The 72,089-nt window shown below is 39.6% G+C and overlaps 2 protein-coding genes across 6 annotated transcripts; one reads left to right on the top strand and one right to left on the bottom strand.

Annotated features, from left to right (window-relative positions):
- The first annotated feature begins 27,628 nt into the window (after positions 1-27,628).
- Positions 27,629-39,299, top strand: GNPDA2 (glucosamine-6-phosphate deaminase 2). Of its 4 annotated transcripts, XR_012587100.1 has the most exons (9): positions 27,638-27,768; positions 27,995-28,144; positions 29,404-29,567; positions 29,878-29,979; positions 30,496-30,678; positions 31,011-31,195; positions 31,291-31,465; positions 34,756-34,924; positions 37,082-39,299. XR_012587100.1 is itself a non-coding variant. In XM_074587958.1 (8 exons), the coding sequence occupies exons 3-8, from the start codon at positions 29,444-29,446 to the stop codon at positions 34,812-34,814; spliced, it is 828 nt and encodes a 275-aa protein (XP_074444059.1). In that variant the 5' UTR covers positions 27,671-27,768; positions 27,997-28,144; positions 29,404-29,443; the 3' UTR covers positions 34,815-35,791. The 4 variants fall into 4 exon arrangements, 2 of the variants coding, with proteins under 2 accessions (XP_074444057.1, XP_074444059.1); XR_012587101.1 differs by lacking the exon at positions 27,995-28,144 and having other exon boundaries at positions 27,629-27,768; XM_074587958.1 differs by lacking the exon at positions 37,082-39,299 and having other exon boundaries at positions 27,671-27,768; positions 27,997-28,144; positions 34,756-35,791.
- Positions 39,300-39,337: 38 nt separating this feature from the next.
- On the bottom strand, positions 39,338-61,034 carry GUF1 (GTP binding elongation factor GUF1). 2 transcript variants are annotated; one of them, XM_074587954.1, is made up of 17 exons: positions 60,761-61,034; positions 58,944-59,055; positions 56,494-56,642; positions 56,205-56,285; positions 54,129-54,206; positions 53,809-53,892; positions 53,254-53,318; positions 52,026-52,229; positions 50,297-50,436; positions 48,905-49,028; positions 48,398-48,530; positions 46,970-47,113; positions 45,818-45,951; positions 43,916-44,017; positions 41,835-41,954; positions 40,878-40,914; positions 39,338-39,841 (listed from the first exon to the last, which is right to left on the bottom strand). In XM_074587954.1, exons 1-17 carry the CDS (start codon positions 60,887-60,889, stop codon positions 39,704-39,706), a joined length of 1,974 nt encoding a protein of 657 aa, XP_074444055.1. In that variant the 5' UTR covers positions 60,890-61,034; the 3' UTR covers positions 39,338-39,703. The 2 variants fall into 2 exon arrangements, with proteins under 2 accessions (XP_074444055.1, XP_074444056.1); XM_074587955.1 differs by lacking the exons at positions 52,026-52,229; positions 53,254-53,318; positions 53,809-53,892; ... (3 more) ...; positions 58,944-59,055; positions 60,761-61,034 and adding an exon at positions 51,532-51,640.
- Between the last annotated feature and the right edge of the window lie 11,055 nt (positions 61,035-72,089).

The following is a 72,089-nucleotide window of genomic DNA, read 5'->3' as shown; positions in this document are numbered from 1 at the left end:
AATCATCTTCTGAGAGCAGACTGCAGTCCGTCTTTTCAAGGGCAGAGCTACATCATCCACATTACCTCCATTCAGGCACATATTCAGGAGAGGTCATACCAGTTTTCCCTGTTGGATGTGGCTGTGAGAGAGACTTGTGAATGCTCTGCCCTTGACAGCACGATTAAGGGCATACCCATGTGGGATAAAATCAGGTTAGGATGTCCCTGAGCTGACATGTTTCCAGTTCTCCAGCAGCCATCCTGCAAGGCTGAGGCATCAGGCTCACAAACTCAGCTACAATACTAGATTAAAAATATTTATGCACCACAAAACCAGCCTTCATGACAAAGGATGTTTTCTGTTGGTTTTTCAGTGTATAAAATATTCTAACGAGACTGGGAAGGGGAATATTCCCACTTTGCCTCGAGGGTGCTGGTCAGGACTGGAATCCCAGGAGGGGCTACAGTCTGCTTTCCCAAGATCCCAGTATTACACCCTGCTCATCCCCCACCTTTTTCCAGAGTGTTGGTTCTCCTACAATGGCAGGACAGCTAAGGAGCCCAGGACTGCCAGGCTCACCCTCAAACCCAGCAACAGCTGAAATAAAGACAGACACTAGGACATCTGCGTGTCATCCCATGGTAATTCCTATATGGGTCTTCTAACGCTAATGGTCTTGGGCAAATCCCCCTTTACAGTCCCAGAGAAAGGTCACAGAAATCTGTAACTTGTGATTTAAGCCAAACCATGCAATTATTCATGTCAAAATGTGAGCTTTGGGGTCTGGGGTTTTGGTTGGTTGGTTTTTTAAAATAAAATTAACAAGGTCATTCAAATGAATCTCAATTTATGTACCCAAATGGAATTTAGCAAAGAACATTGGGCACCAAGCTGTGCATTATTTTCATCTGTGATTTTGGAAAAAGCAGTAGAGCCAACCTCATTTCAAATGTAATGCTTCTAAACACAGGAAGAGCGCGAGACCTTTTGCAACAGTTTGTCCTTTACAGAGATCTTGAGAATTTAGCAATCTGAGTACATCTTAATAGGATCAGATTTAGTGCAAATAAACCTCCTTCCACTCCTTCACCCATCTCTCTTTTGTTGTGTGGAAAGGCTAAACGATTTGCTGGAGCAAGCTTTTTTAAACTCTGTAGTAATTTGATAGCAGGGATAACCTCCAAGCCCTCTTGCTCTACAGAGACCAAGTCCTTACAATCCATTATCTGTCAAATAATTTCTAAATGCTGCCAACCGACTACTGTCTCCTTTTGTCCAGACAACAGTCAGAAACAGGCACCATGTGCATCTATTCCAAGCAACGCATATGAGACAGCATCAGCTTTGCTTAGCTGTTGCCATTGCTAGGTGAATCATGCCATGCCCCATCATTTATTCAGGCCATCAACATAAAAAACAATATTTCATAGTTCTGTCCCAATAAATGAAATCTGTTAAGTTGAAAATCCAGTAAGTGAATCAGTGGCATTGAAACCTAATGGCCCCCAAATGAAATGCTCCATTTTTCAAAGCCTTTAACGGGCTCAGTCATTTTTTCTTTCACAGGCTGTAGCAGATTTATCAGCTAAATTAAAAGTACGCATTGCTGGACTTTGAATGACAATGAAAATATTGGCACTGAAAGACTGAGGAAAGACATACTGCCTCCTTCTAGACAGTCTGAACATCACTTCTAAGCAATTGAATTGATATTCTAGCTTGTTCATATGCAGCTGATCTCTGCAGGGGTGTAGATCATGTACGAACTTAAGAAAAAAATAAACCACCTTAGCACTAAAAACAAGAAGCCATTTAAGGGTATCCACTTGCTAAAGTATTTCTTTGTGGTGATCAATAATAAGTGGAGCATACACATGCTCACCAAGGCTAGAGAAAGTCCATACAAGTCATCAGAGCCAGCAGTTAGCAAGTGGCTAGGGCCATCCGCTACCATTAAGGAAAATCTACAGACACACCTACACATTTCTTAGTCAAATACATCCCAAAATTAATCTGAAAGAGCATTACTTGATGCTTAAAATCAACAATGTAAAACAATGCTCAACTCCCAAGGATTCTGAAAGTGACACTGTGCAGGACGGTAGGGTCCCGCTCCCTCCTGCAGCCTTCTTGCCTCACTGGCACAGGTTGGATTCCTATTGTTCAAGTTGGCTCTAAATTCTCAAAAGTTCCTGTTCGTGTTCATTTGCTAGCTGCTAACTCACATTTTATGAATACTTCAATGCTTCTGCCTTCATAGATTTGGATTCATTTTTGTAAGTGATCTTATTTGTAAGGGATCAGATCTCTTTCCCTGCCAACCTGTGGCACGTCCAGACCCTCCTTAACAACATGCCTGCTCAGTTTTAAAAGATCTATTATACCATAAAAAAAAAAAAAGCTATTAGGATTAAAACAATCTACAGTATCAGTACTTGTATCAAAATACTCAAAATATAAAGGTGATACAGTGCTCACAATTAAAAACAAGTCATTGTTTTGCACACACACACACACATATATATCTATAAACATCCTAAAACTATTCCTTCCTAACTTTATCAACATATAGTCAGGCCTTGAATGTTTATGTTGATAATGTCTCAATACAAATAATTACACTGCTTAATAAAATAGATGTTGCGCTCTCCCTTTGTACTTGCACGTAGCATTTTTTCAGTCTTGAATTGCAAAGAACTAGAGGGATGTGACCCATCTAATTTTCCCGACTGCAGTTCAGATACGAGTGTCTGGCTCTGTCTTGGAGGTGTCTACTTTAATGGACGGCACAGTGCTGTTACAGGACTCACTCAAGCCCATAATGGGCACAGCACAAATTGGAATCTCCTGCTTCAGCTGACATAAAACTATATGTTTCCCTACCGTGCATTGGTCAGCAGTCAGCAGCTTTCTATTTTCTAACAGAGCATTTAAAATGATCACAGGTTTTTGTTGCCATAACACATATTTTTTAATGCTGATGCCATCAGAAGAAAATTATGTAAACAAATGTAAGCTTGAGTGGGGAGAAATCAGCCCCCTCTCGATTCATCTAGTGATGGAATTTGTGAGCAGCATCACCATTTCTAGAAGTCTACAGAACTAGAAGAAAACCAAACCCCAACGTCAATACTGGGAATAAAAAAAGCCTCAGGTGTCCCATAATACTTGTGACAGAGAAACCAGGGCCATACATGTGTGATTGTCAAAATACTAGTATGGGATAGTACCGTTTTTAGGATTTGACTCGAGTAGCGTACGGGAGATTTTAACTTCCCATTCGTACTGAATATATTCAGCAGCCATATAGGGGGAGGGAAACCCTGAGAAGTAACCTTGGGAGGGTGATTTGGGCCCCATTTATTACAGAGGCAGTGAATTGAAGTCTTCTGTTTCCAAAATGAGTGAGTGGGTACTGAAGAAAGCACTACAGCGGGCAGGAATAACACCACCCCTACAACCACTGGCCTTCTGGCTGTTGTTAAAACTAAAGCAGCGTGCGCCAGTTTTATTAGTCATTTTCTGATCATAATCCCAAAATTAGATGTTTCTGGGCATTCGTACCGCATAGCCCTGTGTGTGAATCCCATGAGGGTTTCAGCAGGAGCTTAGCTATTCAGGGCGGCCACAGCCTAATGCATTTTTAGGCTTAAAATGAAGAGGCCTAGCAAATTTAGGATCAGCCAGTTCCGGTGGATCATTTCATTGATAGCAATTTTGAACCTAGGAAAAAAGAAAATCTCTTCTAGGTGCCAAAATGCTTTTGCAGTTTTGAGTTTATAAAATAAGGTCGCATTACTGCATAAAGGACCAGGCGACTATGAGCTTGCTGGTCTTTCCTAAGGCAGAGAATTTTTCTTTACACATTTATTAAGCTGTGTGACACACCTGCGTGAAAAATTTGCTAAACTGTGTGACACACCTTCCTCCTTGAATAATTCCTATTAAAAAATAAATGCTTAAAATTTAATGGTTTTGCCACTTCGTTTTACATAGTCAATATACCCTCATCTGTCACCTCTAATAAGACTTCTAAGCAGATACTCTGAAAACAACTGAACTGATTTGTCCCTGACCATGAATTTAAGAGCACTCTTCTGCTCCATACATTTGTCGTTTTCTGTGGTTTATCCCTCTCATTTATCTCCCTACTGCCTTCTCCACAGACTCTTCTGGTTTTATAAGCTCTGTAATAGCAGCTTCTCTTCAGGTGACTGGGGGTTGTGTGTGTGTTTACACATTTTAAGATAACCTGAGCCTGGCAGCTGAGGAGACCTGAGCTCTGAATCACCCTTTGGGCTGTGTATCCACCTTCTGTGCAAGCAGCTCCTGCTCCTGTCCCGGGTGGAAGCAAGATGGACAAACAGCTGCTGCCAAAACCAAGCCCGGCCCCAAGAGACTGGACAGGGAGGCTCCACGTCAGCCCTCCTTTTCTGAGTAGATACGACAGCATCAGGATCTCCCCACTGCAACTCCTTCTAGCTCCCCATCAGGCCTGCACACACGTCTATGTCCACATATCAGCCCCCACATGTCACCGCACCTCCTGTACCAGCCACACACAACAGAAGAAGAGGACCTATAGACGTTTCTCCGCTACTTCCCCAGCTGTGACAGCAGCTTTTACAGAAGGCTGTTCCTTGCTCAGCAAAACAGCGTGCACTCTTCTTTGCTCAGAAGCACGTGAGAAATCTTATTCACAGTATCCATGATTTTCTTTCAAATCTGTCATTCTTTGCTAAGGCCTCCCCACAAAGTGTAAGAAACTGACAACATCAAATTATTTCCTAAAATTGCTACTGCAAGGACTTAGGGTATCATGCTCATGCGAGCAGCGGGAGAAGCAAAATTGAGTAACTTGTCATTCTGAAAGTGGTGAGGGGGAAACTGATGATTAGACTGAGCAAAGCAGGAAAGCATGCTAAGAGATGGGAGACCAAAATAGCAAAGAGGGGGATTATTTATTTTTTTTTTAGGGAAAAGGGATACTTTATTTCTTCCAGTTTGTTCAGCGAGGCAAGTTACATTGCACCAAGACATGTGCAGGATGAGAAATCCATATTCACTATGTTATACAGTACCTATCAGTATATAGGTCCATCAGGTTTGCACCAGCAGTATGTATACAGCTGCTTTTCAATCTCCTTTATGCCCCGGGTAAAAGCAAAACCCGTCATTCCACTGTGGGAAAACAGTTCTGCCTCCTGTAAGAAAAGTCTCTGCAGGGGGGATTGTAAAGCAAGCTGTACAACACCTGGCAGGTCAGAGTACTGTTTCTGGCTTTGGGTGTCTGTGTATCTCTTTGGCACATTTTTTTGGGATACGCTATTTCTCCAGACTCGTTTCAAACTGTTCTAGTCCCTCCTGTTTTAACCTAGCCTCAGACAACGTTATTCAGGGCTCTAGTTTCAAAACAGGAGAGAATGCTACAAGTAAATCCAGCTGCTTCACGCCTACCTTTCCTTGGGGCTCCTTCCCATCAACCCTAGTTAATTTGCAAAGATTTAAAACTTTCCATTAGTGTTTCCTCAAGGCAGATTCTGTCTTCGTCCCCAGTAGCTGTGGTGGTAGAATAATCTATTATTACAGTGCCTTTAGCCTCTTTTATCTCTCTCTTCTGTAGAATCAAAATACATCATGTTTGGGTTCTGTTATTTGTTTGTGGTTTTTTTTATCCTGCAGTACTGGCTTTTAGTCCCTTCCTATCAGTTTGCAAACACCATTATTTGGGATGAAAATCTGCATGCTTCTATACTCAGTCAACAAACCCTTAAAAAGCCCCTCTCCCATGACATGGTTACTTTCTGTTCAGTTACATCTTTAACTGTGATAAGCAAAGTCTTTTTAAATCACCTTTGCTGATCACTTTTTAATCGTGCAGGTTTTGATATTCCGCTATAGCATATACATTAAGCTACTGCACTTTTAAAACTGTAGCCTTGTGTCTTCAATGTTATTAACTTTAGGAACTACTTAAAAATCTCGCCCAGGCAGAGAAAAGGAAAATTCAATATTCAATACTAAAAATTAATACAAAATTGTGAAATTTACTTCAGGCAGTGTAATTGCAAGCATTTGCTGTCTCATACCCTTTGACTGTACTCAGAACTGAACGCCCACAAGAACATTATTATTTCAAAAGATATAGCTGTTTTTCTTACTTCCAGCACATGATATGTATCTTCCTCCTTCAGTCATCTGAGGAACTGAATGTCCATGCACACAGCCAGGTACCACACGTACAGGTGCTTTGAATTAATTTGGCTTGCAATGAAAGACAGCTGTACTAACTCAAAGCACTTGTTTAAGTGTAAGAGCAATGGCAAGTTTACCATAGATTACTCTGCTTTTAAGTACCTTGTTACCGTGCATGAAGACTTGAAACACCAGCTTTTCTTTAAACCATAGATACTGAGAGTCAGCATAACTGCTTATCTTAGAATCACAGAATCTTCATGGTTGGAAACAACCTTTGAGATCATCAAGGCCAACCATACACACACAAAAAAAAAAAAACCAAACCAAACAAACAAAAAACCCTACAATCTCTGTCACTAGAGCATGCCCTGAAGTGCCACATCTAGAAGCTTCTTAAACACCTCCAGGGATGGTGACTCAACCACCTCCCTGGGCAGGCTGTTCCAGTGCCTGACCACTCTTGCAGTAAAGTAATTCTTCTTAATATTTAATCTAAACCTCCCCTGCCGCAGCTTCAGACCATTTCCTCTGGTCCTGTCATTATTCACTTGGGAGAAGAGGCCAACACCCACCTCTCTACACCCTCCTTTCAGGTAGTTGTAGAGGGCAATGAGGTCTCCCCTCAGCCTCCTCTTCTCCAAGCTAAACATGCCCAGCTCCCTCAGCCTCTCCTCATATGACCTGGTCTCCAGACCTCTCACCAGCTTGATAGCTCTCAAAGCTCATCTTGTAAACTGTAGGTCAAACCAGAGCTTAGTAATTCAGGATCCTTGAAAAAAGGGGATATACAAGCAAGTATTGCTGACCACAAGCAAGTATTTCTATAGAGCACTGTGTCTACACTAACACCTGCTTTGTGTTTTTTTTTCTTTTACTAATTCAAACTCTAAGAAAGAACAGATTTTCCCTCCTTATATGCCGAAGTCCTCATCTATTGTTTTTCAAAGATACTTCTCTAAATATCATTTCAGTTAGCTTATTTCAGTTGGTTGATCTTTCTACAAGATGGCTTAAAAATAGCTATCGACACCTGCATTTGTTTTACAGTCTTTGTGTCCTGTCTTGGTGACCAAGTGATTCCACGATCAACTGTCATTGGAGCTTGTTTCCAGAGTGAGCTGGGATACGGATGGCTGACACCTCCCTACAGCCAGCTTATAACAAGGGAGGGAAGGGCAATAGATGTAGGGACCCTGATGTGCACCACTTTACAGACCTTATTCCATTAGTGGAACTTCTAGGTGTACCAACAGGAGGAAAATGCTGGGAAGCAGGGAAGGTGAGTGTGGATCTTCTCCTGAATACGCTTGGGAAGTGGAAGATGCAATTAAACCAGAAAACATGGAGCAGAGAAGCAGGGACAGCAGGTGACAGAAAAGCAGTGTGATGAAATCCTGTCTGTCTTCAAAGTGTGGAGGACTGCAATAACCTCAAAGCTCCCGACAGCATGAAAATCCAAGGTGGGTGATCCAAAGTGTATTTGCTGGATGTACAGTTTCTTTAGGAAGCAGATTTCACACTATTTCTATGGCTGGATTACTGTAAAAGTGCTGATAAGAAAAGGTACCTTTTCCAGAGATAATAGGAAAAGGGGCAGGAGCTTTCTGCACCAACCATTTCTCTCTAGACCTGATTTATCTCAATGCTTAAGATATTTAAGAAGTTATATCTGTAGAGCAATCACACTGTGTTTTAGTGCAACGGTATCTACTTACTAAGTTTATCCAAATTATAACTGATGTTTTTTCCTAAAAAAGATCTCCCACTGCCTGCACACAAATCCATATTCCTCTCACTCCTAGAGACTTCAGTACAGCGTGATCAACCTGCCTTTCATTGACAAGAAGTTACATTTCCAGTGACCCTCTTGTGATTACCTATTCTCAATTTTTGAAAGTCTGCTGTCTTACTGATGAAAGACCCATCTCTGCAATGCACCAGAATTGTTTTCTGAAGCAAAGACCTAACAAACATATGTCTAAAGCCTTGCCTTCTAATGACAATTTCCACCTCAAAACTCAAGCTTAATGTTAAAATTTTCTCAGCAGTAGACGCAGGGTAAAATCTTTCATCCCCATCACTCATTCCTGGCTTTGGTAGCAAATCTAGCACTTCTCATGGGAATGATTCTGTGGCAGTAAAATGAAATCAGCTAAAAGAGACAAATAAAACAGGTTGGGGGAGCCAGGAAGGAGTTCTTTTTTATTTTGGTTTTTTTGTTTGTTTCCTGGATACACACAAACTGTTGAATCAGCCCAACTGAGTGGGCTTGATAATGTCTCAGGAGTGGACTAATGTCTCAGAAGTGATGACAGGGAAGGATTTCTAACTTCTTAAACTAGGTTGGTCACCAAGAGAGTCGTAACACGGACCTACAGTTTCTTTCACACTTTTATAATGTAGAAAGAAACGGCCTCAGACAAAAATCATGGATAAAACTGTAATTTATATTCATAGGATTTTATTATGTCTCTGTAGATGTGTCAGTCATTCACTGAACCCTGTAAATTACATTTCAAAAAGCAGTTGGGCATGCAAATAAGATCTCTAAGGGGAGCTAGTAGCACAGCCTACAGATGGCACTAGGTGAAGCAAGCAAGAAAGATATTACTAAAGAAATCATTACTTTTTAACTGCAATATAACCCACCCTTACGTATGAAGATAACGTGGTAGATTGCCGTGGCTGAGAGCTGTACAAAATGAAGAAAAAAAAAAAAGCCCAAATAAATTCAACAAGCAAAAACTAAAACCATGAAATTAATCAAACGTTGAATACTTGCTATTTTGAGATTTAAATGCATTTATTCATGTAGCAGAATGATGGCTTTTTCCAAAACTCTGTGAATATCTTCTATTTATTGCACTGTGTGTACCATGGGATTAGCCTGAACAATCCCATAAAAAACACTAAAATGCACTTTCTTCTTGCTAAAGGTCAGTGTTAGCAATATATATTGGTGCAGAATTGCCCCTTTGCACACCCCAAACGGCGAGGATACAGCTGCCTGTTAGCACCTGTACCTAGCAGTGTAGGTTCTTTCTGATCATGTATCACAATTCTCTCCTTCACCCATAGAACATGCACATTGTGTCTAACCTGTGATAAACAGTTCCCAGCCATCTTCATCCCTGACATTACTGTTTACAGGCTATTATTTTCAGGTAAGCCCAATTTGGAAAGCCAAGTTCTGGATATGGCACAGCACTGCTCACCCTGTATTCATCACCCTGTATTACACAGCAAGCTGCTCTCAAAAGATCTTTCATAATGCAAAATATTTGTATGCAGTACTCTTTATCAGAATGTGATGAAACAACGTAGAAATACCTAACTGGGAGTTGAACTCAGGTGTCTGGCTTAGAAAGATACTCCTTACAAGTGCCAGAAAGTCCATGAAGTCGACCAAGGAAGAATTCCAGCAATTCTATGAATTGCATTTGTACTGAAGCCTCAAACTAAGTAATATGCAATGGCATCTACAATGTGCTCTCTCCAGCAGATGAGAGTTAGTTATTAAGGGCTGAAGTCAAGAGTTAAATTGAATGACTGTGGGGAGAAGGCTGTGAGCGTGTACAGTGCTTCTCAATGCTAACTGAACTATATTTTAGCAATAGGTATAGCTGAAGAGCAGGATGGGAAGGCATAACTGCAGCTACGCAACACCTTTCTTAGCATCTCACTTGTATGCAGTCCCCATAAGTGAAAAAAAAAATAACATAAACCATCAGATTATCTCTTGACTTGATCACTTCATTCTCTTTCTCTGAAATTTTCTAGGGTCTTACCTTGCTACCCTTTCAATCCTTCTAAAACGCTGATGTCACGTAGGTGCTGCACTGGGGCCAGACTTTCAAAGCTGTTTCCTACATCCCTAGTCCCACTCGTTTCTTTGTTCTCTTCCCTGCTTTTTTCAAACCACCTTCCACATTATGTATTATTCCATTCTTCAGTCTTGCTCTCTCCCTGATGGGATGTCTTCATCCTGCATGTTTCTAAATAATTAATACTTCAGTACATGTAGCACTTTGTAATGTATTTTTCATTCTTGCACCATTCCAGGAACTTCATTAGCATACTGGTAGGACAGATGCATATTGAACTACAAGTTGATTTAGTGGAGAGCTCTCAGGTCCTATTGTAAGGTCGCAATTGGATTTCATTAGAGACTAAAAATAAAGCTGATGGCATACACTGTCATTGTTTGGTTCTTATTTAAGCTTTTGAAAACAAAAATTAGCATTTAAAATGCTGAGAAGAGTAAATTACTAAGCCCTTACACACCAGCGATATTCACCTAGCAGGACTCAAGGTAGGTCAAGTCCCTCAGCTATACTGGTTTACCCTGGATTACCTTGGTATCAGTATTGGGGATATACCATGCAGCGAGATTCTTCTCAGGCACAATTTTGTTGACACCAGCAGCCAACTGGTGTGGTTTTGAGTCCCACTGGTGCGCTCAGATTGGATTCCCTCCAGCCAGAACCAGGGCTGGCACCAAATCATTACCACGGAGTGGCAGATAAATCCTAAAGCCACTCCTGAAGAAATCTCTGTTCAACACATCAGTGCGACCCTGTATCTAGAGGTGATGACAGACCAGTGATGAATCTTCTGACCTCAGGAGCTTTGGATTTACTTTGGTTTTTTTGTTTCTTTCAGGGCACAGCTTTTTGCCTGGTAGAAAGGTAATAAAAATAGCATCCAAGTAAAGATTTCTGGTTGGTAATTCAGATCACGGAATTAGGCTTTAATGTTGTTCAGTTACTTATTCAGTGGCTTTGACTTACAGCAAAGTGACTGATAAAATGTCTCAACAGAGTATAAGATGACGGTGACGCTAGATCATGATCAGGTAGTAGTTCATCAACCTTTTAAACCAAAACAGGTACATGATTAATTTAAAGAAGTCTTTGACATGTTAGTGAACCTGGTTTTAGCTTTGGAACAATCCTGTAGGAGCAGAAAGGTGGCACAAAAGTGAAGTCTGTCTTTCCCTTTCTGAGAAACCTGTGTATCATGTCACATACTGCTAGACCCCAATGGGAGCCGTGACCAAGCTGTAGCAGCTGGCTGCATATACAGCCCCTTCAGAAGACGTCAGTGCCCTAGCCTAGCTAAAATCCTTTCACCAGTTTCTTTATACAGGACACAAGAGGCTCCAAAATGCACAGGACACTTCCAGTGATGGCATCTCAATGATCTTCAGGTATATCCATCCACCTTTCTGATAGCTTGACAAATGAATGCTCCATCTTGCAGCATCAGAAAGAAGAGACACTGTCAACCTGTTGTCAGCTGTCAGGTATAGCTTCATTATCCACCATGGAAGTGGGTATGCAGGTTCTCATTCCGAATTCTGTTGCCCACCCCCTGCCCTGAGCATGGTACAGACTGACAGGTCTGGCCCAGATTTTACTGTTCACACGAGACAAAGCAAGCTGTAGGGCCGGCCATGCATCCAAACCGCGTGGAACCCTTGCTTCAAGACATAAGTTTGCATAAAGCCACAAGACTTAACTCACAACATTTGATTGAAAACTCTTCACAGTTTTCCCAACACAGAATACTGAGTCCTGAGGATTAGGATCAATCAGACCATTGGTCTCTGCAACCACAGCACTGTCCTGAGCACATGGTGGCAATTAAAGGTCTGCCTACTAAGATCAAAGAGGGGAAGACAGCAAAGGTGAGTTTTCCTGATTCTCAAGAGACTGAACAGACTGTGTAAGGAGGACATAAAGTCCGCAGATCAAAACAGTTCTCATGAAATTGAGCACAGGTCACTCCCTTCACTGCTTGATGTACAGGCACCCTGTGATGCACTGTCAACTGTTCAATCTGTACACTACTCTAAATATTGGATTTTTGGATTATTTTTAAACAGAAAGGACTCCACTAGATGTACCAGCTGAATTACATACAGCAGAAGTTTCATCCAGTGCAGCTTGCATGCATCCATCATCTCTAGAGCACAAAAGAGTTTATTCTTCAACTTATTTATTTAGCTAGGCAAGCCAAGTGCAAAGGACTGGCAGACTTGTAGGATAAACTGGAATATATTACATACTTTGGGGCATTTATCAGTGGTCTACCAATTTTGCAGTTTAGAACCAATCCCTGAGCAGTTCTCCAGTACCTGTGAGTAATCCACATTTTCAGGTTTTGATGATGATTTATTTCTACTGATACACTAGAAAGAAACATAATTTGCTTATTTCTATAAATAGATCTCTAACTCATTTCAATGCAGTTTCTGCTAGTAAAGGACTTAACTAAATAGCAAACTAAATTCCATAAGAAACCTCAGCTGTCTCCCCTTCAGAGCAGCACAGTTGATGAAAAGGCACTCTTTCATATATCCCTGTAGAAATAAAATGTTCGTCCCATCTTTTCAGTACTGAATCATTATCATCTTCATCTTCACTGCTGGTGAAGTGGAAAGACCTGGAAATGGGTTCTGCTTCTTTTCTGACGGTGCAGATGAGCGATTTCATCTTATCTCAGCATCACCCATTACTTTCCCTAGCTTTGTAGCTATCCTGAATCATTTCCTTCTATTCTGTGCTTTCACCAAAATTAGAGAAATTGAAAGGCTTTGCAGGATCAAACTTAAAGACACTTGCACTGATGCTTACAGTTACAAAGCTTAGAAAAACAACTGTGCTATTTGGCACTTGTGAAAAATTCTTTGTGGTTCGAAGCAACACTGAGGTTTCTTTCCCTTCCTTCCCTCCTGCTCTGGCTTTGTTGTCTTTCTTACACTTCTTTATTAACTCTTCAGCAGTTTGAGAGGAAGAAAAAACATTGTGGTTTTTCACCAGAAGGTCAAGAGCAGTATTTTTCTCTTATTCTTTATAACAGATTTGCAGATACCTTTTTGTGGCTGTAACTTTCTGTACTTCAACCATAACTCTCTTGCAGAAAAGTTGCAAGAACCAGAACGGTTCTTAAAAAAACCCACATAAGATAGGAGAGGGCTGCAAGAGAGAACCATTTTAGCGCTCAGGCAGAAGCTACCTCCCTCTGAGATAATCCCATGCACTTCTTTTCACTTCACACACAACTCCTTCTTAGGCATTAAACTAAATCCTACATTCGAAGCTTGTATGTCCTACTTTCTTTTACTATGATTTTGGAACAGCGTCTGCCTCTATCCTGTCTTTGTTAGATGGGTCTCAAGTCCACTCAGAAAGTTACACCAAACAGTTATTGAACAGAAAAGGTGAAACATGCTTAATATTCTCAACATGCAGCTAGCCAGAGAAATGGGAAAAGCAAGCTGGTTTTCTTCTCTTACACAGGAGCAAGGTGAAAAAAAATCTTACCGTCAAGACTGAAAGAGTGAGGGCTGTTTTGTCTAGGGATGGGAGAACTGAGAAGGTTTGAAGACCACATCACAGTGGTCTTCAAACAGAAAAAAAGGCTTCTGCAATGACAAAAAGAATCCTTGATGCCGCGACCTTTATGTAAGGAGCAAATGTAATTGTATCAAATTATAGCAAGTGGAAATTTAGGTTAGACATCAGAACAGACACTACAGTAGCAAGGATAATTGAGCACTGGAGGGGACTATGAAATATCCATCAGAGAAGGTTTTAAAAAACAGACTAGACAAGAAACAGTCTGGAAAGATATGGCTACACCTGAAACTGAGTAATGGACTAAATCGTCTCTTAAGGTTCCTCTCAGTCCAATACTTTTTAATGACTTCATGATTCCACATAGACTTATGGCCTATTCATGCCCTGGATTATTTCCTGTAAATAAAACTAAACACCCAGAACTATTTAATCTGCATTCGATAACAAAACAACACATACTGCAATTTTTCCTCCTGATCAAAAACACAATCGGGAAACCTTGATCCGTGTTTTGTACCTGGAGGTACCGGCAAGTACCTTTCCTCCTGTTGCTCATCTGCAGTGTGCTTCACAGTCCACTGCATTTTTTGGCACAAAGACATACAACCACATTTTCCAGAATGCCTCATTTAGCTCCAAGTGGTCTAAATTTGTTCCTGGTATGGAACATAAGGTAAGTGACAGAGACAGTAGCAGAATGGTCAACAATTTAGCTCTTTTATTCATAACTATATGAGTGTTTTATCTCATATATTATGCAACTGTACTTATGACTGCATAGCTTTAGTGACACCAGAGGAGAAAGGACAGCACAATACAATGGCAAAAGAAGAAAAACAAGCGCTTCCTTGAAACATGATCAAAAGATCTTGATTTCATGGTTGGGTTGCTGTTGTCTGAAGGGATCCTTATCATACTGCAAGTTACGTAAGCCAGCACTGGCAGCAGAAAACAGTGGACTAAAAAAGCACTTTTCAGAGAGAGGTGCATCGCTTTCATACACTGAGTTTGCACAAAAAGTTCACATAAAAATTTGTAGATAGAAAAGGCATTTAGGGAGAATGCAGACACCTACGCTCACAAGAACAACCCAGAAAATCTCTGCCGTACTTGCCTCGGTTCTTGAGAACAGCAGAGCACAGCTTTCTAATGTCCTGGTGCTCATTTTCTGACTGAAGTTGTTTGCGAGTCAGAAAGTCGGCATCCAGAAGCTAAACCTCCTAAGCGCCCAGTTTGCTGGGCACACATCTGTCTGCGCACCTTGCACTGCTGACGGACTCTTGATTGACATTAACACAGAAATTAATTAATTTCTGAATTAATATAGAAAAAGCCCAACTGACCACTTTTGAGACTCACCACAAAATTATTATCTGTGATGGAAGTGGTATAATTTTACCCAGCTGTAGAAAGAAGCATAAGATATTTCTGAGAGATCATCCCAGAACACGTGTGTTACTGGGAGTTGGAGGGATTCAGCCACCACAGGTCAAATCTTGGTGAAAACTCTGAGCTGCCTTCCACAGACCACTTATGTCCACATGAGTTTGAGAGGAATTGCCCACAGTAGCCTCTGTAATTTCCTTTCCAGTGATTTTACCATTTCCCAGGGATAACACTTCATCAATTAAAGGTCAGGGCTTCTCTTGGAATTTCTGTTGCATTTCCTATATATGGCCAAGAAACTCCAGTATAAATTGACCTGTAGCTTCAAGGAGTCTGAATAAGTTCCTGTAAGAAATAACCCTCCAGCGACAGAGTATCTGGAATGCTTTTGTCCTCCTACCTGCAAGGCAGCAGGAACAGTGGTGTGCGATTATGCGACTGTTTTCACTGGACTGTGGCCTTCGCAGCAAGAGGCACATGTGAACACAGAATGACATATATTCAATTTATTCCAGGGGAGTGAGAGTGAGCCCTTGATTCATCCATTTGCATATAATCCGACAGAGAAACATTCTATGAAGGGCCAAAGCCTGTGTCAATGTGCTGATAGTCTTGCATAACTCTCATGAATCACATGTATGAAACACAACTGGGTCAAGAAAAGAGCTAGCTGCTCATTTCCAGTATGTGGCTTCCACAGAAATTCTCTGCCACAACTGTGGAAAAAAAACAAAACCAAAAAACTCACTTCTTTATTTTATTTAAATGCCACACTCTTTTTTTAATCTTTTTTCCTTTTATTTTCCTTCTGTTTTTTTTTACTTCAGAAATATCCTCCTAGGACTATGTGTGCATCCCACTTTTAGCCAATGTCGGTGCCATAACAACATCTCCGTGACATAGCATTTATTGAAAATGACAGCCTGACAGATGGCAGGGCAAACCCTTTAATCCTAGTTCTTGACAGTGTAGTAGGTTGCACATCTGATGCCAAAGAATGTTGTCCTCATGTACGCAAAGCCATGTGCTCCCTGAAGCCTTCAAACTCCTAAAGATATGATGGAGGTGTCTCAGTTGTTGAAAAAAATACCATGCACCCTCACATGGTTATTAAAATGTCTTTGGTATGATACATATTGCATGATATAGAACCTTAATAGCTGAAGAGCTAGACAGAAAGGAAGAGGGAAAGGATGTAAGCGGAAGAGAAAGAAAATGACAGATTTTGAGGAGAAATTGTCAAAAAGTTCATTCCACGCAACTGAGAGGGAACAGCAGCTGACCACTGCAACAGGCCACAGGCGACAAAATGTTCCATGGAACATCTTTCAGGTCACCAACTGCCAGAATTAGGAAATCAGAAAAATGAGATGCACAAGCAATTTCTATAAATTAGTCACTACAAAGAATCTCTGAATCAGAATTTTACTTTACAATTACTGTCCAAATTAAAATTTCAGACTTAAATAGCACAGCATAACATTTCTTTGTTACCCTCTGCACTGGAGGATCACCAGAGGAATTTCCAAGCCAGAAGTCTGGGGTCTCCACATGCAGGAAAGATGGAGACTTCAAGCACGTGTCCTGCCTTTCAGAACAACTTCAGGGACTATGTGGTGAAATACGTAACTGTTTAGTTGCTGCTTGCCCTGAATACACTGCTTTACCCGGGTGCTAGCAGCTGGGACTCAAGTGAGGAGTACAAGATTCAGAGGTAATGGTCTGGGCTAGAGTCCCTGCCACTGAAGTGAGCGACATTCATAGCTTCTTGTGTACAACCACTGCCCCACAAACCAGTATGGTCATGCAGACCCACTCCCCTTTGAATCGGGGGAGAGGTGAAGCTCGGAGGCACCTGAAGTGGGAATTGGGGAAGGAGAGAAAACCACTACCATTTGGGCTTTGATGAGGAAACAGAAGGGTGAACTGGAAAAAGAGGAGGTCAGGCAACCTCTCTGGGGGAAGTTCACTAGATGAGGTGGGGTAGCACAAGAAGCACAATGAAACTTGTAGAGGTAAAAGGCTTTGCAAAGTAAATGCATGTGAAAACCTGTAAGAGTCCATCACATAACTTAAACACTGACACAAACTTCTTTTTGGACCATTGTGCACAGAGATGGCACCCAACCGTATATGACGGGTTGCCGGTTCTGGAGGCAGCACAACCATTCTTCTTCTCCATATCGCTTCCTCTCTCCAGTGGTTATCTCCCACAAGCCCATCTTCACTTTTCTCTTAGGGTCTCTCACCTTTTCTTTATATTTCCAGCTTATACTTTTTTCCACAGCATTGACCAACAGCATGTTCTTCTTGGCTGGCTTCTGCTGCATCAGGAATGCTCCCCCTCAATAGATAAATTTGCAAGCCAGCAAATTTTCTTTTTTGTAAGAATACAAGAACAGCTGTACTGGGTCAAAGCAAAGGTCGATCTGGCCCAGCAGAAGGTTTTATGATGGGAAAAGGAATTTTGTAGGTGCCATTTGTTTTTGAACTGGAAGCAGCTGAAAGGACAGAGGTAACCATGCCTTATTCTTAGTCAAAGAGCATTTGACATATCCCCAGAATGAAGAGAGAAGATTTTTGTTAAGGAGGAGTGGTCATCTGTATGCAAAAAAAGTCAGTGTGATTTGTTCGCAGTACACTCTTGCTATACATCAGTGAACTGACTCCTTCCAACCATTTGTGGCTTCTTGTTTGTGGATTCATGCCTTGCCTAAATTGAAATCAGCAGGAACATCTACTCCTAGACATAATCTGGCTGTGTCAGTTGCCAACAGCAATTACGGAAACTCACGGGGAACATTGGCTGCAGGTTACTGAAACAGATGTCAGTTGTAGCAACACAGGCATGAGGCTGAATTTCACAGTGCAAGCAGCCCGACGTGCCATGTCTAAGTTCCAACAGCTCCGGACACAAATCAGACCAACAGCTAAAATTCACAATTTGCAACCATCACTCACAGCAACCCCCACCTTCATTTGTAGAATCACATACACATTGCAGTATTAAAATGCTTTTTTGTTTCCTAGTAAGGTTTTATAACCTTACCAGAGATATGAAAAGCAGAGAGGAGACGCGACAACAAGCAATTATAAACACAGGCTCATTCCTATTAGAGGACTAGTCATTGTAGGAATAAAGCTAATAAAATTTGGAGATTAATCATACTGGCAGGTTTGTTTTTTTTAATATTTAATTTTAAAGCATATGGCAAGATATGTTTCTGCACATTTTGTGTTATCATCACTCACAAATGTGCACCCTTTTTAATTCACATATCTGCTTCTGTACAGTTGAAAAGAGGAAAATATTTTGAAAATGCTGAATATGCTAATTCAAATAATCAGTACAGGCAGGTCTACCTCATGTTAAGATCTGGCCTGGGTCTGCCCCTCCTTGTTTCACAATCTTATGGCCACAAGTACAGGTAAAAACCCTAAGACGAGAACAGGCAGAGTGAGTTTTACCACAGCTTTGTATGCAGAACCAGTCAGGGCCTCGGATCTACAAATTCTTCAAACACTTTACAAACCTGCAGGTCACCCCAGCTCCCAGCGTATGACCTCTTCTCTCTCAAACTACCCCAGAGAGAGCTACAGGAGGTAAAATGCAGCCTGTTTTCTGCATTATCTGAACATCCTGGGGGAGTGCTAGAGCAGCCTGAAAAAAACAGCTCCTCATGAACTACCTGTTGTCCTACTAAACACAGTCAGCAACCAACCTGAAACTTCTGAAAGGAGTTCAGCATAAAGCACAAGTTTTCCACTAACAAGTAGAACAGTCATATCATTGGTAATATGCAAATTAACTGAACTGGAGCACTATCATCAACATTGCTTAACAGAATGAAAATAACCTGATGCCAACAAGCAGTGTGACAGCTACAGAAGCCTGGGACTAGTTTTACATGGAGCTAGACAAATTACTCATTGAAAACTGTCTTTAGCAGTTGTCTACATTGTTCAAATGAGGACTGCCTATCCTTCCTACCAGAGAAGGACGTCAAACATGGTAAAGCCTCAGCAGAGGAAAATGGAATGAGTGTGATCTTTAAGGATGGCACACTGACCATGGGGAGGCACGCTCACATCAAGTCTTGAGTGCAAATTCTTAACCAAAATGAGTATTTGAACTAAAAGGGGAAAAGGAAAAAAATCGAGTTATCTTTAGCTACTCAAGTAGCAGCGACATACCATAACTCCCTGCTCAGGTGAGTCGTGTGGCCATGCCTACGCCACCCTTACATCCATCCCCACAGGGAGAGAGGTTACTTTTTGTCAAATTGTCTGTGGGTGCAACTCCAGGTGCCGAGAGCTCAGCAAACAGTAGCCATCCTAAGTGTTTGCCCATGCTTTCCTGCCTTTCCTACTTTGTCACTACGTGATTTGCCTCCCTGCGCTCCTAGAAGATGCGGGAAATGCTGGAGTGACAGATCCTTTCTGCCTGCTCTGCCTACCTAAGCCAGATCCTGGAATAGTTTCAAGCTTCCCCAAGTGTCTGCTAAAAACAACATTTAGAGCCAAAGGTAATGTCAACCACAAATTTATTTCCCTTCCCATACTGCACTAACCTTGAGGTGAATTAAGATGCACACATTTTTTCATATTCTGTCTTTTGTGCCAGTATTATCCTACCTGTAGAACAGAAATAGATTTTATAGGTTTTGAAGTAAATGGGTTGCATTCCATATATATTTTAGATCCTCAAAAAAGAATATGTATTTGGAAAGCCTGGCTCCACAAGGACTTTGTTAAAGAACTAAAGGATGCAGAATCACGGAGTCAGGGACAATTCTGGCCTCAGGTCTTTCAACTGCTGATCACCACCTCCTTAGCTTGAGAGGTGGCAACAGAAATCAGACAAGCCAAATAAAATAATGGGCTATTTCTGGTTAGTACAATAAAAGATACTTTCTGGAGGCTTTGTCATTTTCAAATATCCTTGTTCATCCAATGTTTTATCACATGACCACTCAAAAGAAACAGACTAAGGTAACTTTATGACATTTCTAGAGGGAATATTTAACTTCGTAACAATTTACATCTCTCAAAGTTCAAAAATATACTAACAAGTTGATGAAAATGATCAGCCCTTTCCAGTGCCACAAGGAAGTTTTGACTGGTCCCAGGATAGGGTTAGGATGGGTGGGAACCACCCCAGCCACACACCTGCATTCCCATAGGAGATCCAAGGGTCCTCATATGAGAGCAAAAATCCTGCAAAAAAAAAAAAGAGCAAAAGTCAGCTATGCATTAAGGGAGAAAAAGGGTTTCTAATCGAGGCTCAGCTGGAGATCTGCTGTTTTATTCTGGAACTGCATGAAGCAGGTCCATACACAACCACAAATGGCTCCTGTTTGTAGAGGTTAAAAAAAGAATTCTCCTGGGAGAAGAATTTGCTTAAGCCTTCTCTGTTTTCTCAGTTCATTTGTGACATACCCAGGTGGGGCAGGAACTATTATCTTCCCTTTGAGGAAATAATGACCTAGGTAGGACCCAAGCTCCAGCAACTGCACTGCAGGACAACCAATTTCACAGCTCTACTTCAGTGTGTTGTTACAGCTAAGTGGGTTCAGAAAGCCTCTGCTTAAAATGGTAGCGCAATAAATACCAAGTCAATCCAGATAAACACCCATCAGTAGTTTGCAGCATATTCGGCAAAACAGATGCAAATACACACCTGATCTTCTGCTCAAGCCATACCTCAGTCTAGCCTGACTGACTGGCCAACGTGGCAAAGGATACCATCAGTTTCCAAAAAACCAAAAAAAGTTCTATATATTGAAAGAAATTACCTGGAAAAAAAATCATATATGAATTTCCCTTTACTGGAGTCTATATTATTTTTATAAATATGAATTATTTTTTTTGTTTGGAAAGGAGTATAAAGTTGATTATTATCGATTCACGCCAACCATTGAAGCAAAGACACAAGCCAGTAAGACTTTGAAGAAGAGGAGGCATTTAACACTGAGTATTTAACGAACTCGTGATTTGCGACGCCGAATTGAGAGGTTAAAACGGCCACGAAACCGCAGCAGGAGCGGTCCCTAAGGGAAGGCAGGGATCTGGGGAGAATACACCACAGAAACCGGCTCGGGTGGGATCGGCCCCGCTCGGCGTCCCCCTGCTGCCCCCTGGCGGCCGCGGCGCGGCATCGCCCCCAGCCCTCCCAGGGAGGAACGGGGCAGCTTGTTCCATACAAAGTCCGTCTGCTGAAATAATGACATTTTAAGAAGAAAAAAAAAAAAATCTTTAAAAAAAAAAAAACAACCAAGGGTGATATTTGAAAGGTTTATTCAATGCAGAGAGAGATAATAAGTCCAAACGGTGTTTCTTGAAGCCGTCTTTTCAGCGAAGTCAATCTCATAAAAAGGAGCGATGTTAAATCAGATGCAACACTATTCTCCTTACAAGTACTAATAAAAAAACACCGAGCAGGATATTTCTGGTTATCTCCCTTCATCTTCGAAAGCCTAGCATGAAACCTTAAATCCTGCTTTAGTTTTGCACAAACACTGTGCAAAACAAAGGAGAACATTTCCACAAGCACTAAGGACTCACAGAGTTTCTCAATACTCGTATTTAGCCAGAAACATGTGAAAGCACTGAGCCGACTGGTACAGGATGGCCTGGGGATAAACTAGTAAAAAGTCTGGTGGATGCAAAAATCCCATTTCCCATATGCGTAGGTGGAATAGGACGGAGTCTTAAACACATCCTGCATATTTTTGTGCCCAATCTCATTAATATCTCTGCAGAAAGACCAACTACCTCTGCTGTTTTCTCACCAGCATCAGGGTCAGGCCCTCCCACTCTCTGCACTTTACCATGGCCTCTCTATCCTCTCAAAACACGATGGTAGAGGAGGCAGAGAAGTGCAAGCAGACGCCTATTTGCCTGACAGTATATTGTGACACAGAACTACGGATATACCCTGGGCCTGCATTATGACCTCCCAAGAAAAGGTAATCAGAATATTGATTTTCCCACCGTGTGTGAAGTTAAAACAGAAAGTCGATTCACATAAGAATCTGAAATGACCAATGCTAGCTAAATTTTGAAATACTGCCAACTGGGCTGCAATTCATTTGATGCCATATTCATATATTCACTCCATATTCACTCTGTACAAACCTCCATATTCAGGCTATTGACATTTTTCTGAAGGAGATATTTAAGATTAGCTAGAATTCAACCGCCCAGGACAGATGTCTTATTCCCCCATCACTCAGCAGACCACATTCTGGCGCTGGTCCTGCAGATGGTGTCAATCAGCCCACCCACGCTTCAATCAGGCTGCCTAACTGGGCAGACAAGAGTCAGCACACTGAGCAGATACCCGTACAGAAATCCCTTGTCATTCACTCCTGCTCCTTAACAGCTAGGACAGGACACCTCGCAAAAACACCTCAAAAACAATCAGTCTTCTTGACTTATAGAATTTCCATGAAGCACAAGACTAAGCAGAGATTATCTGTAGAAGGAAAAAAAAAACAGTGCCCTCCCCCAGTCACACAGTGCTCAAAGTAAGGGCACTACTTTTGTCTTAAGCCTTCAAAGGACTGGCACAGGCTGCCCAGAGAAGTGGTGGAGTCTCCGTCTCTGGAGACATTCAAAACCCACCTGGACACGTTCCTGTGCAACCTGCTCTGGGTGACCCTGCTCTGGCAGGGGGGTTGGACTAGATGGTCTCCAGAGGTCCCTTCCAACCCCAACCATTCTGTGATTCTATGACCCTGTGCTTGGTACCCTTTATTTCTACCTTTAGAAACAGCTTCAGCTCACAAAAGATACCATAAGAGTCAAGAGGACTGTTGTGTGAATTCAGCCCAGTCATATTCCTGGAAGGGCTGGAAATGCTCGCTCCTTTGGCCCAGGGGAGGAGCAGATTAGGAGAGAGGAGAGAAGACAGGACAGAAATGGTGAACATCTAAACTGTGCACTTGGAAAGGAAAAGGCTTAAACAGCAGCTGAGAGCACTGCCAGAAACTTCTCTCAACAACATCCCTGCACACATCAAAAACGATCCCCACTACAGGGGCACGGCCAATGCCGATTTATCCCCTCATACCTACGAGGCGGCTGAGGCTCGCATCAGTAACGAGGGGAAGTTCTGGTCTGCAGGTAATGTCGCAGGCAGCTCTGCTGCTGGTTCAGAGACTCCTCAATGCCTGAGGAGACATATCCTGGAATTCCAGACACACACGGGAAAATGATCAGCATCAGCTCTCCCTACATGGCAAAACGAAGTAGTACTGAGTAGAAAACTCCAGCACTGAACCCATACTCTGACAAACTGACTGAGTTCACCAGCAATAAGGTAACAGGATGATGGTACGATATTTAAGTCACACGCCTCTGCCCTCATCACCTTTAACGCTTACTCTGTAGTGATGGACTATTATGTTCAGAACCAGACTTTGGTACAGATTCTACCAGAATCCATGTAGTGGATTTTTTTATTTGCCACCAATACGTGGCAAATAAGAACAGAAATGGAAAACAAAAGCAAAGGCTGCCTATCTGTTACTACGCATAGGTTCACAAACTGCCTCAAAGCCTTGCCTGTGAAAATTAAGATGGTGCTAAACACTAGCTAGATGCTTCACTTGTGCCTCTGTTGGCATATTCCTGGCATCACAGAACCTGATGTTTCCTATTTTACTGGGAAATGGTTCCAACGGGATTGTTGCATGAAACATAAAACCAAAAGACGTCACATGCTATGTACTCCCCAGCTCACAGAAATGTGGTGAGACCTAACCAAGGAAGCTTTGAAGAAAGCTGTGACAAGTGCAGGGGTGCAAGAGCATGCGGCACTACCTTCAGTCTTTGCAAGCAGTAAGCAAAGCTGCCAAGTAGGTTCAGTCCCCTTGGGCTTATGTCCAGAAGACAAACAAAGTTACCAGAAATTCAGCATGTTTTAGTCAGAGAAAAACAGGTGGCTATTGACCCTGTGGCATTAAACGGAGCACCAGGGGTAACTACCACTGTCTTCACATTCTTTCAAGCTCTGAAAATTAAAAAAAAAAAACACAACAATCCTCTCTCCGCTGCAGTTTTCCTCCTTCTCCCCATACAGTTATCACCTTCTAAAAGGTTTCAGTTGCTGTTATTTTGTATCCTTACTCTTGATTCACACAAGAGTATGCGTGTGAATCACACATCTTTCATAATTCATAACATAATTCAGCACGGTGACAAGGGGTCTTAAGTTTTTTCAGCAATTACTTGTTTTTCAACCTCTACACTTAATGCCTTGGCAAATATCTTCATTGCAACCTTTCCGGCTTCTTTTTAGTCTTTCCTGCAAGTCAACATCCATTTGAGTAATTTTCCTTCATAGGTCCCAACTTAGGGGAGGATCCTTTGTTCTTCAAACTAAAAAGGAGGGAATCTGAAGGAAATAACCTTGTTAGGTTAACCTAACTCCTTACTAAGGAGTTAACCTTGCTAAAAGGCTGCATTCAGCCTAAGTTGCGGTGGCCCTCCCTAGGTAAAACTCAATGCAGCCTGGTTACTACTGAAGTACATCCAGTCTAAATTCCTAGTCACTTAAATGCAGGTTTTAAAAAAGGTATCACAAAAGTCACATGATCATAGCAGATATATAAAAATCAGACCACCATGATGAGAGTAAAGGAATTAATATTTAACAGAAGGGGATTTTACGAAAAAAAGGAAAAACATTATCACAGAAAAACTTACGAGAAGCAACAGAAAGACAGTTGGATTTTAAATACCACGACTATGAGATTTAGAGAAATCCCTAGTCATGCTACTCAAGGAAACCTAATAAGGAATTAAGACTTTGCCTAATTGCTAGCAATAGCATTCAGTGCATACAGAGCATTTTGCATCTGCTACTAATTAGAAAGGAAAATCTGAAGAATGACTTGGGAAAAATCCCACCCTGTGCATTAGCATACTAACAAGGAGGCAGAATTGAATATGCTCACGGAAGACGGGAAATTTGTCTGAGAGTATGTCTAATAGAAGCAGTTGATAATATTGCCAAGTAGAAGGTTGTTCAGAATTTAGAGGCAGCAGGGAAAAGTTCAAGTTCCTCTGAGCGTAGAACAGTACATCATGTATTCTCTAACCTCCTGGATAATACGCAAAGTGAATTTTTAAGTTGTGGAAACCAACAGAACTTGTGTGAAAGACCTGTTTCTTATAACGACTCCACATGCAGAGTGATGAACAAAGCCAATGGACTACGGTAGGATACGGAATATATGGTAAGGTCATACCTACAGGGTAGAGCTAGGAATGGAATCAGAGATGGGAAGCATGAAAAGTTGAATAACGCTGTTCTGCCAAGGGAAAAGGGGGTAACATAAATGGCCGTTCTTGCTGTACCATCCATTTGGGCAGGCTCCATTCTTATCTTGTCAAGGCAGCAAGTGTACACTAGAGTAAAACTCTTCAGAAACATCTTGAGATCAGGGTAGTGAGTAAAGATTCTAGAGAAGTAGAGAAGCCTGTTGTTGCTACTCTCAGGGGCACTGTAAAGCAGTGCCACACACAAGCTGGCAACACCGAGGATGCAAAGAAAGTGAATAGACAATCATAGTAGGAAGCTGATGAAGAGAGAAGCAGAGATGGACACTTGACCATGAGAAAATAATTAAGTAATCTCTGACACTGAGCTCACATTTCAGAGAAAGAACTCACCAAGGGAAGAAAAGGATCTCCCCTACAATTCTAGGGATATGATTTCAGGCCCATAGGTACCTAGGTGTGTAGTAATACCAAAGAAACGTGTTAACTAGTCTGCTATATGCAGAAGTAGTTTACCACTGAAGTGTTACACGTGGTCTGTATAGGTAGGAAAAAACAGAATGGAAGTCTAGAGGCAAAACTACGTTGTTACATAGGATCTGAAAATCACAACCTCCACTGCAGCATACTCTGAAACAACGAGAGCAGCAGAAGGTCAGAGCATGACTCAAGAAACAGTGCAAGAGGAAACAATATTCTTTAGGACCTGGTAAAATTTCCAAGATAAAGACTTTATAGGAAGAACGGCCATGAGCTAAATTAAGTTGTTGATATTTGAAAATTAAATTCAAACAAAAGGCAGATTCTGAAACAAAGGATATTTTTATTGGTTGCCTGCTAAGCCCCAGGGACTCCAGTAAGACATATTTTTCCTCATAAGCTAGCAAATGCAGCTTTGATGCCTTTGGCAAAGCATTACTCAATCATTCTAAACTACTTTGCAGTAGTTCTAGTCAGGTTACCAGAATGTATTATTACGTTCATGTATGACTCCAGATTTTTTTCTACGCACATCCACCCCCCTTTATTAGCTTTTCTCTCCTAAGCCTTCAGTCATGGTATTTTTCCTCAGCCAGTTATGCTCCTGCCCAGTAACCAGATTTATCCTGGTCTTCTATTACAGTAAGGCCTCAGTGAAGCCTACAGCATGTGCGTACACACATATTTAGAATTATGTAGCTTGCTCTTTTAAATTTCCCCCCTCAGTTTCCCTACTGAATTCTGAAGAAGCACTCTTTAAGACTATTAACCCTTTCTCAATCAGCAAGAATCTATCACAAAATAGCTGTTTCGATTATACCTCAGCTACATCTATAAGATTACTTGACTGTTTTTAAAGCAAAGAGAAGGAAGTTGATGCTTTACCTATTTTTATTTTTTTGTAGTAACTACAAACAGCTTCTTTTGTAGCTGCTTCAAGCAAATACTTAATTCAAAGTGGAGCTTTTCTCATTAAGAACTGTGTGCCACCCGCTTCCCATAAACAGGGTCTCCAGAAACAGGCCTCGTGCAGAGGCCTTACTCTAGTTTAGTCTATCATAGAATCACTGAATGGTTCAGGTTAGAAGGGACCTTAAAGATCACCTAATTCCAACCCCCCTGCCCTGGGCAGGGACACCTCCCACTAGACCGGGCTGCTCAAAGCCCCATCCAGCCTGGCCTTGAACACCTCCAGGGATGGGGCATCCACAGCTTCTCTGGGCAACCTGTTCCAGTGCCTCACCACCCTCATAGTGAAAAACTTCTTACTGCTATCTAATCGAAATCTACCCTCTTTCAGTACAAAACCATTACCCCATGTCCTATCATTACACTCCCTGATAAAAAGGCCCTCACCATCTTTCCTGTAGCCCACTGAGGTTCTGGAAGGAGCTATAAGGTCTCCCCAGAGCCTCCTCTTCTCCAGGCTGAACTTGCTCAGCCTGTCTCTCAGCCTGTCCTCACAGGAGAGGTGCTCCAGCCCTCTGATCATCTTCACGGCCCTCCTCTGTACTTGCTCCAACAGATCCATGTCCTTCTTATTTTGGGGGCCCCAGAGCTGGACGCAGTACTCCAGGTGGGGGTCTCACCAGAGCGGAGCAGAGGGGCAGAATCACCTCCCTCGTCCTGCTGCCCACGCTGCTTCTGGTGCAGCCCAGGATGGGGTTGGCTTTCTGGACTTCGAGCGGACATTGACGGGTCACGTCCAACTTTTCCTCCACCCACCCCCACAAGCCCTTCTCCTCAGGGCTGCTCTCAACCCATTGTCCACCAGCAGCTCCCCTGAGGGCAGGCACCTCCTCGGCTCAGCCCTACCCCAGCACCGGCCTCCCCTCACGGCCCGCCCGAGGCACTCTCCTTCCCGCCCCCACGGCCCGCCCGTACCGGGCCGCCCTCGCGCATGCGTGGCACCGCGCGCTCACTTCCGGTCGCCGCCAGGTGTTTCCGGGTTGCGCGGCGGGCGCTGTTGGCGGTGGCGGGGCGGGCGCTGGTCTCGGTCCCGGTCCTTGTCCCCGTCCTCCCTCCGGTGCCGCCCCGGCGCTGCTTGTCACCGCTACGGGCTCTGCTGGGGGTGAGCGGGGTCGGGCAGGGCCGGGTTCCGTGGTGGGGTGAGGCTGGGCCCTGCTGGCCGCGGGTTGTGGAGGGCCGCGGGGCCTGGGGCCGCCCTGGGGGGGCGTCGGGGTCGGAGGGAGGTGGGGGCGGGCAGGCAGGCAGGCAGGCAGGCAGGCAGGCAGGCGGGCGGGCGGGCGGGTAGTAGGTCTCTTCCTTTAACAACGTAAATTTATTGTCTCTTGGAGAGCGTCACCATGTTGTCAGGGTAAAATCCGTAGAGCTTTGTGAGGCTGCCCCAAAGAGGCGGGATCTGGGCCTGGTGGCCGGCTTTCCTGCCCTCCTGGAGGAGGTGGTAGCGTTTTCGGCGGCTGTGGAGTAGCGTTGCCTCTGCAGAGGTGAGTCTGTCTCTCTGTCCCGGGAGAGGAGGCAGCGCAGCCAGCAAAGGGTGGTGTCCGTTTCCTTCCTTGTTTAGTGGGACAAACAGATGTTACCCTGTTGAGTACTGCTGTAACTTAATTCATATTTCTTCTACAGTGGGCCTTATTTTGGGTCAGCTAAGAGCTAGGGGGTGGTTTGGCACTTTGTTGGCCTTAGGCTTTCTGACAGCGATGTTGTTTTCTGACTAACGCCAAGCACACTTAGACCTGGGAAGCGAAAAGTAATACATTGCGAACTGGCCAAAGAGCCCGATAATTACGAGACTCTGTTAAGCAGAAACTCGTGGAAAAATGAGTTTTGCTTAATGCAAGAGATGCACTTGTACTTCTAGCAGCCAAGCTTGTTTTCTAGATAGTCATTTTAATAGTTGGTATAGTTGTACTCACAATCAGAGCCTATAAAAAATGACTGACTTCTTTTTAAAGTCTCCATCTCCGGAGACATTCAAAACCCGCCTGGACGCGTTCCTATGCAGCCTGCTCTAAGTGACCCTGCTCTGGCCCCCCTGCCAGACTAGATGTTGGACTAGATGATCTCCAGAGGTCCCTTCCAATCCTGCCATTCAGTGATTCTGTTATGTTCTGTTATGTTGAAAAAAAAAAAAAAGTGACCTTATGGGTAATTTTTCTGTGAATTGTAAAGATTTCAAATATCTAATGTTTTTTTTGCAGATTAATATATTTACTGAAGCATTGTTATGGAGCTAGAATGAGAGTGAAAGGAGTTTTAATTGTTTACTTCCAATTATGTATTTTGAATATAGAAGCATGGGGTTATTGTGGGCCTTCTTTTTGAAATTTTAGGTATTCAGCTGGTTGTAAGAAACAGGAGTTCGTGTTTCTTTACTTACTTGTTTGCTTTTATTTCAAGCAGAGTATGTCCTCTTTTCTAACAGTAACGATTAAAAAATCGAAGTTCAAAACGGCTTGTTCTCATCTTGTTTTAGTGTTTTCCTACAAGTTACTTTAAATTAGTCTGTGAATTTTAATAAATATTTTGACTGTAATCTGTCACTTGGATCCTGTAGCTTTTCTTTTGGTTGTCCAACAGTCTACCTTGAACAAGAACTGCAAGAGTGCAATTTGCTTACGCAAGTGAAATATCCTTTATTTAGGTCATCGGTATAAAAGGTCATTTTTTACCTCTTCTGAAATCTTAAGAGTTTTACAATTATTCATATGGTGCTTATTTTTAAAACTTTTGACATTTTCTCCAGGTTTAAGTTTGTTTTATCACACAAGTTCCTCACGGCCATAATGAGGCTAGTAATTCTTGAAGACTATGATCAGGCAAGCGAATGGGCAGCAAAATACATCTGTAATCGTATTATCCAATTCAAGCCAAGTCAAGGAAGATATTTCACGCTTGGTCTACCAACAGGCAAGTTTTATTCAAAGCCTATGTAAATGACTAAACCTAGAACTATGTTTGTATCATTGCTAACAGATACAGTATTTAAAAGAACACAAATGTATTTTTGGTAATACTCCAACATATTTCTTTTTAAATATGGATTTGGTTCATGTAAATAGTTGTGACAAAGTTTGAGAAGCTGAGAAATACTAAATGAGAAATAACAGATTTATTTTACGTTGAAAAGCGTTGTAGCAAAATTTGACTCTGAAGAGATTTAAATACACTTAAAATGTTGTGCGGATAGATAAAACAGTAGAAAAACTTTATTTAACAGGGAGTACACCTTTGGGATGCTACAAAAAGCTGATAGAATATCACAAGAACGGAGATCTCTCTTTCAAATATGTAAAGACTTTCAACATGGATGAATATGTAGGTAAGATGTGCTGATTATTTGAGAGCACGCTATACTGATAACTTTCTTCTGTTACTAAAACTGTTAAATACTTTGACAAAGCACAGAGTCAATCTAGATCTTTGTGCTTCTAAGTTAGACTTGCGTACATGGGGTCATCTGCATTTTTCTCTATTCTTTATCCACAAAAATGCAAATAATAAACTAGTCCAGGTGGATTCTGGGTTAAATTTAGTGCTTGTAAATTACTTTACAGTACATCTGTTGAAAGTATGTTGTCACATAGTATTGTGACTGCATTTCTTTTCAAGACTTTACATTCTTTGTGATAAGACATATGCGAAGGGAATGTAAATAGATTACCTTGTGCATGCCAAAGGGAAACCTTTCTTCTCAATATAATTTCAAATGCTGCTTTATCTGACTGACTTAGGTTTGTCTTGCATGCCCTACATTGGTTTACAAATAGACTAGAATTAAGGCTGTTTGGCTAAATCTTCTAATGGGTTGATTTCACTCTAAATTTCAAAATTTCAGGACTTCCCAGAAATCATCCAGAGAGCTATCATTCCTATATGTGGAATAACTTCTTTAAACATATTGACATAGATCCAAATAATGCACATATCCTTGATGGGAATGCTCCAGACTTACAGGCGGAATGTGATGCATTTGAAAAGAAAATTGAAGAAGCAGGGGGGATTGATCTGTTTGTTGGAGGTATGAGGAAATGCTCTATGGTTAGTTATGTTTCAAACAAATACACCAACTCTTTAATCGCTGTTTTCATAACTTAGCTAAAACCACTTTTTTCAATTATGGTGTAAGAAAGTTCTGTGACTAACAAAGAATCCATATGAATCTCAAAACAGAATGGTTGGTGTCCAAGTTTCTAATAACTTAATTTCAAGTAAGTTTTGAATGCTTTTTATTTAAAATGGGAAACCAAAAGGAAAAAATGAGTCCTAAAACTTTTTTATTCATTTACGATGTTTGAGGATATTTGTTGACTCGCAGGTCTGGAATGATTTACTTCTTTTAACTTTGAAAAGGCATTGGTCCAGATGGCCACATTGCATTCAATGAACCCGGATCCAGTTTGTCTTCAAGAACAAGATTAAAGACTTTAGCAATGGACACCATTTTGGCAAATGCTAAATACTTTGATGGAGACTTATCTAAAGTACCAACTATGGCGCTAACAGTTGGTGTGGGTACAGTGATGGATGCTAGAGAAGTAAGAACTCATTTAGTTCTAGTTGCATGTGTCTGTTTTCAAGACTAGTCGGTATTGATATTGGGATCGAAAGTAAAGACACCTTTGTTTTGCAGGTGATGATTCTTATAACAGGTGCACATAAGGCTTTTGCACTGTACAAAGCAATTGAAGAAGGAGTCAATCATATGTGGACAGTTTCTGCTTTCCAGCAACACCCTCGTACTATCTTTGTATGTGATGAAGATGCTACTTTAGAACTAAGAGTTAAAACTGTGAAGTACTTTAAAGGTGAGCACTGAATCAGAGGTTACAGGTATTTAAATAAAAAAAGTAAGCTATATTTAGTCTGAGCCTTCCAACACATTACAGTAGCTAATGTATATGTTATGTATTCAAAATACTAAATGTTAACTTACTGCTTCTGAATGGAAAAGTGCTAGGAGGCGTAACTTGTGTTCCTTAAATTCCTGGCAAATCTACTTTGGAAAAATACTTCCTTTGCTTCCAATTTGAAATGATAGTTTAGTAATCTTCAGCTGTAAGTAAAACAGCAGCAGTCTGGTGTTCCAGAATATTGGTCTTAAATATACTGGAAAGTTTCTCTTAAAGAAAACTTGGTACATTTATTAATTCTGATATATTTTCATGCTTCTTTTGCTCTGTGCTATAATGTGCTGTCTAGTAAACTTGAATTGTGTGGTACAGACTTTGAAGCCACCTGAGGACCTTTTTCATACAGTGCGATTAGCATAACAATATATACTGACTTTTAATGCATTGCAGGCTTCGGCTGTGCTCTTTGTATTTGTCGTAGGTATACTGAGGCAAGATTGAAGTTGGGATTTTTGATAGTCATTGAGAGTTCCTAGATGTGAATTCTGTTTCACTGAGACTGTAGAAGCTGAGAAAAGTAGTTTTCTCCTAACTATATTAGCACAGCAAATGCAATTGTGTAAATCTTTCTCACTAGCATGGATACTTGTAGTAGTTGAGGCAGCTGAGATCAAGATTGTAATTTATGAAATTATTTTTTAAAGCATTATTTCACCAGTGTCCATATATGCATTAGACTGCAATTCTGGCATTAACGTGATTTTTATCCTGATACCGTTTGTGGCCAACTTGTTAATTTTGGATTTTTTCAGTATGTTGTTCTTTGCTATGTATTGTGTATCAAGCTACTAGATAGTACTTATTATTGTTTACAATGACAAACTTCTTTAACTGCTTGGATGAATTTTAAACATTTTCCTGTATTTCATATAAACAAAAGCTTTGCTTGGAAAAGATACAAACCTAATGTAGAATTACAAGGTGTGAATGACACTGAACATTGCTTTTAAAAATCAAGGGCTAAAGTATACGAATGTGTGCTATTGTGTCACACTGTATTTAATTACCCTGTAATACAGAGCAATAGAATTCGTAAAAAGTTGTTTACTTTAAACTTGCTTAATTTTATCTATTCTCAAATCAGTGAGATTTTCCCCTTTTAAGATGGAGGAGAAATCAATGTGGGTCAAATTTGGAATTATTTCTGAATCTTGATCTTCAGGTTAGACTTCTTAAGAAGCTAGGTAGTTCTTAATGATTGCTAATTATGGCAGCTATTTACTGTGACTTTTTTTTTCACCATTTAAAATATCTCAAGGTACTATGTGAAACATCTCAAATCTTTTTGATAATCAGGTACCGCACTGGCTGGTAACTAGAATAACTCTTATTCCCCTTCACTTTTTTCTAGCTTTCTGAAAACCTATTAAAGGCTAAAATTATCAAGTGTACTTAAATGTTCTCATTGGAAAAGGGAAAGGTAACTCTTCTGCAGAATGAAGCAGAAAATGAATTTTGAATTTACTAATTAGTCTGCAGATAAGTTAATTTCAGGATAGTTTTTCCGTAGTTGTGCATGCTTTTCTTAAAACTGTATGCAGAAATCTGAATACAGTGAAACTTTCCTTTGAAATAATGGGTTTGGCATCTATCAAGTAAGGACTCTGCATATCTTTAAAAAAAGCTTTTGTTTCTGACTGTTTTTTTTCCTGAAACAATTTCAGGGGATTTAAATATCCTTCATTAAATATGGCAGAGGCAATACTTTGTAAGCATTTTTCATGCCTCTAGGAAATGGGTAATTATCTCCCTTTCATTTCCCTTTTTTAGAAGAGAAAAACACTGGTAGGAAGTGGAATGCTTTAAAGTTCAAAACGTGGTTCTAGTTTGAGTAGTGTGTGCAGCTGTTACTCTTTCAGTACAAATGTCTTTTGTGTCAAAGGTATACTTAATATATTCTCATTTACTGTTAAACTCCTGAAAAATATTACTGGCTCGATCTTTCCCATGTACATCAACCCAATAGTTATCTTTCATGAAATCTAAGAAACTCTCTTCTTTTGTTACATTGCCTTCTAAGGTTGGCAGAATGTGTCACTAAGTGGAGAAAGATATAGTAACGCCTGCATTTTATATTAAATAGATACACACTGAATAGAACTAGGTGCTGCATAAAATGCCTTTTGTTGTGGTCATCTACAGTAATGACCTCAGATTGTATAGTTTTTCAAATTTAATGTTGCTGCAGTGACACTAAGTTTGCCACCAGATGCATCATGTAGCAAAGGTATTTGGATAGTCTTTGCCATAGATAATCGCTAAAATGTGCACTCCTGTCAGACTTCTTTAATGGTTTTTAAGAAAAATTCTCTACTTTTAACATTGCATATTACTCAAATTTTTAATTTTAGAAGTTAATCTTTAGTTTGGTGCTAAAATGGACTTTTACTTTGCAAATTGTGAACACTGATCAATTGCTGTTATTAGTCCTTACGGCGAAATGAGGTTAAAAACATACCAGGGACTGAATGTCATATATACCTAGATGTAGGTAACACTTTTACTTGTAACAAAAAAAGAAAGAAATTGATCTTTTCAGCACTCTTCAAAATTAAAGTATCTGAATTGGGGGGAAAAAAAAATACTCCCCTAATCACAGCTATGGGTGACTTGAATACGACCAGAAAAAGCCCAGCTAGAATAGAGAATAGTTGAACTACTGAAGTTCTGAATCTGCATTAACAGTCTGGATACATTTAGTCTGGTTTTGCCTGTCTGGGACCACAAGCACACTATTAATTACAAAGACAGTAATACCACAGTGCTAGAACATCGCAATTCAAGCTGTAAAAGCACCATCTGATTTTTATGACGGTTCGTGGTAGGAGGAAGTTTTATGTTGCTGTTATGCAGCTTTTAATACAAAGGAAGGATGGGTGGATCTCATGTATTCAATTAATTTGGAAGCATTCCAGATCTATTTTTTGATAGGTCTGTTATCAGAGAGCTGTCTCAGTGTAAAGCTCACTTTACACTGAAGGTGTCAATAGTATTCAAGTGATACAGGAGTACCTATGCTGTCTTTAACTTCTGATTTTAAAGTATTTTAAATAGCCATTGTTATTCTCTTCGGTTAACTATTTAAAATGTATACTTTTGAGGCAAACTCCAGATAAAAATGTGGCTAGAAAGACATGTTGAAAAAGTAACTAATGTAAAGCTGGCATTGTTGCTTTCCCCCCAAGGTTTAATGCATGTGCACAATAAACTTGTGGACCCACTGTACAGTATGAAAGAAAACTGAAAGAAGACTTGAAGAGGAACTCCATGTGGGTCAACAGCAACAGTTTTAGGTAGCAGATGAGTTCACTGCTATGCAATATGCTGAAAACTGTTTAAAATGGGGAATCCTAGGTACTGTATTTTTTAAAAGGTCCAATATCTGTACATTCACATTCCATCTGTTTGTGTTGTGCATTTTGCTTTAACATTTGGAGCTCTGTTGTTGGCTGGTACGTAACAAACAGAACAAACCTGTGGGAGACTGCATGTTACATAGGGGGGGAAAGCAGGGCACTTATTCTAGCACAGCAATGTAATGCATCTGCCTCGTGTTAGAGGAAACGATATTTTATTTCAAGGAATTTGTAATTCTTTGGCTTGATCAGCGTAACTACATTTTGCATTTGTGTCTCTAGGCAGAATGGTTTTGGCCTTTGTCAATACTATGGACTTGTAATAGTTGTACAATTTCTACTCTGAAATGTTCTGTTTACATTTATCTAATGTACACTGAGCTTTTGCACTTGGTTGCCTTAAATTTATCTTAAACAGTTTTTGGGCATCTCAAGTCCTGCTGTACAATTCAGGCAAATAAAAATACAAAAGCAGTGCCTAAAAATGCACCAAATTCTTGAAAGTTGTAACTTACTCCACAGATGATAAAAATATTAAACTTCTGCCATAGCACTTTTTCCTCTCATGTATTTCGAATTACTTTTAGGATTTTTGTATTTTTGGTAATTGAGCTTTATACATAAGGAAAAATCTGAGTGTTCCTTTCTGGAGGTACCTGTTTAATTGTACCATTGATGTTACTATTAAATGCCTGGAAAGAGGTTAATTTACAGGAATATAATGTCTGCAAATTCAATACATGATCATTTAAAAGTCAACTGTTAATCACTTTGCAATAGTTACCTCTCATTGTATCATTGAGCTGTTACGAGGAATGTTATTTCCTACTTTAAATATAAGTAAAATATAAATCTACAATTCAAAGTTGTTTTGTTTCTAATATAAATACTTCAATGTTTTGTGGAGAAACCTTGCCTGCCTCTTTTGTGAGGAAGTTAAGAATTTATTGATTTAGACTTTTTGCAGGGGGGGGAGGGGTACGCCCTTGTATAAAATTCTAACTGGGAAAAAGCGTAACAGAGCGTAACTTTAACAACTTAACTTTTCACCTCCCCAGACGATAGACAGGTAGCCTTTATTACAAACCACATTAGCCTTGTTTTACTGGCCCAATAGGCATAGTGGCTGCACTAAGAGGCATTTGGCCTAAATCCCTGGGCTGGAATAACCAAAAAGGGCAGGCTGTGCACCAGGGAAGCTGCCTTGCGGAAAGGGTGGACAGCAAGCTGAACGCAAGTCAACAGTGCAGCCACAAAGCCAAACCGGATCCTGGGCAGCATCCACCGGGACATCATTACTAACAGAGATAGATAGAGATATGATCATCCCACCGCTTGTCAGGCTGCACCTGGAGTACTGTGCCCAGTTCTAGTCCCCACAATTCAAGAAAGACATGGGCAGACTGGAGAGGGCCTAAAGGATGGCTGCAAAGATGATTAAAGAGCTGGAGAACCTGCCGTATGAGGATTTTCTCCCTGGAAATAATTTTTTCATAACAAGAACAATCATTCAGGAATGTAGTAGCATCCCCACTGCTGGAGGCTTTCAAGATGCTAGATGATCTTATCTAGGCTCACCTTTCCCATAAAGGGTTGGACCAGATGGTCTTTCAAAGTCCCTTCCAGCCTGGACTGTTCTGATTCTGGGAAATCACAGAAGAGCCTGTCTCAAGCAGCACAGGAAGACAGGCCTAGCGTTGGTTCAGTTTTTAACAGTAGGTTGAACAAGCACAGGTTTAAAACAGGCTTTCAGGTTTAAGACTCAAGTTTTGCACTTGCCTTTTTGAAGCATAATGTAACACTGGGGAGAAAAAGCTTAAAAGACACTGCTTCAGGAGAGGGCTGTTACACGCATGACCCACAAAATGCACTGTTCGGCTTGCCCTTCCTAATCCTTACAGCTAAGTGAAGACTTTGCTTCATAAAATAAACACTTCATTACAAGAAATAATCTTGAATTTACGTTACTATTAAAGGAATTTAAGCATGTTTTTATCTTAACAATCATAATCCAGCTTGTGGCAAAATTGGGAATTCTGTTGAGGAAACCATAGCATTTAGGTTCAAGCATGAGTGGAAATTGATAGCTTTTACGTCCCTCTACTTCTAAAAGCTTTTCTTCCCTCCAACTCCTTATTTTTGTTTTTTATTCCAGAGCACCTGAGTCTTCTGCCTCTTTTGCCAAACTCAACAACTAAAAACCCTTTTTGCAGTCTCTCAAGACGTGTGAGACCACAGAATGAGTGTCTCCTCCCTCCATAACCATTGGAACTTCTGTGAAACACAGGCCAGTTTAAATACTGGTACAGTGGCAGCCGGGCTTGTCTGAATGGGGCTAGGAAGGGTTCTGCCTCTTTTCATCAGTAGTCCTCAGTTGCTCCCCAGTCAGCTTCTGTTGTTATTTTTTAAGTTACGAATTCTACTGGATGTAGAATGTTCATTACTTTTTTTTTTTTTTTTTTACAACTACAGTTTCTATAATTTCAGTCCTTAAGATGCTTCCAGTTACTTTTTTCTGAAATACCCATTTTTCAATGACGGTACCTTCCAAACTTGCCAACTACTAAAAATAAGCCAACCCTGTAAGTTACATCAAGCTTTACCCGTTACCCTGCGGTCCACTGTTAAAATCTAAATAGCAAAGCAAGCACTTTCAAGGTCAGTAAGTCTTAAATTATGGATTCTTTGGTAAATGAGTAAATTCTAACTTAGCCTGGCACATCTACTTTAGCATTTTATTCTGCTTTTTCTCAGTAAAATTTTAAAGTATGTTTCAAAGGAGAGGGAGGAAAAAAAGTGTTACTACATAGAATCAGGTCATTTTGTGTCAAAAAAATAATACTTCATTTACTGCTCGAACAGTAACAATACTACTGAGTTCATTTAAAGTTCTTGCTGTCAGAACTAAGATTACATACAAGTCCAATCAGAATTAGACTACAAATTTGTATTTTTTTCCTGCTTCAGGTGACTATAATAAGGCTAAAAGACTGAGTTCGTGTAGTCTTATTCCCAAGGCAACTGCATGCATGTAACTTTTATTTAAAATTAGGTAACATATATTTGATGTGTCGTACTCAGCAACTATATGGAAGATTTGCCACTTGCATAATCTCTAGCTTACCTTTAGTTTCTGCTTTATTCCTCAATACAAAGCCAGGACTTTCTCTCTTTTAGGTCTATTTAAAGGGGTGGGGGGAATATTAAAAAAAAAAAAGTTGCTTTAGTTCCTTTGTTCTTAGCAGGTAGTACTGTATCTGTACTTTCCTGAAGACAGCTCTATACTTTCTAAAGTTATCTCTGTACTTTCTTAAATGCCATCTTTTAACATAGCATTCCCGTTAGCTTTTTAGGGGAGGACTAATAATTACGTTAATGATGGAGAGCCATTGTCCACAGCATATTTCCTGTGTTCAGTAGTAGCAGCAAGAGCTTAGGTACCTTTAATTAGAGATACGGGATAACCTTGTTCACATCCAGATCTTTGTTTTTTCAATACAGCTGGAAGAGCTTCAAATAAACAAAAAAAACAACAAAGAGAGCCAAACCACGAAAGTATCAAAATTCCCTCTCTCCTTTTCCTGTAGACTCTGAGAGTAATACTGGTTGAAAGGGACCTCTGAAGGTGTCCAATTCCCTTCCTCCAAGGATTTTCCCAGTTCATCCTTCTACTCGGGTTGAAATAAAAGAACTAGCTTGTGATTAATCAAGCTCAAACTGTATTTGCAAGCCTAAATTTAAGAACAGCCTTTCCTGGTGACTGAGTACTTTCACAGGTGCTACTAGCAATTTGTTCTCTAAAACCTATTTAGTAACAAGAAGAGAAAATCCGTGAAGACCCAAATTAGTCCCTGAAGATCTAAACAATAGGTTAGAAGCTTTTGGAGGCGGGCAATACAGTTGTAAACACAGAGTATAGGATGGTCATTAACTGGTGTTAATGATTGCTTTGTTTACACTTCCAAAAGCAACGGCTTCTATTAAGCACACTTAACTACAGCTTTCAAGTGAGAACTCACTGACAGACTTCAGTATGTGAACGGCGTAAGTAAAACTTCAACAAGTATACCAAGACAGGTTCTAACCAAACCTTCAGGCCAAAGGAATTCTTCAAGGCCTGAATTGGTCTTACTGGTAGAGTAGTTTTAATAATCGTGTGTTTTAATACATTAAAACTTAGGATTTCTTCAGAGATTAGCATAGCTAGGTTGTATTCACGGTAAAGTGACACTTTAAGGTGTGGTACATTAAAAAAAGTCACCATCAGTTTTTCCCGATGTGATTTCCCAACATCATGATTTGCTGAAAACAGCAACTTTAGAAAGTAAAACAGGAAGCAGCTTGATATTTTTGTGGTAACAGTTCAAACTTTTAAAAAAAAAAAACCAAAAACCAGCAGTTTGTCTATACATACCTTTCAATTATTTTTATAAACTTTTTCCCACATGGTGCCTGTTCTCTCAAAGACTTGCAATGCAAAAATAAAACATAATTGTTACATTTTAAGTGTTTAAAGTATGAAAACAATTAAATACAATTAAAAACAATAAAATGAAAGCTTAGATTCAGTCAAGTCAAATTAAATAACTTTAATTTCATAATAATCTACAAGTATCTGTACATTTTAAGTACACTGTCCTTTCAATTTATGTTCCCACATGTATTTAATTTACACCACGCAAACATGTTCCCTCTCACAGTGATAAGTTATCCCTTAGGTCATTACGCTACTGTCTACAAAAAGTTGAGAGAATAATCAGCTGCATGTCGCTGATCTCTATTTGTCAGTTTGTCTCTTTAAAACACGTATAAAGGCATCTCTTGGTACTTCCACATTGCCAATTTTTCTCATCAGCTTCTTCCCTTCTGCCTGCCTCTTTAAAAGCTTCATTCTTCTTGTAATGTCTCCGCCATACTATGAAAAGGAAAAACATTCTAGTAAACTTAAATGCAACTACGGTACATTTCAGCAACACTAAACTTGAGGGCTTAAAAATAATCAGAAAGGCTAGTTATATTATGACAAAAGATTATTTTACACTCCAAATAGTTATCCTAAAAGGCCACTAGATAAAAAAAAGCAAACGAGCAAGTTAAGCTGTGTTCATTGGGACAACTGAGGGTTGAATTCAGTTACCTAGATATATACATTCATGTAAACCTCGCTGACGTTAGACACAACCTATAGGATATCCAGGTCCCCTTGGAACAGCAGCAGGATGCCAGCTCAGATACACTGGGGCATCTTGACTAGCACTAGGTGCTTACGTCTAAATAAATTAACTGAACGCTTACACAATGTTGAACAAACACCATCCCACGTATGTGCCTAGCAGAATTCTATAATAGTTGTGAGAAAGTGACACTTGTCTAACTTTTTGCAACATGTTCGCTTCACAGAACTAAAGACAAGATAAGGAAGAGGCATCGCGTTTTTCCTATAGCTCTGTCCACTCTTGTTAATAGTTAACTATTGCATATTTAAGGCCTTGTCATGACGTATTACTGAAAACTCCACTAAAAGTCTAATCAGAATCAGTCTCTAAAGAAGCACTTTTATAGTTTCTTAAGTCACCTGGAAAAAACAGTTTAGGAAACATGTGAAGTTACACCTATGTGTGTACACACACACACGTTTGCTGTATGTCTACAACTATTAGCAAACGGTGAGGAGACAGGAGAACACAGACACGCTCTGTTGAGTTCACTCTTCAGTGTGTAATTCTGAAAAAGCCATTACTCTTTCTGATCCGACTCTTACTGCAAGCTGCAACTGGAGGTTACATGAGTTGAATTTTGAAGTAAAAGCTTAAAAGTATCTGTTAATACTCCATTGATGCTTAAGGAGCACAAGCAGAACGTGTCTCCACTGGGTTTCTAGGAAAGACAGGCCTATCACGTTAGCAAGACTCTTAGGTTTACGTACATCAGAAACATCAAAAAATACTTACACATTTTGCCACAACATTCTTTCTGTAAGCTTTCAGCCTGTAAAAGAAAATAAAATATATACATTAACACATTAGAACATCTCCTATACGTGAAGCTAAACACTGAGTTGTCAAAATGCTAAGAGTTGTTTTTCTACTAGTTTTGTATTGGAATCCTGACATTTTCATATTTTGTATACAGAAGATAAAGTTCTAAACAGAAGACTGAACTCACGTGTCTCAATTCTAGAAATATCCCTTAGAGTGCACAATATGTGCATAAAAACTACAATCTTGCCTTTGTATCTAGGATTTCTGCTATGATAAGTGTTACATGTGTGTGGATATGGATACATACACAGAAGTTCTTACAGCACTTCTACTTGGATCCCTACCTTTAATTCTTTTGTCACCATTTACATACTATTTAAATAGTAACAGCAAAGATATGACAAGAAACACAACACCAAGGAAATGGTTTTCTCTAAAAGAAGTGAGTGCTGCTAGGAAATAGTTGGGTGTTCGGTTTGCAATATACTTCCTTTGGAACAGCAGAGTTCAGGTCTTTCTTTTGCTGACTTTCCCAGAGATTAAACTATTCCACAACCAGCCCATTTTTTTCAGTAGTAAGAAACTTTTTCCACTGCCAAAGAGGAAACGGACACATGGGTGTTGCAAGTTATACTCTATCCACTAAATGCAATGCTGCAAGCAATTTAAAATAAGAATACATTCTTTTCAATTAAATTGATATCAACTCCTTCATCAGTCAGAGCTCAAATGTATTTTTTTTTCCCCAAGAGGTCTGGTAGCATAAACAAGAAAAATATGACTTTACAGTAAAATCAAAGTACTACATAAAAGTAATATATAGTAATATATAAAACTATATATACACACACACATTAAAAGGCCATAATTTAAGTAGCTTAAAATAAGGGGGGGGGGGGGGAAGGTAAACAGAAGGGATCCACTTACGTTTCTCTTGCAATGATTTTCTTGCCAATAGCAGCCTGAATGGCTATTTCAAACAACTGCCGAGGTATAGCATCTTTTAAACGTTCACACAGGAATTTACCAGTAGCATATGCCTTATCACTGAAAAAGAAAGTCACCAGTGTTTTCAGAAAGAGTAATACAACCCCCGAAATATATCCACAGACTAAACTGTTTGATAACAGGATTTTAGTAGAGGTTTTCCTCTTTTTAACTCAAAAGATAAGCTGATCAGATCATAATTTTACATCTAATGAGTGGTCTCTGTATGTCACCTGTTTCATACAAACAGGTGATATGATTGTATTAACAGGTCTTCAAATAAATTTAAAATATTTATAATAAACAGCCTGATTATCTATCACACTGAAGCCATTTTGAATACTGTCACAGCTTCAAATGCAATTTTAAACTAGACGGTCAAGGAGGATTTTCATTGATTGTAGGCCCGAAAGGTCAAGAGATCTACATATTACAGAAGTATTTTTAAAACATCTTTTTTTATATAACAAGAAAAAAAAAAAGGTTTAATGTATTCCTGTCACCTGCTAATAAAAATTATCCAACTATATTCAGCATCTGTATATGCTTCAGATTTTGGAAAGAGAAAATGACCAAAGGTCTAAAGAAGCTACTGAACAGATACTTTCATAAGCCATTGAAAACAAATGGGTCTCTTCTCTCTAAAAACATCCATATTTAGTGAACTTTTTTTAAGCAACATACAGCTGAAAATACTTTTATGTGCTTTCACGTAGCAACAATGTGACTCCCTGCTACCTGTATAAAGCAAACAGTTTAAGCATGAAGTACTAAAACTGCTAATGCTTAACCAACATTACTTAAGAAGATACAGATATTTATTTCTATAATTAGGACAAGTGATAATGGCTAGCTTAGTACTGAGCTTAAAGTAATCTCAGTCATTTTTTCTCTATAAATGTAGTTCATCACAATTTTAGATAGACAGATGTAGTCTATTTACAGCGAGAGGACTCTGAGAATTGACTGAAGCAGGAGCAGAATGAATGTTGTCTACAAGTTAAAAAAATAATTTGTCATCTAAAGCTAAACAAAAGGCTATCATTAGTTTTACCTAGTGAAACAGTTCAGGGATGCAAGCTAAATTGATCAAGAGACACATGTTAAAGCAATAACTAACTTTTGCAAGGCTGGCCACTCCATTTTGCATCTTTTCAAAGTAAGAGATGCAGGCACATTGCTGAACACTGCACATTTATGAAAAACACATAAAGTAGCAAACGTATATGAGAGTTATCCCACTCCAGCCCCAAGATCTTTCTGAACACAGTTCAGAAAGTCATTTTCCTATGTCAACCTTCTGAAGTTAAGGAATTCCAAGGATTTCAGGATTGCAGTTGCCAAAAAAATATGAAAATTTCTGGCAATTACAGGTTAGTATTTTAACAAGGACAAAAAAACTAAACCAACACCCCCCCCCAAATTGATCTCGGGATTGCTGGAAAGGGATGCTGAAGTTACAGAATGGAGCCTTATAAAGACTTTGTGAGAAGAAAGCAAGGGGAGAGGCTGGAAACAGGAAGGCATTATTCTCACCAGCAAACCAGTAATTCCCAAGAAACTACAGAAACTGAATCATTTTAGCAAAAAATTTCTAAGGTAATTACATCCGGTAAATATTTACTTTCTCCTGGTACTCTGGCTGGAGACAAAATAACAACAAACTTCTATAGAACAGGAATTATTGGGAGCATAAAATCAATTTTTTTTCAGTAGTAGATAGTAAATGCCATAATGGATTCATCTGGCATCTCCTTGACTGGTCTGTATTTAAATTTTTCCAGCTCCATAAGAGATCGGCATTTTGCATTTCCTTCTCCTCCCTGCCATACATTACCACAAAAACATATCTAGCACTTAAATGCCTCTTTTTCACATCATCTCCAGAAGTGGTGATGTGGTGAAATCCTCACTGCTCTTTTCATACATATTTGTCATATATTAGTGATACACATACATGTTTTCACCATATATTAATAGGAAGTCCTATTTCTTCGGAATAGAGAATCCAGTTAACCTACTTGTGTATGATTGTTGACAGTTCTTCGACTGGATTTCCATTTAGAAGAATATCCATTTTGATAAGGTCCGCTGCCTGGTATCCTGCATCTTCATAATCAAAACTAAACGAAAGGAGTTTAAAAGTTAGTGATGATTTCGTAAAAAGTATATTCTGCACACTTTGTTCCAGAAATTTTTAGACACATTTCTTAATAAAGCACTCAAACTATTTATTAAAATAGGAGCATGGTTTTTAATAGTCTTCATGCAAGACTGGACTAGAAATATACTGCAGATAAATCTCATCTCCAAGGCAGCAGAGGACATCATCCTGTCTTCCAGCTACTGAGCAAGGTAAACCAATACAAAATCGATATTGTTACTGCAATCTCTAAAGAGTTTATTCAAACACTTCTTTTCTATCAGCCGGAAGTTCCTTAAAGCTCCAGGCAACAGAACCCTTCAACACAGCTTTTGAACAGTAAACATCCTTGATGTCAGTCAAATCAAAAACTAACACTGGATTGTTTTCTTTTCATCCTCTCCTTTGGCAGACTTTTTACATGACCCCTATTATCATTCTCTCTGACAAGCAAGTTTCCCTCTTCATCTCCAAACCATATTTCTCCTTTGGTAGGTATGGGCCTCACTGTCTGTGTGTCAGTTTGCAATACCGCTAATCTGGTCCGATCTGAAATATCAGAACAGAGGGGAAAAAAAGTCCTTTGAGAGCATTTGAAAGTACTTCTATCTTAATTGGCTTAGCTAAACCACAGTTGTGTGAACAGAATGTATCAGAAGTACGGTTACTGAGAGCATTAAACACACAAGCAACATTAAGGAGTCAATTAGGAAATAAAAATCAAGAAATAAGACAATGCAACATCTGAATCAAAGGACACCCTGCATAATTCTGCTATGAGATAGCTTCTTGATAAACGGATTGGATTTTATCTAGTTGGAGAGCTAGATCCTGAGAGAAAATTCAAAATCTCCATCCCCCTGATTCTTCTACCTGTCGTTCTTGCCTCCCCACTTCTGCTTATGCTTCTACTTCACGTATACACAAGCACTGCCAAGACACACCTTACCTTACAACACCTATTTAAGAAAACACAAACCAAATTCAGTCCTTCAATAAAATTCATTTTTGTGCTTATCAAACGAATAATGTAATTAGGTATACCAGCTCCTGTCACAATATAGTTTATCTTACTAACAACACGTCCACATACGAGGTTTGTAAGAGCTATTGAATCTCCTGTGGCATAAGCCCATCTGCCATGCAAGATTTTCCTTTCCATTAAATTCACAAAGGCTCTTCACAACCAGCTTCACAATTCTAGCCTCTGAATTTATAGAATCCACCCACAGCAGAACATTTGGTCTAAAAATGCAGTTGATTTGCTTTATTCCCATAATAAAGCATGTACCTAAAATAAGTGTTGTTTGTTTTTAATATAGTTTGTTGAATTTTTTAGTAGCTTTAAAGAATCAGTATTTGGTTATTTTCCTTTTTCCACCAAGAGACAATACAGTAGGAAGTACTTTTTCAGTGACTCCTTTGATAGAAAATGCTCATTGCCACTTTAGACAAGTAAGAACCATGTAGATCATCTTCATCTAGATGAGCAAGTGCCACTCTACATGTAACACTTGAAAAATACATGCATCACCAATGAAAATTATTATTAGGTAGTGAAGCACTTTTAGTGGTTTTCAGATGTACCTCCATCCATTTTCACCGTGAATCTAATTCATTAAAGGTGAAGTAAGACTCGATTTGCAGCACCATCATAAAAGAATATTCTTCACTTGTGCCCTTCCATATCTTCTCCTCAGATCTTTTTTTGCTTCCACCCCTCAGGGTCCTGGGGGAGTGGGGGCCGGGGGTGGGGAAGGGGTACAAGAGAGGTAGTTACCTTGCATAACCAGAAGACAAAGACTTAAGAGCATCATAAAAATCCACCACAATTTCATTCAGTGGAAAGAGGTATTTTAGCATAACCCTGTGTTCATCAATGTACAACATATCCTTCTGGACTGCCCTACGATCCTAGACAAATAAAAATTGTTTCAGTTCCCCTTGAAAGAAGTTTTCTACAAACAAATACAAAGGAAATTAAAATAAACAGTTATCCAGTTACACAAGAGAACTCCCATACTTCAAGCCCCAAAGTAACTTTCTTATTGGTCGTTTGCTAAAGCCCTAGAACAAACTGCAGCACCATCATAAATGAAGTGGTTGTAACTTAACTGGACAAATGATTCAAATCTATCCTCTCTAAAAGCTGCATTTGTGAAATCCTTACCAGCTTCTGCTTACTGCTGCCTTTTAAACGTATAGTTATTTGTCCCCAAAATCTCACTGAAATGAGATTTTCACATGTATTGGAACATTACACAGTATGACTCACAGGCTCCTCTTCTTTCCTGCCAGGAGGGTATCTTAAAGTTATTTTAGGAATTCTTTTTAATAGATCTTACGCTTTGCTCTACTGACATGCAAGTACTGTACTCTGTTATATTATGTACTTGAAATGTAAAAAGCTAAGAAAATATTGTGAAGAAATTATAAAGACAATGTATATGTCAGTCAAAATATTTTTAGTTAGGTGTATTACAAGTACGCTTGGGGAACGTGATTGCCCATCACTATCGTAAATGAACTCCCATGAAGCACTGAAAACATACATGAAGCCTCAGTAAAGTGTTAACAGAAGTTGTATTTCCACGAAAATATTTCTAAAAAACAACAGATCTTATTCCCCTGCTGCAGATTCCATTCTTTCAGGAAAATGGAACTAGCTATGAATTTGTCTGGTGCAGGATGTAGACTAAGGTACTTTATTGTCACTGAGCTTCGTCACTAACTCTCACTTTACTATTTTGCAGTTTAGAAGTACTTTTACACATAAAATGTTTAACTGCTCTTGAACGAAAAAAATATTTCAACAATTACTGTCAAAGATACTATTTAAGTACTAATACCTAGTATCTAGCTAGTATCTTCACTTAAGTATGATAAGAACAGCTTAAAAATGTAAATGACAGAACTAAAATTATATACCAACCTGACACAAAACAATTATTTTCCCAATATATTCATGAGGTGTTACAATAGTACCAAGAACAGTTGGCTCTAAATATTCAGATACTGAAAGTTTATCAGGAAACTGAGCAGGGTTGATAATAGTAATCTCTGCTTTACCATACTCCTGAAAACAAACAAATAGAACAGGTACTGTAATTTTACAAATAAGTGCACCAAATAGGAAAGGCAACAAAAACAGCATTGAAAAAATACTAAATAAATGTTTCAATTGCTTGGAAACACTTGTGAATTACGCAACCAAAATTGATACCGCGCAGAATTTTAAAAGAGATTTCTGCATCACATACAGAAGTCCCTTGTCAGTGTATCTTTAAACATTATTATATAGAAAGATTATAGGAATTACTTTCACTAGGAAAATGGTTTTTTAAGCATTTTATCCAGTGAATATTAAACAGAAGAGGTGCTTAGAACTAGGACTACTGCCCAGGGAAAGAAAAAAGGCTTTCTATTCATTTTCCATCTCTCTTGCCTGTAGAGCAAGATCTTCCTTATCGTATCTTATATAGGATGAGTCAAGTAAGGCACAGCTTCAACAAAGACCTGCTTTAAGTTTTCTGCAGTTTGGTGATGGGAACATTCCTCTCTAAACAGAACTTTGTGTTCAGGCTCCCTTTCAGGCTGAAGTGGGCTTAAAAATTAAGTTTTCGATTCTTGCACAAATGCTTTCATTACGTATTTCTTGTAGACCAACATCCTGATAGGGGCTGAAGTCATCCTTCTGAAGTAAGGATAAAAGGAAGGTCATGCTTCTTACTATGTACATACAACCTCCCCCATGCACTAAGGCAAATGATTCTATCGCTTCCACTGACAAGGCAACGTTCCTGAACAATGACCCAACTTCCAGCACTGTTTGAAAACAGTGTCCCGCATCAGTAATCCAGAATCACTTATGTACCAAAACGTGTCAACCACTTCATTCACAGCTGCTGCACTGCCTACGGAACCAAAACAACTGGGGAGATAAAGCATCTATGCCTTACACCTTGCAAGTACAGCAACCTTTCTTATACAAGCTGTATAGAATTTACAGATTTTCTGTAGTGTTTAGAGGTACATGTTGGATAATAATGAGCTAGCCTATTTGCAGCCTCCCTTCAGCAGGTGCCCTTAAGTCCACCTCTCTCTCTCAAAATCAAGCACAGTAATTTTTTTTTGCGCTCAGTTCAATGAAGTTTACACATGCCTATTTCACTGTGATCAAAAACTCGCTTGTCTTCACCAGCCCCTGCCACTCTATAGTGGCATTGCAAGCTATTCCTAAAAATGTTTTCTGGCTGATAAAACCTGATTTTAAAAAGTGTAGATGTTTAAAAATGTAGATGTTTATTATACAAGGCATTTAAGCTGCTATTTACATAAAGCTGTAATAAATTTAACATACCTTTATCAACTTTGCTGAGGAAAGAACAGCTTTATATGGAACTGTAGGTGCAGTCAAAATAACGGACATGTTATACTCTTGCTCCAAACGTTGATTAAAAACTTCCATATGTAAAAGACCAAGGAAACCCAGCCTGGGAAAAAAATAACCTGTTGGTGAACATACTTGTATATCCCCTGGCACGTCACAGTGGGTTGTTTTTTTTTCTTCTCCAGCATGTTTACACTGCTAGTCTGGCAGTATCAGGCACAGTGAACAATCTCCAAATGATCCTACGGTTGAACAGTTATGAGTCTTTGAGAACAAAACCTATCAATCACAACAAACTGCACACTCTCTGCAAATACAGAATGTAAGAAAATCAACTGCTTTTGATCTTTACCTATCATTAATTTGAATTAAAGCTCCTAATCTTGAATTCATTTTAATTCAACCTTCAGCAGACTTTAAACTGGCATTCCCAATTTACAAACCACTCCAAAAATGAAAGCAGTATAAAAGCCTCACCTCCACCCAGCTCCTAAGGCAAGGCTACTGTCACGATGCACAGTTACACTGGAGTCATTCAATGTCAGCCTTTCCAAAGCACTTTTGAGATTATTATATTCTGTTTGATCTACAGGATACATTCCTGTCAAAACATATTAGATAGAAGTGATGTGACACAGAGCTTTATCTAGTATATACTTAGCTTTCAAACATGCTTTTTACAGTGAACACAGTAATGAAATCAGAATTAGCTTACTTTCTTTTCCAACTTTTTTAAAATGTGAAAAACAATAGGATTTTTTTTTTTCCAAAAAAAAAATTAGTTAAGATGTAGTAGTTTTAGATTACCTCAAAAAACCCAAGAATTAACATTGAAACCATAATGGTAGGAATACTGTACTCATCTAATCTTTCATAGTTGTAGAAGATGCGCAATTGAGTATAACCATTATTTTGCAGGGCTGTAACGTAAACATATAGGTTAAGCATAAATGAATAAGCAGACAAACTTCACTGAGATGTTCCTTCAAAGGTAAGAAGTAACAGGAAAAAAAACTTGCCATATCAAAATTGTGAATGTTTCTATATTCTTCTGAAATTAATAAAAAGCAGCTGTCTTTATAATTACTGCCTGAAGCAGGTTCTACTGTACAGCTTTTCACATCACCATGTGTTCAGAAAAATGTAAATTGCTCTACAGCAAGAAGCAACACACATGCACAGAAGAAAAATTTACAGAATTGTATTTTTCTAGGTTGACTGACAGACAGCACGATCTCCAAGAGACAGTTCAAGTGAGTTTTATACATTCCATCACAACAAGCCTAGAAAGTGATTTCCAAAATTTATTTCTTTCTAAAGCCATCTCCCATAGCATTTGTAGTAGTTACTGAAGCTGGTGGCAACAGCTCAACAGAACTATTCAAGCTTAAAAAGCCAAGTATTTTACAGAATTTACATTCTGAATATTAGCTTTGGTAGTTTACCATATTTAACAAAAAATAAACAGTTGTTAATTTTTAAAAGAAAAAAGAATTCACAATAATTATGGAAACCTGGTTATCAAGATGAAGAACTCCAGTAAATGGACTTCATTTTTTCAAGTCTCAGCTGTTCCTTTCCAGCTATCAAGAATTTACTGGCTTTAGAAGCAATAATTGTGTCTAAAAATACATGTTAGTCTTGTATTCACCTAAAACCAGTCTGCAACTATTATGAATCTTGTCTGTTGAGTCACAGGGAAAATTACACAAAGCTATATAAATGATGTGCCTCTGTAGCTTAACTTTGATACAATTCTAATCCTTACAACTCTTAATATACACATAGATCATTTTAGAAGCTCTAATAGCTCTCCAATTCTTTTTACTGGAAAAAAGTAATTCTACTTTTTATCAGTTTACTCCTCACCTGCAAAAACCATTGGCTTCGCTGACTTAAAGCCAGGCAAAGGCTCCACTGGCTGTTTATACAAAAACAGCGTGTCTCCTATTTGGGCTTCTGTTACTTCTTTCATTCCAGCAACCAGGTAGCCCACCTGTCCAGCATATCTAAATAAAATAGGCATTATATGGACATGCTTCTTGGCGTTATCAGTACTGCTATTTTCCCCCACTTGACTTATCCCACTCAGAAATTCAAATAAACCACACCCCCAAAAGCCTACGTATACAAAAGCCAGATTTAAGTTGTTTCTCCTGCGAACTTTATCCCAAGGGACAAACTATCTGATGACTCAAGCTCCTCTATTTCTGTTACAGTTAAACAGTACATTTATAGCTCTGGATTTTTAATTCTGTGCTACTCCCAGTTTGAAAGCTGGAGCTAGAAGGAACTTCTCAAGGATCTAATAAAAAGGATCAGAACAGTTCCCAGCTGCCACCACAGCAAGTTTCACATACTAAGTGGCAGAAACAACAAAAGACAAATGCCTTCCATCAGCACATAATGTTGTTTAGGAGAGAAACCCGTGGTAGATAAAAAGTAAAACACAGTGTACTGGTTTTGGCTGGGATGGAGTTAACTATCTTCATAGCAGCCCCATATGGTGTTGTGGATTTGTTAATTAAATGGTGCTGACAACACACCAGTGTTCTAGATAATGCTGAATAGTGCTTGCGCAGCATGAAGGCTTTTTCTGCTTCTCACTTTGTCCCTCCCGGCAAATAGGCTAGGCCAAGAGGCTGGGAAGTGACACAGCCAGGACAGCAGACCTGGACTGAACAAAAGGATGTTCCATGCCATACAACAACATGCTCAGCAATAAAAAACAAGGACTGTAGTCTTTCCAAGGTGGCTGTTGGTTATACACTACCTTGTCTGCTAGTGGTGGGTCTGCTTGTGGGAGGTGGGGAGTAACTGGTTGTCTTTGCATCGCTTCCTGTCCCCCCGCTTTTCTTTTTCCTTCACTTATTTAACTGTCTTTATCTCAACCCATGAATCTTTACTCACTTTTGCTCTTCCAGTTCTCTCCCCTGTCACGCTTGGGTTGAAGGAGTGAGCAAGTGGCTGGATGGGTGCTTAATTCCCGGCTGGGTTCAACCGAGCACACAAAGTAACATAGTCTCACTGAGAATCTCCCAAGAAAAGTCATTAACACATACTTGGATGCAAACTGATAAAGCTTCTCTGCTAATTCTAAGTACCTGATTTTCTTCCCACTGCTGCCATGAGGAGCCAGTTTCTGGAAGCTGTTGCATTCAGGGATTTTAAGTTTTCCACCCTCAAAATATGCTGCAGCAATAACTAAGATGAAGCCCCATTCCCTTCCACTCTCAAATAAGGTAGTTCCTAGAAACAAATTGGACAGCTGAATAAGAATATCAAACGCTAGTCTTAAAAATACCTAGCTGTCCAGATGCTCCACGTGCTGTGGATGACAGAATGACTCCCTCCCCCTACCACTGCCCAAAAAGCAGTCCCCAAAACCTTCTGCCTCAGCATGCCCAAAATGAAAAACACTGACATCGAGCATTAAATTACAGATAATAATCATAAAAAACCCCACCAAAGAACAAGAATAAAAAACCTAAACATCTCCCAGCCTTTACCACTCAAAGCAAAAAATCAAACAGAACTGCAGGATTTTGTATCTTATGTTGATTTGTGATTTGACCCATTGAAAGAAATTTTTACTTACAGTTTATGGGTTGGCTGCTCATTTGGAGTCAGAATTCCGACTTCATTAACTTCGTATCTTTTCTTTGTGTGCGCAGACACAATTTTATGCCCTTTCTGAATCTCCCCACCAAAGAGAGCAATGTTAGCTATGACGCCTCGGTAGTGGTCAAAGGTAGAGTCAAACACTAAGGCTTTCAATGGATCAGCAGTATTACACTGGGGTCTGTCACAAAAAATGTAAATAGATTAAGTAGTATGTTTTAAATCAATATCAAATGAGCAAACACCCCCAAAACTTCCATATTAAAACAGATAAAACTACTAATTTTCAGTAAACAAACACACACCCGACATCATTTCAGTGTTTCACTATTATGCAGCAAATCTTCACTTTTTTTTTTCCTCCCATGTGCAATAGCAGTACAAATAGAACAAAACCAAATCCATATTCGTCATACTTATTTCGCAACAGGTGAAACTGATACTTAAAATGTCGCATTACAGGGGAAACAAAAATTCAACAGTTACATTCCAACAGCTGAGAGGTTTTTTTTGGAAAAAAAAATAAAGTCCACTGAAATTTTAGTTTTGCCATCTTTCATGGAAACCTAATCTCAGTCTTCATTGTGGTTTCTTTTAATTATAATTATTAAGTAGTTTGAAGACTATATTATTAGCAGTAGGAAAAAAGATTGAAAAGCACTATGCTGACTGTAACTGAACTGGAATTCAGCAGCTTTGTCACCAAGTTCCTAGATAAAAGCCTATTTTAAAGGTTGGGTTCAGGATATGAAACTGAGAAACTCTAAACACAGCAGATTTCAATTACCTTTATCAATTTAACAATGCAACATTCAAAAGGAGTAACAGCAAACATAGATCCTCAAACACTGTTTCACGGAAGCTATGTAAACATTCGCAGACGTGTCACCTTTAGTGGATCACCTCTCATCTTTCATTTCATTCTGAATGAATTCATTTTCCTCTCCCACTTCTAAAGAATAAAGAATTCTTCTCTGCTGACATTCATGCATTCATTTTTTAAAAGGCATCTCAACTGTGACGTGTCATTTTTTCTGGTTTGCAATTTGAAACTGACTTAACCACCTCAGACATTAGGTTTCTCCCACATCTTTCATAAAGTATTGACTTTAAATAGGCAAAACTAGTCCCATTATACTGTATAAAAGCAACTCATGGTTTCCTACTTAACCTTATAAGGTTTCATAACTAAATACAAAACTTACGGTGGAATCTTCTCAATGACCTTTTGAAGAACTTTTTCAACATTTGTTCCTTGTTTAGCAGAAATCTAAAACAAGTCAAACAGCAATTTGATAAGACATGTGTCTCACGTGAATTCAGTATCTATTAAACAGTGTCACATTTACTTAGACAGTTTTGGTTGCCACAGATACTACTACCCATAAAAGCACTGTGAAGCACACGTTAGAATGCTATTACTATGAAATGCTTATTTGATTATAAATTATTCTGTAACTTTTTTTTTCTCTCCTGAATGGCAATTGTTGTTACAGTAAAAGTGAAAACAATTTACAGACCCATAATGAGGAACAATTTAAAATCTATCTGATGTCATGCATCAAGACATACCTGTCAGTTAAAAATTCTAGTATGTTCTCCACGAGACAATTTTTAAAGAAATTCATGTATGTCAGACAAAGACAGAAAGACAGATGACACCCTGTTAATTTACTACGTGTACACATCTTTTATTAGCTACAAAGTAGATACAGATATACAATCAATCAGACACGTTATAAAACTTTAAGAGATCTTACCCTTACACATTCATGTATAGGGATATCAAACAGCTTCTCAATTTGTTTTTCAACTCTTTCAGGGTCTGCATTCTTCAAATCAATCTGAAAAACAACAAACTTAAATATACAGGCAATCGCCTCTTCTGTATGATCCAGCACTGTAGTTTCCAAATATACAAGTCAAGGAACCTTTATGATTTTATGAGTAAAACAAAGTTCTTATTATCTTCTAGCTATTTTTTCATTATATATTTCTATTTGAGGATAAGTTTCTTGTAAGTCTTCTACACATTTAAACAACCCAACTATTTAATATGAAACTCTAAAACCTTTATTACCTTATTTATGACAGGAATTATTGCAAGCTGCGCTTCAAAAGCAAGATAGAAGTTTGCCACTGTCTGAGCCTGAATACCCTAGAAAATAAGCATTAAAGAAGTTTAACATTTTGTTGTTTCTTCTTTTATAAAGCATACTATACAATATAAAATTATTTTTCTGTTCTAGCAACTCTTTCATTTGGGGGATTGAAAATAAGTTATTGATTATACACTTTGCTGAGAAAAAACAGAACATTCTTAAGTTATCATTTCTCATAATCTGAATATAAGTAGACAAACTAATAATGCTGTATGTATAACCACATATATGCAATTATTTATAGATTACATAGTATTATGCAAACATTATGCACCAAGTACATATTTCTGTATATGTTATTTATTTCTGAATAACCAAGATTATAACAGGTACCTCAAAAAACACTCTTTGTCCACCACAAATTATTCACAAATGAACTAAAACAAAGAAAAAGGGATGTTTATAAAACTGCAGTGACTCCAGAGGGCATGAACACACCTTCAACTTACCTTACAGCTATTTTCAAAAAATAAAGACAAAGTATAAGGTTTGTACCTCACATTTCTTTCAAAAGGATGGCAAAAGGACAGCTCTAATTAGAAGAAAAAGGAAGATTACTTCTCCAGATCCAAGTACCATGCAAGGAAAAACAAAAACAGAGGGACAGGGATGCTAATGAATGAGATTATAAAGCCTAACGTGACAAGAGAGGGCAGAAGGGGGTGGCAAGGAGAAGAAGGAGAAGCTACTTCTTGTCTTCCCCTTTTTTTACAACAGATCAAGTGGAAAATTACTTATATGGGGATATTCGTCATGGTTATATGGGCCTAACTTTTTAGGGAACATAAAGTAGTAAAAAAAAAAATTATTCAACAAAAAAAGAAAAAAGGAAAAAAAAAAAAGAAGTATGCAAGACCTAAATCTTCAGAGTTACCTCCAGAATTCAGGCTGGCATGAGAAACATTAGCAATTATAATGAAAAAGTTGAGTTTGTGAGCATTCTGACTAAAAGGCAAATACAGAATACCAAGAATCACATAATAGTTAAATATGACAAAAAATATACATACACATTAAATATAAAAACATCAGCACATTCAAAAAATATATTTGTTACTGAAGCTTACTTAAGAAGTTCACTTGCCCACCAAGCTAGGAAGGAAAAAGTGTTCATAATCATTGAATGGAAATTACATTTTTTTCTGTATAACAAGGAAAACAGTAGCATTCATTTGACCCTTGTACAATCCAATCATAAACATGCCAGAGAGAAAATTATCAAAATACTTTGTGAGAATGTGTCCATATTTAAAATCATGTTCCCATAATCCTCATATTCTAGTCTGGTAACTGTTTCTTACGTTCCTAGCACTGTACAAATAAAAGTACCACTAAGATCTCTAATTTCACCTCCCTCCCAGTATAGACTTTGTGAATTTATGAGAGTATCACCTTACAAACATTTTACTCCCTCACTCTCCTGCTCCTCCTGAAACATTAGTCAAGAACCTATCAATCTAGCAGATACAAAACTTCTCAAGTTTCCAGAGTAAGTTTATTCACATTCAGCCTATAGTGTCCTTTAGCTTTAATGCTGCCAGCATTGGTTTGTATTACTGACAATCAGAAACACAACCGCAATTAGTTGTAACTAACAGTGTGGTTGGTTGAACAAATCATCGAGCTTTCCAAGAAGAAACTGAAGGTGCTCAAATGGGTATTTGTACAACAGCTAGAAGCTCCCCAGACTACCATTTGCAAAGTTCATACTCTGTATAAAGTAGGATCTGATTCTTCACTAATCCTGTGCTTTTATTGCTATGTCATGGAACTGCAATAATGATCAACACACAAGTATTTGTCTCTAGAATTTTTTTAAAATTCCCATTACTAGCCTTCTGCAACGTTATACTTTTATGGAGATAGCCCAGGGGCAGAAACACTGATGGAAAAATAATAGTAAAAAAAAATAATTAAAAAAAAAAATCTACTCTCTAGCTTGCTTAAAAAAATTGCTGAAATTCTAAGTAAAAAACAAGAATTAAGAACTCCACCTCATTTGCATCCACTACAAGTATGACACCTTGACAGGCAGACAGAGATCGTGATACTTCATAGCTGAAATCTACGTGGCCCTGTGGAGAAAATAGATGTTTACAATTTCAGGTACTTCTAGAGTCTTTTGCAAAGATTTCTATATTACAATGTTTTCATTTGTATATATGTTCACAATTCTTACAACAAAAAGAATTTGAATAAACACAAGAAGCCAGAAATTTCCTACTTTTAAATATAAAGACATTTAGTTTTGTGGGATTTAAACACTGTTTATACTTAACTTACTGGCGTGTCAATAAGATTTAAGAGATAGTTTACTCCTCCATGATTGTAAAAGAGAGATGCAGATTGTGCTTTAACTGTAATTCCTCTTTCACGTTCCACTTGCAGTTTATCCAGCACTTGTTTATTACGGTCAGTTTTAGCAATTGTTCCTAAGATTAAAAAAAAAAAACAGTTTTATTACCTCATTTAATACATTAGCTCTCAAAATAAATAATTCTTGAAAAAGCCATTAAACAGGAGAACATGGGACTTGCAGCCGCAAATGAAGCTTTTCCATCTGATTAAGCTGAAGTTAGATTTTTATTTAAAAATAAAATTATATAAGTTACATAAAACACTTTACTGAATAAGCAGGATACAAAACATCATGTAAGTCTAAATCGGAGATTAAGAAGTAGCAAAGACTCCATTCAGTGCTGAATAACTTTGATGTTTAAAAAAAATTTCACCTCCTATCACTAGAGAGCAGCTCCATGGTTCCAACCAGTGCCAATCTCAAATGTGAAAAGAACGTTATCATAGAGCTTGACAGACCTGAATTCAAACTCCATTCTTTCACACGTGTCAGGTAAAATTGCCCATAGTGACACACAGGAGGTAATCATAAAGAATAAATTTAATCAAAAACCTCTCCCAGGTTTTGTTTTGCTCACCCCTTAAACAAGGAAAGCAAGACTCTTCCAAAGGGTATTTCTGAGTAGCCAATTTAAGCTCTGCCCTGAAATTAGTCTCCTCTTGGGAGATACAGCAACTGCTTTACAGCTTACCTTAGAGAACCCTACAAGGAAACCTTTGTCTCTCTCTCCCACAAAAAGCTTAAGTTTCAGAGTCGCTTCTAGTTATGAAAAATCCCTTAGCACTTCTGTTTCTCACTTTCACTTTAAAGGGGGATAGTTTTTCTTAACCTCAACAATAACACCAAAATAAAAACACTGAAGTCCAAGATGCACTCCCATGAGGACAAAATAAATAGCTCTGAAAGTAACACAACTTCACCAATACTTAGAGCAAAGGAAAAAGCAAGGCTATATAGCAGCTGAGAATCCAAGGAATTTATACTTAATTACTAGCAGTTATTCTACTCACTAAATCTAAAGCAACAGAGCGATACATTTCTAAAACTTACTATGCAGCATCGTATCAGCTTCAGTACCAGTGAGCTTCACCACCATGAAAGGCAGTCGTTTATGGTTTGCTCACAAGAGGACATATCGTTACTTTAATCTTAGTACTAGCAGCTGAAGTTCCTCTCTGTTTCAGTAACACTTTTGAAAACTACTCTGTTCAGAATTCCTAGGTTATGACAGTCCCCTTCTGTCCACTCCAAACACTGGCAGTAAAAACGATAAACTTGCTGTGTATTGGTCTAATGGACGATGAGTCAGGAATAACAGGAGCAGCATCCTGAATGAGGAAGTACACTCCTTTTCAGTCTCTTTCTAAAATACATACTTCCTTTAGTGAATTACACACCTCCTTACCCCTACTTGTAGGCAGATCTCAACCAGAAAGTCTATCATATTCACATCTGTAACACTACACAACTGGCAGTCTAAAAGCACAATCAAACTGGCACTAGAGCAAAGACACTAGAGACTAGAGCAAGTGTAGGGTCCTGCACCTGGGAAGGAAGAATGCCAAACACCAGTATATGTTACGGGCGGACATGCTGGGAAGCAGCTCTGAGAAGGACCTGGGGGTCCTGGTAGACAGCAAATTATCCATGAGCCAGCAGTGTGCCCTTGTCGCCAAGAAGGCCAATGGCATCCTGGGCTGCACAGGGAAGACTGTGGCCAGTAGGTCGAGGGAGGTCATTCTCCCCCTCTACTCTGCACTGGTGAGGCCACAACTGGAGTACTGTGTCCAGTTTTGGGCTCCCCAGTTCAAGAGGGACAGGGAACTACTGGAGCGAGTCCAGCGAAGGGCAACCAAGATGATTATGGGACTGGAGCACCTCCCTTATGAGGAAAGGCTGAAAGAGCTGGGACTCTTTAGCCTGGAGAAGAGAAGGTTGAGGGGGGACCTGATTAATGTTTACAAGTATCTAAAGGGTGGGTTTAAGGAGGACGGAGCCAGGCTCTTTTCAATGGTTCCCAGCGACAGGACAAGGGGCAATGGGCACAAGCTAGAACATAGGAAGTTCCGTTCAAATACACGGAAAAGCTTCTTTACAGTGAGGGTGACAGAGCACTGGCACAGGCTGCCCAGGGAGGTTGTGGAGTCCCCTTCTCTGGAGATTTTCAAGACCCGCCTGGATGCAGCCCTGAGGGATGTGCTTTAGGCAATCCTGCTCTAGCAGGGGACTTGGACTAGATGATCTCTAGAGGTCCCTTCCAACTCTGAAGATTCTGTGGTTCCGTGATTAGAAGTTTTAGTAATAACCAAAGCTACAGAAACTTACACATCATCTTACCTGTTGAGCGAAGGTAGTATAAAATGAGAACACTTACCTGTAATTTCCAACAATCTGTCCGCTAGTGTACTCTTGCCATGATCTACGTGAGCTATAATACTGAAGTTTCTAATGCTTTCGACGGGATATGTCGACATATCTAATTTTTCCTGAAAAACAGAAATTTATTTTCATAAACTGTGGTTACAATCTCTACATGCAATATGACCTGGCCTTTAAAAAAGAATTAACTAATTTCTCTAGAAGAGGCACAGGTTGAATAGAAACAAAAGCTTAAATTGTTACCAGTGTTTGAAATGCTAACATTTCATTTTACATACATATACATACATATACATTCATTTATTACTCTGAATAATCACTAAGTATGCTGGAAAGCATTGCAAAAGGTACTGTGTTCTTATGAATACACTTAAAACAGTTTCAAGTTTGTTAAACTGCTAAACTTAAGGATTTAGAAAACAAGATTCAGGGGACCATTAAGGAAATAATTGCTCACAAGCATGGTAAGAATACAGCAACATTACCTAGCAGCTTAGGGAGCAGTGACCTTATCGTAAGGAGCAAGTAGACTTTGTGGAAAAGGAAACTATAGGTAACACTTATCTTGGCTAAATGAAAAAAAAAAATGCAGAAAACCAGCCTGACTTCCTTGGTTCACACACAGAAAGGTCCAACACTAAAAAACTTTGTGTTATTCCTGTTCATTCCAAGTAACAGAAGTGGTTTCTTTGCTTCTCAAAGCTTTCAGCATCAGGAACCTGGAGATCCCTAATAGCAATCAGCAACACTTTACTGAAAAAGTCCAGTCGCCGATTTGAGAGATACACAAAGCGCATCCCTCTTACACGGGCTATGCACACAGCTCTGGGACAGGCAGAAAGAAAGAGTGTGGAGTTCTTTGCTAGCACCAATACACAGCATCAAGCAGCATTACCTGCCATGTCCATGTGCCAGTAGAGGTTAGGGGCTGACCTGCTGGAAAGCAGATCTGCAGGGAGAGACCTGGGGGTGCTAGTGAACAAGTTGACCAAGAGGCAGCCATGTGCCCAAGAACACCGATGATCCCCTGGGATGCATTAAAGAGAGTGCGACCAGCAGGTCGAGGGAGGTCATCCTCCCCCTCTACTCTGAACTGGTGAGGCCACATCTGGAGTACTGTATCCAGTTCTGGGCTCACAGTTCAAAAAGGACAGGGAACTACTAGAGAGAGTCCGGCGGAGGGCTACAATGCTGATCAAGGGACTGGTGCACCTCTCTTATGAAGAAAGGCTGAGAGACCTGTGTCTGTTTAGCCTGGAGAAGACTGCGAGGAATCTCATCAATGCTTATCAATATCTAAAGGGCGAATGTCAAGAGGATGGGGCCAGACTCTTCTCAGTGGGGCCCAGCTACAGGACAAGGGGCAACAGGCACAAACTGGAAGACAGGAAATTACCTCTCAACGTGAGGATAAACTTCTTTACTTTGGGGGTGGCAGAGCACTGGAACAGGCTGCCCAGAGAGGTTCTGGAGTCTCCTTCTCTGGAGATATTCAAAACCTACCTGGATGCATTCCTGTGCAACCTGCTCTGGCAGAGGGGTTGGACTAGATGATCTCCAGAGGTCCCTTCCAACCCCGACCATTCTGTGATTCTGTCCCTTTCAGAATGTCTCGGATTGGAATGACAAGTCTACTTGTCCTACTGCCAAGGGGACACAAATGCCCCTGCAGCGGGAAATAGCTGCTACAGGATGCCACGGCCTGTGTGGAAAGGCCACCTTTTACAGGTAGGGGACTCGCCGCAGGCCCACTTCGGGCAGTCCAGACGCCCCCCCGCACGCCATCCCTGCTGGGCCGCCCTGCGAACTCACCTTGCCGCCGGAGCTGTACAGCCGCCCGCAGGCGGCGGACAGCCATGGCGGAAGGCAGAGCGGGGTGGAGGGGAGGCGGGAGCTCGGCAGCCGGGCCCACCACGCCGCCGTCCTGCCGGCGAGGGCCATGGCGCTCGAGGCCGGCCTCACACGCTGGCTGCACGGAGGGGAGCTCGGGCAGCCTCAGCCCCCATCGCAGCGCGGCCTCAACGGCTCCCCAACGGCTACACAAGGCGCACACCAACTGCCGCCTCACAGAAGGAAGCGCCGGAAGTGCTCCCCAGAGGCGGAAGTGGTCAGAGCCCCGCTTCCTTCCTCCCCCTGGAGCAATGGCGGCGGGGTGGAGGTGGTGTCCCGTCCTGCCCGGCTGCGCCTTCGAAGCCTGCCGCTGTCGGAGTTCCCCCGGGAGCTAGTTTCAGCCTCGCCTCAATAAGCTGCGGGCGTCACTCGTCCGCGGCTCCTCGGGGCCTGCGGCCTGGCGGGCCGCGCCTTCGCCTGGCGGCGTGGGGCCTCTGCCCGCGCCTTCCGTGTTGGCTCGCTGCCGGGAGCCAGCCGGGTCTCCTGCAGCGGCCGCGTAATGCTACTTCAGAGGTGCAGCAGTCTCGGGGGAGAGCCTCCATAGGGCTTTCCCCTTAGCTGTCTGTAAAAAAAACTACAAAAGCCAGCAGTTTGGCCCGGCTTCTGTTACATGGTGTCCTAGCAACAATGATGTCTGGGATATATATACTTCTTTTCTAGGCACCATTAGTTATAGAAAGCACAAACTGTATTTTTACAAGTTTTTCAAATTTCTGGAAGTTTGCTTTTTGTGGGTTTTTGTGGTATGAGATCGCTCACAAGAACAGCTTCGTTCCTGATTGTAGCATCTCAGTGCTCCTGCAAGGCATAGGATGTCATTGTTTTGAAATACTTCTTCACTGGCATTATAGAGGAATCTGTTTCTTGTATGTCTACAGTGCTGCCACAATACGGCTGTTCTGGCCTTCTCAGTTGTTCTTTGTAAAATTGTAGAAGCAGAAGAATGTTGTCATATTCTCAGATCTGTTTTCACAGAATCATAGAATCTTCATGGTTGGAAAGGACGCTTAAGATTATCGAGTCCAACCAAACAACCTACAGTCTCTGCTACTAGAGCATGCCCTGAAGTGCCACATCTAGACGTTTCTTAAACACCTCCAGGGATGGTGACTCAACCACCTCCCTGGGCAGGCTGTTCCAGTGCCTGACCACTCTTGCAGTAAAGTAATTCTTCCTAATATCTAATCTAAACCTCCCCTGCCGCAACTTCAGACCATTTCCTCTGGTCCTGTCATTATTCACCTGGGAGAAGAGGCCAACACCCACCTCTCTCCAACCTCCTTTCAGGTAGTTGTAGAGGGCAATGAGGTCTCCCCTCAGCCTCCTCTTCTCCAAGCTAAATATGCCCAGCTCCCTCAGCCTCTCCTCATATGACCTGGTCTCCAGACCCCTCACACCAGCCTGGTAGCTCTCCTCTGGACAAGCTCCAGCACTTCAATGTCCCTCTTGTACAGAGGGGCCCAGAACTGAACACAGCACTCGAGATGAGGCCCCACCAGTGCCGAGTACAAAGGCACAATCACTTCCCTGCTCCTGCTGGCCACGCTATTCCTGATACAGGCCAGAATGCTGTTGGCCCTCTTGGCCACCTGGGCACACTGCTGGCTCATGTTAAGCTGGCCATCCACCAGCACCCCCAGGTTTTCCGTATGTTACTCTTTATCAAAGTCTTCCTGGATGGACATTGTCATTTCTAGATATTTTTCTGGCCTATATTTTTCCTAGTCTAGCTTTTATTACTGCCTGCATGTTCCTCTGTTTTTTTCTTACTTGAGAAGTTTACATTAAGGTTTCACAAACGTGGGAAAACATGCAGCCCTGGGGTCACTGCTCAGTTTACATGTATTGGCTTTATCTTTCTCATTTGTTCAATCTAATCAGGATTTCAGCTGTAGCTGTATAAAATCCTTCAAAAATCCCAGCAGACCACTTAGCTAAGTAAACCGCAAATATTTTTATCAGATTCACAATCTAGAGATGTGCCAAATAAAGCAAGGTGCAGTATTTTTTGAGGGTAAAACTTTAAAGGAGGTTTAATTTCAGGATATAGAAATTTGTATTCCATTTGAAGTTACAATGATTTCGTTTCAAAAGGTTGCTTAGAAGTATCTGATACACAGTGCAGAGGGCGCAAGAGTTCTGTATATACCAGCTTGGGAGTGTGCATTAGTGAATTAGCTAGCACAGGTCACTGTGCTGTGCTGATCACTTTGAATTTGGGTAGTAATGGGCAAAAAGAGTCCTTCAGCAAATTCATGAAAATAAGTAGGGAAAGAGAAGCATGTCCTTAAATGGAGAATGAGTGTGACAGGAGCCGTGAATCCAAAGATGTGATCCAGAGCGTACATATGAGGATAGCAACCATACTTGGAGGAAAACATTGGTCCTGCGATACACAGGTTAAGTTTGATGCACATCTTACAGATACTGGCTTACCCATGTGCGGTAATAGAGAACATAAATAGATGCATATCAATCCTGTAATTCTTAAATGGATATTGTCTTCACTATCCCCAGAGACAAGAATACCAACAAATCTAAGAAGGTGCTCCATTAGCAGGAATTAAACTAATGCGCTTTACAGAGTATCTTCAAATGTCACCGCCACAGAGCAATGTGCATAGATACCACATTTGAGCAAATCCAAAAAAGCAGCTGCAGAGGTAGCTAAATTGCACATTCAGGCTTGCAACACGCTTTGTGACATGCACAAAATTGCATAGTCACAAAAATACCTGCAAAAGCAAGTTACTACAAACCAAAATGGCATGACTGAAGGTTGCACTTGCAGTTCGTATCTACTCCTTGGAGAACCAGGGCTTGTATTTGCACCACCTGCACACCAAGCTGGATGAATACAGCCAGGATTCAAGGAGGCGTGCTGGATTAATTACTGAATGATCTTATACACTGCATCTTCATGCTGGAACTCGTTCTTGTCCTGTTGGCATGGTGTGAACGCCTGTGGGGTGAGTGCTGGTCCATGCAGGGAGACAGCAGTCCTTAATGTTAAAGTATTGGCAAGTCCAGTATTTTGGAATACTGAAATAAATGAAGAAAAGCAGGAATGGAACTGGGTTTCTAGTATGACTCCTAGTTATGTGAACACAATCTATAAACTATCAGTTCAGGTTGGTGGTCCATCAGGAAGCCAGGCTAGAGCACAATAAAAAATGACAATCATCTGTCTTTACTTTTGCTTTTCAGCTTGGATAAATATATGAAGCAAATATTAAGATTTTTAATCAATTTGCTTTGAGCTTCATATGCAATGAAACACACTAGAACAATTATGGAAAGGTGTCCAGTTCAGCAGAATAACAACTGTTAAAGTATTCATGGGACAGCAAATCAGTAGCAGAAATATGAATTTTCAAGTGATCCATTTACGTGTCAAAAGCGGATGGACGTATGTACACAATTAACGTTTCCTGTACTTCAGAAACCATTAGTTATTATAATGAGGATAAATTAAATGTACCTATTATTAGCTATATTGAGTAACATAAAATGGTAAATTCAAATATTTACAGATTCATGACTGAAAAGGTGAAAACAAAAAATAAGCATGAATTTCTTGTCCGATCCCCAAGTATCTCATCATAGCTACACATGGATGTACTATCAATAGTTCTTTCACTTGAAGACTTAGTGTAATTCTGTCATAATTGCAAATCAGTGTGTGTTGTGTGTTATTTCCTGGCAGTTGTGTTCAACGGAAACAAATATGTTCCCTAACTGACATGGTGTCATAGCCTGAGCTTTAACAGGAGCCGTATGTTTTGCCATAAACTGACAAAATTGCAAAAGAAAGCATGTACACAGTGATCTTAGTCATCTGCTAAACTTCTGTGGCAGTTGCACAGAATGGAAGTGAATGCAGAGAATAATATAAAAGGTAAAGAAGCATTTCCCCCATAGTAAAATATAAGCTGATAAAATGCAGATAAGATTTATTTGTGTAATAAATATATATATATATATATGTGCATGCCCAAGGCCAAGCAGATCGGTAATCACTGGTATCTATGAAACACAGCAGAGACTGTACCCCACATGCTATTCAATCAGCAGCAGACCTCTTTTGGGAGCATCTTTGGTAGCACTGTGAGACTCTGGAAACGTAAAAATAAAACCAGAACAAGATTCCATGGCGACAGAGGGAAAAAGAAAGGGGGGTGTGGGTATTTCTTTATCTCATTTGTGAGGATTTCTGTAACAGAAGCATGAGTAAACAAGATCAGAGATTTCTATTCTCCACAAGTAGCTTCTATGCAAATGCAATAGCCGTGACAAGAACTTTTCCTGTCACTGGGAAGCGCTGGTGCCAGCAGATGCTAAAAGGAAGTGACTTTCTTAAAGATAACATTAGCAGAAATTTCCCCTTTCTGTTTAATGTATTCTCCTAAGCCAAATTCACAGGCTTTACGTTGCACAGTAATGAACTGAATTAAAAGAACAAAATTTACCCCCCCAAAAAAACCCCAGACCAGTAGACAAACAAGCAAACAAAATCAAGGCTAATGAATTTCAGCCTTGGAACTCCTAAACTAAACATGTTATAGGACAGGTCACTAACATCTGCACATATGTCTTGGTGGCAGAGTGAGGTGCCTGAACAGACACCTGAATTAACTCGCCTGGTCTGCCAGTTTCTCAACCAGAAGATGAGTAACGGAGTTTTCCTCAGGTTTTCTATTTGAGTTTGACAGGCCCTTACTGGTCTTGGGAGGACAAAAACTAGCAAAACCTTTTCCTTTTTTTTCTTTTTTCTTTTTTCTTTTTTGTTTCTTTTTTTCCTTTTTTTTTTCTTCTTTTTTTCTTTTTTCCCCCGCTATTTTACTTATTTTTATTTTTATTTTTTTCCCATTTTTTTTTCCTTTTGCAATCAAAACATGCCAAGTGCAATGTCCACATTGCGCTTGCCGTTGTATCTGCTATAGACCTTTCTTAACCAAAGTTATGACAAAAAGAGAATGGTACAATTGTCCAGCAGTGGCTGGAGTTAGTATTTTGCTTCAGAATGATGCTGAATTTCTGTTTCAGAGCCTTTCCTTCACATTGACTTGTCACGTTACCGCAATATGTCAAGTTCTTCTCCAGTTGTGCTTGAAAATGCAGCTTAAACTTTTATTTCTTGGTGCTTTTGGCCAAACATTTCTGTTGCAGCCAAGCTGACAAAAGTGGAAGATGCGGATGTTATTTCTTGCCTTAAAAATAAAGCAGAAAAGGTTGACTCTTCCTGTCTAATCTTCAAAAGTCATAGCAGACACAGCAATGATTTAGTCTGTGAAATTTATTATATTATTATAGTCTGTCTAATAAAAAGAAAACACAGAATGTTTCCATTTTTCTACAAACAATGCCAAATTACATGTTTCTAGGCCATAGCCTAGAGATGAAAAAGAGTATATAGTAAAATACATAATTTAAGAGAACAATTGCTATTTTATTTTATATTGGAAACCTTTGTTATTTAAGACATTCATCTTTTGTATTCTACTTAATAGAAAGACAGCATTTTAGAAGTATATTCTGCTTACTTACCTGGGTTCATAATTTCAACATATTTTAATGTGCAGCGATCGAGAATATTTCTTCCCCTTCTGCTCCCCCATATTAAGTTCTTAATATATAGACTGTGATTAGCAGCTTTGCATGAGTTTACCAGTATAATGGAAAATTGCCTATTTTAAGATTTTCTTGGGACGGCTTAATGAATATTAGATGGATTCCTATTAGCGTGATTTGCGTTTACAAAATAGTTCAAGCATGTTTAATAGTTTGCATTATTTTAACAAACTGCATATTGAGAAAAATGCTCAAACAGTAAAGATTACTGATCAGAGGAGTTTTATTTCAAATGAAACATCTTCTGCACAATAGCACAGCATTTTAAAGTGTGTTTTCACCTTTGAATTATCCATGACCCTGAACTAAAGTTCAGTCCAGACATTTTGAAATACTGAGTGTGTCATATGTATTTGGATAAAGAGAACAAAAAAGGGAAGATGTCCTTTATGATTCACCTGTACATAATAAAGTTTCTAAGACCTTCTGGATTTAATTCCTCTTTGTGCTAGAATATGATTGTTAATAAAAAGCAAGGAGTCTTGATTTAGAAGGCTGTCAGTGATGCAGAATCTTTTTCCACATGGGACAATTACTCTAACAGCTGCCTGTTTTTAAGTCTTTAAAAAAGTGGATTTATTTCTATTCTGAATTACTCTATTTTCAGCTGCCTGTTGCCAAGATTGAAAAGACCATCATGAAAGTTTCTCTTCTATATAAGTTCTTAGCTGATCAGTTGGCCTCCCTTAATCTCTTTGTTGTAAGCCAGGCTAAGTTCCCTGAGTTTTTGATTAAGGAATTAAATTTCTTTTTATTGTTTTTCTTTCTTTCCCAATTAATTGATTTTCCTATCATATTTGCGTCGTTGTCTACCAATGATTTTTTTAATGAGAAAAGGCTAGTAGCATAGCCTCCCCTTTCTCATTATTGACATATTTATATGTTCAAGGATAATTGTTTTGCCACAGAGTTTCTGAAGCCGATGCTGCAGAAACTCCTTTCTTTGTTCTAGGTGCATAACTTTACCTTTGGCCACATCACAAATACCTGGTTTTATTATGCCCACCTTACAATACAGTTCAAATTGCTTTGCATCAGTGAGTTGTCCTTCTCATTATCTAAACAATCCTCAGTCCTCACCTTCTTTTTAAGTCTATTAGAAATGACTTTGTTTCCCAGAGATAATAAACAGAATTGTCAAAATGTATACAAGCACGGAAAAATTCTGCTAGACTTCCACTAGAAACACAAGTACGTGATGATCATTTCCTCTCACTGTACATTTGAGACCTAACAAGTACACTAATCCAGCTGATTTCCAGTGTGAAAGTTGTTTTGTTACAATTTCATAATCAAATATTGCATGTTATCAAAGTCACATACTGTATGGAAATCTACATATTTTGTACTGAGAGTGTCAGCTACCACTGTTGTCAACAGAACTTGTAACCTCATTTTACATAAGAAATCAAGTTACTTTGATGGGATATATTTTTCACAAATCCAGGTTGATTGGCATTAATTATGTTGTCCTCCTTTAATTCTTAATTATAGTTCTGTAGCATCTATTCCATTATTTAGCATATGATTGACATCCAGCTGACAGGCCTATAATTGCCCTCTGTAAAAGCTGAAACACGTTTGCTGTCTACCACTGTTCTGGAACTGACAGAGTGTTTCAGGAGTTACTGAAAAGCAATGTTAATGGTGCACAGAGCTCGTCAGGCAGCACTTTTAAAAGTTTTGTATGCAAATTACCTGGAGACAGTGATTTTAAATTTAAGTCTGCAATATTTTCTGGTATTGCTGTTAGAATGTAAAGAGTTCAACCCTCGTTATCATGTGACATACATATATAAATATTTCTGATTTGTATTTTGACAGAAATGAGCTGTTCTGTGTAATAAATATTATTTTTCATGTGATCACGGTATGGATCAATATGATTGCACGTTTTTTCTCCTGAGGAATGGATTTCATTCCTTGAAAACTTACCGTCTTTAACTCTGCTGAACAACTCTCTTAAGAAGTATCTATCATAGAATCATAGAATTGTGTAGGTTGGAAGGGACCTTTCAGATCATCGAGTCCAACCGTCAACCCAACTCTGACAAAAACCATCACTAAACCATATCTCTAAGCACTATGTCTAACCATGTTTTAAATACCTCCAGGAATCGTGACTTAGCCACTTCTCTGGGCAGCCTGTTCCAGTGCTTAATAACCCTTTCAGTATAAATTTTTTCCTAATATCCAATCTAAACCTCCCCTGGCGCAACTTGAGGCCATTTCCTCTTGTCCCATCGCCTGTTACTTGGGAGAAGAGACCGACCCCCGCCTCTTTACAACCTCCTTTACTTCTTATCTCTTTATTTACAGTAATTATTATCAACTTGCATTTTTTTTTCATTAATGGATCATTATTTTCTTATGCCCTCTCTTCCCTTCTAGGACTAATGGTTTGTTTAACCAGCGTGGCCTCTGTCTTCATGGATCGCCCTGTGGCTCTCTGGGCATCTAGCAAGATGCTTGTCAGTGTTCTGGATTGCAGTCAGACCTCTGTATCCTAGGCTTATATTTTTTTCTGTTATTGTTAATGGGTATTAAAGTCACAGTTCCCTACAAGTTACTTTGTTTTAAAATTTTTAGATAATCTTCTCTCAAAACCAAATGAAGTCTATGAAACTGCCATATCAAAGTAGCCCAGCCTTAGCGATTTTCCAAGGAATCCCACTTTTAGGATGCCACCCTGCATTTTTTCCCTTCCCTATCCTTTCAACAAAGGTATAAAAAGATATCATTCACCAAAAAGCCATTTCCTTTCTCCTCCAGGGAAAATTAAGTGGCACTGACAAAATTTGAGAGCCCAGATTCACCATGTGGGCCGCTAGTAATCGGGTCACGCTGAATAAGATATAGTCTGATTAATTTGGTAATTCTGGTTTCTGTTAGCGTAAAGAGATGAAGGACAGCAAAGTACTTTTCAAGAATCTCTTAAAATGCCTCACAAAAGTACTGTCTTGTCTCTACACCTTATTTTGTTTTTAAAAAGCCATTAATAGTTGTAAGGTCATGAGTTACATTGCTTGTAGATATGGTGGAAATAAACTAGTGAAAAAGCCTAGCAGGGTGGTGAGTAATTGTAGAATTGTTATGTTTTAGGAGGCCTTGACTAGGTAAATGACAAATCAATAAATGGAATATTATTTACTTTGTATTTTCTTCCATTTATATGATAAGGACCAAAATACTGTAGCTTGTTTAATACAGAAACCATTTTTGCTTTCTTTCCCTTTGTTAAAACTGCTCTGTTTCAGCGGATGTTGTGTTCTTTCTATAATTCAGTGATGATTTATCTGAGTTAATATTTAATAGGAATACTGCAAGAGACATTCTGTAATTAGATATGAGTAAACAGAGTTAGGAAAGGCATTGGATTGGCTTGTTGCTATAGAAGATTGATTTTCTGTGCTTGGATACCTAGCTTGTAGAACATAAAAGTGAGCCTTGGTCTGTCACAACCGTTTCTTTTAACCATTTAATAAATATGTTGCTTGAACTTTTTAAAAATAGTAAGAACCTCTTTTAAGGATGGGGCCTCATAAACATAAAAAAACACTGTCTTTTCCACACTGCACATATTTTCTTTATCTTCCACCAAGGTGGAGAAAGCATATGGCTTTTCTAGACTACTTAAAATTTGACCTTATTTTTCCCGAATCAATGGCTCTGATTTCATAGGAACATTCAACCAACATAAGTCAGTGTGAACTGACTTTCAGGACAAAATTCAGTTCTTTGCATGGAACCACCAAGTATAACATGTTATTTTACATCTATATCATCACAACAGTTGCCTGGAAAACAAGTGACTCAATGATTAATAGAAATCAGCAAGAAAGAGAGAGAATTATTTAAAAAAAACCCAAAACAAAAACCAATGCTGTATGTATGAAAGCATGAAATAAATAATTTATTTTTTTTTAATTACCTCAGGCAAAGAGTGGATAAGCCACTGAAGCAGCAATACCTTTCAGCTACCAGCAGTATGTGCGAACAAGTGCCTGCTAGTTATAGACATTTTCAATAGTACAGAATCTGCAATATCAAAGTTATAATTAATTCCACATTTTTGTCTTATTTCATACTAAAACTGGTTTTTTTTTCCCAAGTTTGCCTTTGATATAAAACTGTAAGTGCCTCTGTACACGTAGTGATTTTAATTACCTCTGCGTTAGTGAAAATAAACATTGCTGCTAACTCTATCACACTCCATCTGTAATATGCAAGTCCTGGAGATGCATTTTCAGGATGCCGGAGGTCTACTCAGTGATGCATTGATCAATGCAATTTTACCTATTCCTAAAGCACCTTTTCCATGGCACTAAAAGAATAAGGTGAAAGTCTACCAAGATAGTTCATTTGCATTATTGTTTTTCTTTGATGTCTCATGGAAGACAGCTAGGCCTCGTTAGAGAAGGACAGAAGTAAAAGAGAGAAAAGGAAGACCTGATACTCACTCAGAGCCAGAAAAACATTAGTGCTAACTATTTAATTAATAGCGTCTAATAAGAAGAATCAGATGGGATGAATTAATGGAGAAAATGATGTCAAGTCAGATAGCTATCTTTTCCCAGGCTGCTTGGCCTGATGAATACAGGGGGAAAAAAATCAAAGGATGCCGCTCACTTTCAACTTTAGCAGGGCTTTTGACAGCCCCAGCTTCTTAGAGGAAGCTACAGCTATGTTGTCAAAATCAGTGATTCCCAAGCTGGGGTTTGAAGGCAGGTAGGGAACTTACTCCCCCAGTTTCCATGAGGCTGTGTATTTATAGTTAATACCGACAGCCATCCTGTGAAGTGCTCCTGGTTCGTCTCCACCTTCAAAAGACAATTTCTGAGCTACTCCAGCCTATGGAGCGTTTGGTATCTTTTTCAATTTCTCTGAGGCATTGGCCTTTTGGCCCAATTTGCCTTTGAAGTCTGAGTAAATCTGGTGTTACAAAGCTCCCCAGGGAAATAGGTGTTTCCTTTGGTGTTGCTGTAAAGAAGTCAGTCACTGTCTGCTGCAGCTGCTGGTTCACTAGACTTCCTTCCAAGACACACGTCTGCTATCTCTCCCTGTTTCAGGGATTCCTTGGCTGTCTGCTGTAGGAACAAAATCTCTGTGTGCCACGTGAAGCGTGGCATGCTGTGGCGTATTGTCCCGTCCCCGTTTCTCCCCACCCCAGGGTCTTTCGTCTTCTATGGTTGGATCCATTCCATCTGCTGCCCAACTGCTACCTGAGGTTAACCCTTTCTTTGTATTCAGTAGTTATAAAAACAGTGGGAGTCACTACTGCGTTAACTGGGAGTATTTGTAGGAATACGATACTGTGGTTGTTCTGCCTCCCTCAATACCAATGTCTCAAGGGCTCGGTACTTGCCCATGACAGGCCTAGCAAAGAAATAACATTTTCTCAAAACTACTGTTTGGTTTGGAGCAGCACAGCTTCAAAAGGTTTCTGACTGAATGGAGGAACTCCAAAGGATAGGAACAATGATACTAAGAGGTTTAGAAAGTAACTGTGCCAAAATGTTCAAAGAATGAGTTCAGATTCTTCTAGAAAAGGGCAAGCCATCCAGCCTGGGATTGCATGGCCTGTGTGCTTAGCAATGCAGTTGCCCATGTAGAAGATATC

This window comes from Larus michahellis, chromosome 5, assembly GCF_964199755.1.
Source record: "Larus michahellis chromosome 5, bLarMic1.1, whole genome shotgun sequence".
NCBI classification, from domain to species: Eukaryota; Metazoa; Chordata; class Aves; order Charadriiformes; family Laridae; genus Larus; species Larus michahellis.
This window is presented reverse-complemented; position numbering and strand designations above follow the sequence as displayed.

What these genes read in the sequence shown, in the direction of transcription:
- GNPDA2 (XM_074587956.1), top strand. Translation starts at nt 29,444, where the DNA reads ATGAGGCTAGTAATTCTTGAAGACTATGATCAGGCAAGCGAATGGGCA. An exon ending in CACGCTTGGTCTACCAACAG is followed by an intron (nt 29,568 to 29,877) that starts GCAAGTTTTATT and finishes TTTATTTAACAG; the next exon opens with GGAGTACACCTTTGGGATGC. An exon ending in CAACATGGATGAATATGTAG is followed by an intron (nt 29,980 to 30,495) that starts GTAAGATGTGCT and finishes TCAAAATTTCAG; the next exon opens with GACTTCCCAGAAATCATCCA.
- GUF1 (XM_074587954.1), bottom strand. Translation starts at nt 60,889, where the DNA reads ATGGCCCTCGCCGGCAGGACGGCGGCGTGGTGGGCCCGGCTGCCGAGC. An exon ending in GAGCAGCCAACCCATAAACT is followed by an intron (nt 50,437 to 52,025) that starts GTAAGTAAAAAT and finishes TATTTTATTTAG; the next exon opens with ATATGCTGGACAGGTGGGCT. An exon ending in GCCTTAGGAGCTGGGTGGAG is followed by an intron (nt 48,531 to 48,904) that starts GTGAGGCTTTTA and finishes TTTTTTTCCCAG; the next exon opens with GCTGGGTTTCCTTGGTCTTT.